Below are 72,089 nucleotides of genomic sequence, written 5' to 3' on the forward strand. Positions count from 1 at the left end.
GATGTTACTTCTCTAAAAACAAACCTTTTACTTTCTTGGCTGCAAACTCCTGTTTGATTGGACTTTGATGCACTCAGGCAAATGGACCCCTTTAGTCCAGTAAGATAGTTAGACTGTGCTCTGATCTGGTGCTTGCTTATTGGATAAAACAATACATGGAAATCATGTGAGAAACTCATTAGTATTATGGACCTGAGAAAAGAGAAGTAAAACTAAATACTAGGTTGGAAACAGTGCCTGGTTTTTGTGGAGACACAATCTGAGCTAAGGCCCAAGCTTGACAGAAGAGCTGACGCACCAAAACTGCTGAAGTTAGTTTATTTACCTGTGGAAGAAAACATACACAGAGATGACCAAAAACCAAGGATGCCAAAACCAATTAGAAAATGTGGTCACCTGCCCTGTTGCATTTTTATGGGTAGAGATCAATAATTCATGACTAGAAGTCAAATAACCTGCCAGTGCTGTTAACAGCAGTCTTTCATCTATTGATTCAAAGGGACTAAGTCTGCATTCATGCCCTCACAATGCTTCCCATTTCCACGCTCTTCGGTTTGCTCTTCCATGGCAAGCGTGGGGCCATGCCCAGCCTCTCTTATTGCTCCCCTCCCACCACAAGCGCTAACCAAAACCAACACCTCTTTGAGATTCAGGGACCCAGCAACTACACAGAACATCTGGTCCTCATTAGGAAACCTGGCATTGTCCCACCCGCAAAGCCCAGTGCTTCCTCTCTGATGTGCTGTTCTGATTTAGGGCAAGAGCAGGTAGGACCTAAGGAGTGAGGTTAGACAAAGGGATCAAAGTAAGACTGATCAGAGTTAGAAGCATTGTTTATACATGCCTGTGAATGGAAAGGGGTCTCTTAAAGTACTGTTTACGGACAGCCACGACTTAAAGTTTCCAAAAAAGGAACATTGAAACTCATCCTTATCTATTGTATGCCAATGGGGCACTGAAGTTCAGTTATTCCTTTTATGTAGGTTTACTTGCCTGAAAAAATAACTCAAGAAAAGAGAGCGAAGAAGTACACATTCATATACGATTTTGTATGTGTGTGTAGGTGCGCTAATATTCTAATTTTTTCTTGTGTTTTTGTCCCTTTGTTTTGGAACCTAATGTAAGAATAAGATTCTAGTATGTAAAATAAGATTAAAAAATGAAAAACTTCTAGCAGTACTAGTTCAATCTAAAGAATATGAATTTTACTCTGAAAACTATAAACAAAAAACAAAACACATTTGGCTGCTTTGAGGATGCCTTTGGTAATTTGTTTGCTAAAAGATTTTAATCTTCAATGTCCTTATCAAAATTGAAGCCATATTATTATTCTGACAGTCAGAGATATGTAAGGATTTTCAAAATAAAAGCTTGATTACTAACTCCACTTACAGCAGTGTATGTGACAAATGTGGATTTCAAAAGTACATTATCATGAATTATTATTTTGACACATTAAATTTCAAAATAGACACTAGAAAATTAACAAAAAAACTGTCACTTCTTCCTGTGACACAGTCACAGGATTTGAGCTTGCCTTCATATGAATGAAGAAAACTGACAAAATATGCAAACCCACAGTTTTTGGGAATTGGACAACTTGGCAGTTCACGACTGTGATACCTGAGAGAAGGGAAACAAGTGAGGTCAACTATGTGATAAGTGCAACTTTCTTCCTGGAAGCACTTTCTAAACTTCAAACCAGGGAAGAGAAGCCCAAGCAAAGCATGGCAGTCACACTGCGTTGATGGGACAGGGTGTTTGGAGAATGGGAGGCAGCTGGATCCACAAGGCAGAGTACTGATAACAAGGGAGCTTCCAAAGAAAGAGCTCCATAAACCTGTACGGGGCCCTTGAGACCTTAGCTGACCCCTAAGCAATACATGCATAGAGTAAGACTAAGCAATGCATAGAGTAAAATGCAAGAAGGTTGCACAAAAATAAAAATCTACTAGGGAGCTATAAGAGTAATCAATCCAGCCCTGGCTGGTGTGGATCAGGGGACTGAGTGCTGGCCTGCGAACCAAAAGGTCGTGGGTTCGATTCCCAGTCAGGACAGATGCCTGGGTTGCAGGCCAGGTCCCCAGCGGGGGGCGCACAGGAGGCAACCACACACATTGATGTTTCTCTCTTTCTCTTTCCCCCTCCCTTCCCCTCTAAAATAAACAAATACAATCTTTAAAAAAGAAAAGAGTAATCAATCCAAAACTCACACAAGGGTAGGAGACTATTTGGTGTGTACCACCCCAAATTGGAGAAAGCTTGTCGAATGTATAGCATGCAATACAGGCCCCAAAAGAGGTCTTCATTGTGCAGCTACCCTGTGTCACCCTAAAAAAAATGAAAGACAAGTTCAAAATAATCCACAAGCAATAAAATTGTGATAAAATTTCCTGTCAAAATAGACTTCAATACTCTTTGAACAGACAGCAAAATCCATACCCTTATCACTATAATATTCATAATATCTATAATTTTATAAAAATTACTGAATGTGGAAAGAAGCAGGAAAATCCAACTAGCTCATAATCACGAAAAATGTTTAATAGAAATAACCTGAGAAATAACAGATGATGAATTTGCAGGCAAGTAAATTGTAACAATATTATAAATATTTTCAAAGACAAATAAAAATAAGAACATAATGGCAAGAGAAATGAATGATTTAGGAAAACAAATATGATTCTTAGTGTTGACAAACATAATACCTGAGAAAGAAATTTAACTGGATGGACTTAATCGCAGATTAGACTGGACAACAAAAAATTAGTGAACATCAAGACATAGCAAAGGAAATGCAAACTATACTGAGTGGAAAAAAAGTCAAAAAAATAAATAAATAGAACCTCAGTTATTTGTGGGACAAAAGGACTGCCAGAAAAAAAGGAAGTGAAGGCAAATAAAAAAAGGAATGGTCAAAATTTCTTCAAATTATTTTTAAAACCACTTTACAGCGGTATGATTGGCCAACAAAAAGCAGTACATGTTTAATGTATTACCACCTGATGAGTTTGGAGATAATTACGCATCCATGAAACTGTCACCCAAATCTGTGTTATGAACATATCTATCTCCTTCAAAAGTTTTTCCTACCCTCTTTGTTTATTATTATTACTGAGTGATAAAAACGCTTAACAAAATCTCTTAGCAAATTTTCAGTATAATATACAGTATAAGTAACTGTAGGTACTAATGCAGTGCAGCAAATCTCTAGGGCTTACTCATCTTGCATAACTGAAACTTTGTACTCTTTGGCTAACCCCTCTATAAATCCCCAGATCCAAGAAACTGAACAAACAGGATAAAGACAAAGAAAACTACAAGAAGGCCTATCAATCACATTATAGAAAACCAGTGGAAAATAAAGCATCCAGGAGAATGCCTTTAGGGGTGAATTCTGTTAAACATTGAAGGGAGTAAAAGTAAACTTACATAAACCCAGAAATTACAGAAGGAAGGAATAATTCCCAATTCATTCTATGAGACTAGTTTTGCTCATATACCCGAATATACAAAGATATTATTGGAAAACTTATCAATGCTCCTTATAAACATAAACACAAAAAACCATACCAAAGTAACTTAACACAGTATGACCAATTAGGGTTTATCACTGGAATACAATTTTGATCAGTAATTTGACAGCAATAGAGATAACTAGTTATATTGATAGGAAAAAGGAGGAACCTATAATCTCAATAAATAGGGAGAAAAGCATTTGACAATATTTAACACCAGGTCAAACAGAATAAAAAGAAACTGTCTTACTTGAAGACAATGAGATAGCACACATTTAAAAAGACTTAAGGAGTCTACCAAAAAATCTACCTAGAACATCCCAGTAATTTTACAGTGATATATGGACACAGTATATAATATCAAAGACCAAAACCGAAAAATCAGTACTAAAAATCAATTATAATTCTATATACTAGCAAAAAACAAAGGAATAGGATTTTTAAATACCATTTTCAATAGTATAAAAACACAAAATACTTAGGTATGAATATAAATATAGGAATACAAGACTTCAGTAGTGAAAATTGTGAAGTATTATGAAGAGAAATTAAGAAAAATAAATAGATAGATATACCATGTCTATTTTTGGATTAGAAGACAATCCAAAATATCAATTCTCCTAAATCAATGTATTGATAATTTCAATAAAAATTTAACAGGAATCATTTTTTAGTAAAAATTAACAAACTGAAAAAGTTAACTTGAAATTTCAAATGATCAGAATGCCGATTAAAAAAGAGAGAGAGAGAGAGAGATTCTACTACCTGAGTTCAAGCCTTAACATAAAGCTGCAATAACCAAGGCAGAGTGGTATTTTCAAATGTGAACACGTTGCTCAATGGAATAAAACAAAACTTTTAGAAATAGATCCATACATAATGATCGTTTGATTTTTAGTAAGTGTGCAAAAGAATATAATTGGGAAAGGAGTTTCTTCAACAAATGGTGACAGAATAACTGGATATTTAAGTCAAAAAAATAAACTTCAACATTTACTTCATACAATACAACAAAATGTTATCAAATTGGATCATAAACTTAAACATAAAAGCTGAAGCTACAAAGCTTCCAAAAGAAAGCATAGGGAAACACCTTTGAGAACTCGAAGGCAAGGATGTTTTAGAACATAAACAGATTTTTGTATACACATAAAATGAGATACAACTCAACAGTAGAAAGGAATGAACTTGCATGATGAGCATAATATGGTTGACTGTCAAAAACAACCTCCTAAGATTCAGAAGGTACGCGCTGTACAGGCAGCTGGTGCATGACCCATGGCCCCATAGTCTGGGCTCACCCAATCAGAAGACCTCAGTAATCTTCAAATTTAGAGTTTGTGAGATATGGAAACAGAGATGGTAGGGAATCCATTCTAATGCTGGCTGCAACCACACCCTTTTTGCAGGGCATCAGGAATCACCGTGGAGGCCATAAAAGATGAGCCATCAAGTTGTAGAATGGTGGCAATAGCAGATGTCTCCTCTGGGCAGGATCTGTGACATCATTGTCCACACAGTTCTATCTGTCCGCAGCTCCTTGTTCCTGACAAATTCCTGAGCATTTTTCTCAGGTTTTCTGGCAATTCTGTGAGTGACCCAACATCCATTCAATACTCTTTTCTTCTTGAAATGGTCCCTGCTACTCTTCGTTGTTTGCTACTAAGAACTCTGACTAATACAAATGGTGTCAAATACCACTGGTGCAGTGATGATCTGAAAATTTGTACCTCTAGCTTTGATCCCATCTGTAGACATATCTCCCCACTATCTTGCTCAGGTACAAACTAAGCATCTATAAAATAGAATTCTTGATCTCCCCCTCTCCCATTAAGAGATAACTGGCCAACCAAAGTATAGTATTTTTTCTGCAGTACATCAATTAGCAGCAACTAAAAACTCCAACTTCCTTATAATTACCATAACTACTCAACTCTTTAGATGTTGTATAGTCCATTGAATCCCTTTTCATTTGTATCTCATCCCAATTTGCAACAGCTAAAGTATCAGCCATTGTAATGCTACCCGAGGCTAAAAGATGTCTTTATTTCACTTACCACCAAATACAGGATCTCTATTGCCATCTGGCCACTAAATGATCCGATTCCAGAATCGAAGTCAGCTTCCTAAAACCAATTCCAGTACCTAGGATTACTGACAGAGGGTTGGGTTCCCCAGAAGCTAACACTGAGATGAGAATTTTTGAGAAGTGATGTATTTGAAGTATTTCCAGGACATAGTTAAAGTGTGAGGAGATGGGACCAATAAAAGAAGGAGGCTAAGCCAGCATATAGTAGCAACAACACCCCAGACAGTTAACTTAACCTCAGAGGCGCTCTATATTCCAGGTGGGTCTCACCCCCAAGCTGTCCTGCCTAGAGGCCATAGTATTATATTCCCCATGGATTAGACATTGGCTGAGAGCTGTTTCCAGGAAGAACTCAATTCTCAGGCACGTCCCCTCTCTGTCCTTGTAAGCAAGGCAGGTTCCAGCAACCTGGCAAAAAAAAAAGACTGTTTTGTGTCTTTCTCATTAGACTATGGGTTACCTGGGGTCAGAAGCCAAGTCATCCCATAAAGTGCTGTATCCACGACCCAGAATGGTGTCAAATGGCAACAGTGATTTTGCTTCCATCCTGGCACTATCCTGGGTCCCAAGGGTCAGGGTGTGGAATTGAGAAGACAGTATTTAGCAAGGGGCATTCTGAGGAAAGCTGCGGGAAGCAGCTTCAATCAGGGTTAAAAAATGCATGCGGGACAAAGAGACACAGCCGTTGTTTGTGACCAGATTCAGAAATCTGGAGGAGTCAGTATAGCGGCTGGGCTGAAGCAGACAGGATTAAGAGGTCCTGGAGCCACCACTGAATTTTTAAAAATAAGCCAGATAGCATATTTAAATGTCCTGTTCATGGCTGTTGTCATGGGTTTGACTGAACAATTAAAAGGGGCCAAGAAAGAAAGACACTGTGGAACATTAGGTGACTTTGACTATTTGAAAACAGTAATCTGCTCTCACAAAAGAGAGGAGCTGGGAAAATACATGGAAGAATTAGAGTCACTTCTTTTTAAACCCGCTATTAAACCCGTTAATGAAAAAAGATATATAACCATCATTTTATGAAAGAAAAATGAGTAGAAATCACACTTCTAAGGGATTTACTGTCTTTGAACCATTAACAAGGATAATGCAGAACTGGGCTATCCAATGGAAATATAGTGCAAGTCTTATACGTAATTTTAAATTTTATGGTAGTCACATTCACAAAAAGGTATAAATAATAAAATGGTATAAAAATAACAAATAAAATTATTATTAACACATAACATTATTATTAACAATATGCTTTATCCCAATATATCAAAAATTGTAACCATTTTAACATACGGTCAATATAAAAATACTAATAAGATATTTTACATTCAGTTTTTTAATTTAAAGGGATTAACTTTAAATTAAAATTTCTGTTCCTCTGTTCAGTAGCTACTTTTCAGGGGCTCAGAGGTCACCCCTGGCTAACAGCTACTATACTGGACAGTGCAATACCAAAACCAGAGACTAATGACAATCTGAGACCTTCTGAGAAACACTCAGATTTAATCAATACCTATATCTAATGCTTACAGTCAATGAAATTCTTACTCCTCTTTCAGAATAGCAAATTTTTAAAAAATCTATCTATTGGAAGCTTCTAAATGGCAGATCATCAATGAGGCTACTGCAGGAGCCAGAACAACTACCACTTTACTAAAGAGCATTCTGAGTAAGGCTGCTTTTATTTGGAATTTTGGCCTTTCTGGAATGTTCCATGGCTTCTACCTGAACTTGCCATTCAGGTTCCTGATGGGCTGCAATATATTTATGATGTTCTTATTGTGGCATGAATAGACTACCCATGAGGATAATTTAGAGAGTTCTGAATTGTTTTTATACAAGAATCAGAATGGAAAATCTGCTATAAACTTCTCAAACTCCAAATAAGTCTCATTGGTATTAACCCACCCAAATCAAGACACAGAAACAAAGGAAATGTAAATTTTCAAAATAGGGCAGGATTTTAAAACTTTCTTATGGTAACATTACAGTTTCTTCTCCCATTCTCACTCTTAAAAAGAAAAAATGAGTACTGTACAAAGTAAACTTTCATACTGGAATAAAGCCACATTTAACAACTTTTTAGTAGTTGAGAATTTATTCTTCTATTATGATACCAAGGACACCTATTATTCATAAAAAATTATCAGGAAATAGAATCATGAATCCATGTAAATTTGTAGGTATTTCTCAGGGAAAGAAAGTTTTGCTTCTGGTAGATAGATCAAAATGGCTTCAGGTCCAGAAAGTTCCATTTCAAACCTCTCCCGATAATCCCCAAAATGCACAGAGAAATGTACAGAGTTTTGTTGCCAATAGTAGGGTCAATTAATTTAGTTCAAGGACGTTCTCCAAGTTGTCATGCCAGATTCATCATGCTCAATGAATAACAGCCTAAAAGAAAGGTAACAATGACTAAAGAAATGCTAAAATATATCCTCGCAAAAATTTTCCCAAGTCATATTACCAACTTTTCGTCACTAGCATGCTCTTCTATCTTCATATGAGAAACTATATAGAGTGCTGTTAATGGGGCAATATCTTGGCACTCTAAAGTTAATCCATAATACCCCCCACCCCAGACTGAAATAAGAGCTAACAAAGCAGGAGTCTATCCTGAATTCCATTTCACCTCCACCTACCAGATCATCTCATTGGATCTACAAAAAAGTAGTCTGTGCCAGAGGGAGGAGCTAGAGCAAAGTGGCTTAACTCTGACATAACAGTGTCCCATGTGAAATGGGCTGGGAAAGCAGCATTATGAATAATCAACAAAAATTTTCTTCCCAGAATAGTTTAGCAGGATTGAGACCCTTACATCAATCTTCATTAGCACTTTCAGATTTATCAATGATACAGACATCAATACATTAAATACATACATATTTCCATATACATCATAGATATATATATGTGTAGACGCAAACTCTTATAACGTTCTCTAGAACCATAAAATAATAAAGCAATTGATGAAGGAAAATTTCTGGATTTTTCTGCATCAACTAATATACATTGTTATAGCTCTGTAAAAGGCCACTTATTTGCAACTTATGGGTGGTGGGTGATTCCACAGTTGAGAGCTGGCATTTAAATCCAGGCAGTCTGGTTTACGTTGTTGACCACAATAGTCACATAAAAAGTTCATTTTTGGAAAACAGTTTAGAGGTTGTCTAGTCCAACTTATAAACCTATGTTTAATGTTTTCATCAGCTGTGGCAATGTATTAATTCTCCTAGCAGTGAGGATAGCAAAACATTTCTGAAGCAGAAAGAATATGTCAGGTCTTTTTTTCTGTGTAACAAATAAAATAGTTTAAAGTTAATCCTTAGTTAGCTCAGACATCTGATTTCCAAATTTTGAGGATTACCTCTTCCCATCTGCTGTTCCATAATCGACTTTTCTACATAGAAAAAGGGGAAAAAAATCACACTCATGAGAATTAAATTATGTGTAAATAAATGGACTACAAGTCATTATTTATTTTCCAGGACATCCCTGTAGTTTGGGAAAAGAAAAGAAAAATGGAGAATTTCCAGAGTATGTTATAACATCAACGATATAAATTTAATAAACCAGTACATAATATGTCTAATACAATAACCAAACCACACTTCTCACAGAAAATGCTAATTAGATTTTCAAAAAGTACTTTTTACCCATCATGTCTAATGCCTCATCTGTTTTTCACTCTACCAAGGAATGCAGGCTTCCTCAAGGCTGAGCTAGTCTATGTTTGCAGAAAAAAGAAAAATTGTTGTTATCTTTAAAAAAGTATTAAAAATGAAAGAAAATGGAAACACCATCAAAATTGTGGTTTCAAATAAAAACCAATATAAAATCCTTCCATTGTTTTCAAAATCAAACATGAAAGCAGTCCCTTTAACTTATTTCCCCAAAGGGGTGTGGCAAAGGATCTTCACAGCGGTCTCTGAGCAAAACCTCAAACAGGACTACAGTCCTGTTCCCCACATTTACATAAAAAAACCTTCGTGGTGATTTGACTGCAGAACTCAGACTGTCTGCATACCAAACAAAGCCAGAGTTGGCACCGGCTTCTCCCCAGCCCTGGAGTGAGATTAGAGATGGAAGAAATATCAACATATACTAAGACCACTGGAAGTAAATTTGAACTCTCTCTACCACCAAACAAACAACCCCAACCACATCTTAAAGGCCACCATCAGGATGACTGCTTCGGGCCCCACAGCCCTGAAGTGGCTTCTTGCATATCTGAGTCCTGTAATTAGGGCCGGGTGTTCCCTCTGGACATCCAAGAGTTAGAGATTTGGTTTAAATGTTGTTCTAAAGTTTATCCAAATAAGGCTGGATTTTTCTTCTGTGTTGGTTCCTCCTTTTTCTCACATGTTTTCTTTCCCACCCCACCCCCAGCTTATTCAATTTCCTCCTGGAAAATCAACATAATATTTCCTTCCAAGCCTGGAATTTCTTGTTGTGTCTCATTAGATTAGTGCTTGTGTCCTTCTACAATAGTTTTTTAAATGTTAGGTTCATTTTCTAGACGCTAAGTAATAGGTTAAATTTGTTGTCAAAGATGTATCTAAATTGAAGATCCAAGATCCTTTTACCCAGAAAATTAATTTCTCATGCCCATAGTTCATGAAGCTTCATTTTTGTTTCTAAGAATTTTTTCTAAACAGAGAACAACAGAAGTTGTAATTAGCTTGAATGGACATCAGTAATATTTGGCTGACTAGCATCCTTTTTTTCTTCCAAAGAACGCCATGATTTCCAAATGTTTGAGGAATTACCCGCTTCCCTTCTTGTGGGACTTTAATTAGGGGTCCAACCCTGCACTAGCTAGACAGAGGAGATGGTACTCAAGATGAGCAATAATTTAGAGCTCTCTGGAATTTGAATCTGGAACATAGGAAAAGAACTGAAGGTTGTTGTGGCTCATCCATTTCTATAGTGGCTTCCTGACTAGTCCCTTCCCACTACAGGACGCTTCCTGTGGTTCTTGCTTGTGCTCGGCATCTGCTTGTCTTCCTGCCTTTTTCCAAGCCTGTTTCATCAGACTTTATGTCATGCCTTAGGACTTCAAATAAGACACCATTATTCTCTTTGGTTCATGTGAGTCAAAGTTAGTTTCCGTTGCATGCAGCTAAAGGATTCCAAAGGATATCCAATTAAAACATGTCCGTCACCCTTGGGTGGAGAGCACTGTGTGCTGGACTTACTCAGTTGTTTACAATCGATTACAGTTCAATGAAGATAATGGATCATGATTTGTGTGATCGGTACTGTTCTTAACACTGGAACAAGTACTTTAAAAAAGGAAGACACTGACTTACTCTCAGAGGGTTTACTAGAGAGTTAAGATTAACGCATTTGCAATAATTACTGTCCCCAGGCATACAAAGAACGCAGAAGGGATGCATTCACCATCCGAGCAATGACTTTTCTTGTCACCCGTCTTGTTTCCCACACCTGAACCTGTAATTAATTCATCCTTGACTTTTCTATCTTCCTCACCCCGCACATCTAATTCGTCACAATTCATTCATTGAGAAAATATATATGAGCAAACCAGGTTGCTTGTGCTTATTTCAGATCTCTTATTTCTTTCCATCGTCAAATCCTCTCCTTTAATTCAGCACTTTCTGGTGCATTTATCAATGGACTAACTATAGCACCTTAGTCACTGGCCCCTCTGACATTGTCTTTGTCTCTTGTGATCCATTCTACTCTAGGAAGACAGAATTTTCTTTCTAAAGTGCAAATCGGATTCCGTTGTTCTCCCCCACAAGGCTCGCCAGCACCTTAGAAGGGCTCCAAGTATCTTAGGACGGTCGGTGTTCACAGCCCTTCAAGGCACTTGAAAACTCCTCTGGAACAAAGTGAGCTGTAACTAAACCGACAAATGAAAAGGCAAGGTCTATCATGCTCTGGCTGTTGTTTGTCTCTTGAGCTTCATCTCCCCCAACTCTGTGCTACCAGCATATTAAACTGCTTACAGGTCCTTCCAGCACCATTATCTCATCCTCTGCCCTGGGCGCCAGCTGCTCCATTGCCTTGAATGTCCTTCCTGTTCCCTGACTGCACTTCACCTGACAAACTCCTCCTCCTCCCTCTACGCCCAGGGGGGCAGCTCCTTCTCCAAACTGCTGCGGGAGTCCCTGTATGCATACCTGCTACACACAGCATCTCTCTCTGTTATAATACATGCCCTGTCAGTCTACATTATAATTTTCTATTCCTTTATACACCTTCCTTTTCAGAAGGCAGGTTCTGTTCTTTGAGTTTGGGAAGTCTGTCTGATTCATCTTTGTTTTCCCCAGGCTTAGTAGAATACCTAGCATATGAAAATATTCAATAAATGTTTATTGAACTGAATGAATACACACAAAATATTCTCTTAAATAATGCATATATCTTTTTTCCTGACCCAGTTAATACAGAGGACCTGGACAGAATACATTTTAAGCACTCTATTTGTGGACACAGGAAACATCATAATACTCAGTCATTGCACAGCTTCAGGACTCTCTAAAGATGCCAACCCCAAATTCAACAAATGTATTATAGCAAACAATTCAACTTTCTAGATTTACGTAATAGTTATACTGATTTAATCAATCTATAAATTCTCATAGAAACACTGACAAAACATAAAGCTCTGGATCGTGTGGGACAAAATTTCACATATTAACGCCTCAAGCACACTTGAAATAGAAGGCAGTCTAATGGAATTGGTTTTATAGAAAAATAGGTCAAGTTAAGCCAGTCCGTTACAGCCAAAGAAATATGCAAAATTTTTTACAATATTTTCTGAGTAAATTAATTCAAATAAAAATAATGGAAAGTTATATAGTAAACCAGAAGATGGCTGGGCTGTTACAGCAGCTACTCTCCTCAGATGGAGTCAAATGGAGTAGAAGTTTACATCATTTCACAGGCATTTGTAACAAAAAGAAGCAACATGTATATGGTAAGGAGTGTGATATGCTGGTCACAAAATACATGTGATACCGTCCTTTATGAATTTGTTTCTCCTTCTACAATGAACAGGTCTCCATCATCAGCCTTTTGCTCCTCTCTCTTTATACATCATCCTTCAGTCCACTGATTCTCTTCCTATAATTACAATCTTAGGCATTCATTACCATTACTTAGCATTAATCCCAAATGTGTAACTCACTTCTGATTGAGTTTTAGTTCTTTATACACAACTGTCCAGTTGGCTTGCCCTTATCTCAAACAAAATTTATTTAGAAGCGAATAAGTCATTTTCAACCTAATATCAGTTCCTCTTGTCATCGTCTGTTTCTGCAGAGACACTGCTGATCTTTCAGTATCAAGTCTTCCTCAATTCCTTTTTTATCCTTTGTATGCGGTCTCTCTCCCACTCCACTCTCATCATCACTGAATGCTCCAAAAATCAGTTATAAAATATCCATCACATGCCAAATTTTTCTGCTACTAGCTACGTAGGTGGGGTATCATTTAGATTCTGTGAGCATCATAGCCAACATTGTCTTTTGGACCTTGTGCCTACTACTTCCATCTTGTCACTTCCACGCCCACCTTCCTCAAAGATAGATGGATTCTCAGACAGTTTTCCCACTGTAGATTCATCGCACCTGTAAAAAGTCATCTGGTCTTGCTACAGTGAGCTAGTCTTACTGTACCATAAACATTTCCTTTCCCACACTTTTGCTCGGAACCCCTTGCTCAATCTTACTTCACAGCTTTCTCAGCTTATCCCAAATTTTACCTGTCTTCTAAAACTCTTGCTCTAATCTCACACCTATAAAGACCTGCACAATTCCACCATTAAATCCTTCCTGCTAATATAGTAGTCCCTCCAATATAGCATGCAAACAAACTTGAATTCCTTTTATATACAGAAGCTCTAAATAACTGTAATTAGGCAAGATAGGCTACATGTATTCATACTGTTCTAACAAACAGTCCCTGAATTTTAGTGATTTAACCAAAGTTTATTTCTCATTTAGACTGTATGTCTCATATAAGTCATCTGGAAACTCTGCTGAACAATGACTACAGTATCCCAGCAAACAGGGGCTTTATGCTTTGGGGGCTGCATTAACCTTAGTCGCTGAGGCTGGGAAAGAGAGAAGCTAGAAAACCATGCAGGGGTTATCATTCCCCCTGATCAGAAGTGACGTAATTCATGTCGGCTCACAGGGTCTCCCCTAACTGCGATTGGCCTAAAATGCAGAGCAGCAACAGCATAGCTAGTGAACTTCACTGTTTTCATCACAAGAAGTTTGCACGTTAATCTCAACGTAGATACATAAAAAGAGAGTCTCAACTCAAGCACTGCAACGTTCCCTGTTGGAGCATTACTACCAGTAGAAGTAAAACCATTGAGAACTAGGACTGCCTGCCCAACAGGTTAGTTTTCATCTCCTGCCCAACAGGTTCGTTTTCGTCTCCTGCCATCAGGGACCAGGTGGAAATCAGCATGGACAGAAGCATGATCTTAGACTCTCAAAAGCAAGAGCCTAGGCACATTAACAGCTCCCTACTCAGCAAGGATGAGAGGCTGCCGTTTGCTGACATTGAGCTCAGCAGACCAATAAAGATGGCCTAGAATATATCTGATGCGATATAGCCAAATTGCCGAGTGTCCAGAAAAACACTGAAAGCTGAGAGTGAGCAGTTGTCTCGTTTTGCCATATTACTTTTTCAAGTGTCTATGTGTTCCCCATGATTAGAGAGAATTCTATGATAATCAGTATTGCATAAGATAAACTCCCCCTGTACTCTACTCTAGCACTCACATATCAGGGAATATGCAAGGCACTTTCGCTGGGGATGAGACCCTCTTCATTAGAAAGGCCATTTGTGGATGGGCAGCATATACTTCTTTAGCCCTGACCTTCCCTTCTATGTGAAGAATACCCCGCTGTCATACTCCCGGCTTCCCTCACCCTCTCACTCATTCCCACACCGCTTACCTACCTGGGAATGGCTTGTCTAAATGGTGAGTTTGGAAAAAAGCCTTGAACAAGTGGAGCTGGCATCTTTCTTCTTTTTTGTCCGTGGGTCTTCGTTTGTTGGGAGAGCCTCTCCGGACAAGCACTCCTGAGACAAGGTGAGTAAGGCTGTCCAAATCTGGGATTCAGTACTCAGAAGACCGCCTGGTCCCAGACACAAAACACATTCTTCGATTTCAGTTTGAACTGTGATATAGGTTATTTTTTTGTTCTCTATATGTTGATTCATTTAATGTATTTCTTAATTGATAAAGCATCTGAGTGGGTGGGGGGGATACAAGTTATTGCATCTCCCAAATAACTTCTACAGATAGAAGTATATTATTTTGTATTATTTATTTAAGTATATTTGTCATCAATATTTACAATAGGCTTTTATTATACTATGCCTACTACTTTGGTATTCAGTGATGCTCATACATTCTTGAAGATTGTCAGTTATTAGAATGTACAGCTACCACTAATTTTTTCATAGAAAGTTTTATTAGAAATAAATGTGTTCATATACATGCATATTCTTACTTTATTTGTACAATGACTTGGTATTTACACAGAAGCCAAAAAAACAAAAAAGTAAATATCAGTTTTAACATAATGTTTTCTACTAGCATTTCCTATAGTCCACAGATATGCAATAATGTATAAATTTGGATTCAGATAAAACCATTTGTTCATTCAAAGTTTATGGTAGAAGCATGACTCACAAGAAAAGCAAACTAACCTGCAAATGACAATCTCTTCTGATGACAAAGAAAAGGGCCACTAGTGTTAAAAGCTAAAAAAGCTAAAAGATATTACATTAAACATACAATACGCATCAATTTCAAATGTATTAGTTTGGACTGAAATAGAAGTCTTTCTTCGACTCCTTTACAAGCTGCAAAGAGGACAACTTATGCATAAAAAAGAACTGAAGTTTGTCGACCATCTTTTTTTCTTATTGAATTACATTTACTTGAAGGTCACATAATGACTGTTTTTTAGTGCCACCTTTTGGGTGGTCTTGTTATTACATAACATCAACATTTAAAACCTGGAAATTCAATGCATGTGTGTGCACATGTGCATACATGTGTTAATTAAACCCTAGCATATTAAGTCTTTAGGCCCTTAGTTTTTCAGATTAACTGTACAGCTTATTAATTAAAAACTCCATTCACTTATGTTCTGTAATAACATAGGAGCTATACAATTTTATTAGAGTTTTCTGAGTCATGATATGCATCCCCTGTCTATCCCATCTGTTACATCCTTATACCAGAACACAAGACCCAGACTCCCATTCACATAAACTTCAATCTCAATTATGTCTACTCTTTCTCTTTTCTAAAACTTAAAAATCAATGATCAACTGTGGCTGCTTACAGGGGTCATGCCATTAGTACAGCCAGAAGCAGAAGCTTGTTTGATGCCTCAACATTTGCAAATATGGAGGTAAAAATCCAACCCAGGTCTCATGATACTAATTCCATGAACGACATTCATGCACTTCAAAGAAAGTATTGGCTCTAACAAACGTCCTCTGCTACTCATATCTTGATGAAGCAGTTTGACTTCCCAGTGAAGCAAATATGGTTAAATGATTAGAGAACATGATCTTTAAGATATGGAATTATTTGCTCTAGAGAAAGAAAGCTAAAATCAATCTTCAATTTTCGGCTTGGCTACTACCCAGAAGATGCAATCAGTAGATCTACTGAATGCAAAACACATGGAATTAATTGTAACAATGGAAAGATGCATGTGAAATAAAGAAAGGAAGTCTCCCTGACTGTGAAAGTTAGTTAGCTGTTGAAAGTTCAACGGTGTTTTTGTTTTTTAGCAAATAAGAAAAATAATGTGAATAACTGCAGGGTATCATGTCCTTGATTTTCTTTAGACTATTACCACATATGCTAGCATCCTTTAATAATATGTCCTCTTCTAGATGTTTCTAAACTTCATATAAATACAATAATACTGTATATATTTGGCAATACACTTTTTGCTCAAAATTATATTTATATAATTAATCTGTGTTAGGGCTTTTTTGGGGGGAGGGGGGAGAACTATCTTTTTTCTGGTACCACAAGATATTCCAAGCATATCTTATATTTTCACTGCCACTTCACCAAGGATCCCTGGTTCCTTTTATTGCAGAATGGTATTTAGAAATCAAGATCTGAGCCACCAGTGAGCTTATGGCTACTGGAGTATTGTTGTGTTTAGATCCTCTCAGCATACAGAATGCAAAGATGTGTGTATGTGTACTGATGCATGCACACATACACATTATATTTATTTCTCCATCTATTTATCTATGTGTATATATCCAAAATGTAAGTACATATATGGCAGAAAATGAGAGTCAAGTGTGTTATGTGTTTGTGTGTTTCTGTGTATACACATATCACAAGTTTATACAAATATTTCCAACTTCCATATAACACAACAGGGTTATCTTATCCCCCCTTCTTCTTTGTAAGGTTTTTTTTCAGATGAGAAAGAAATTTGGATTTCATTTTCTACAATACATGTACTTTTTAAAAAATATAACACATACACATGCAGTAGCTTCAGAATTATTAACGCACACCTCTATGAGAAACAGATTTACTAACTACAATATATCATCTGCATAATGCCGTTTTTATATTTGTCTTTAGGTTAGCTTTGTGGTATAGAGTTCATGGATTTTGAAAACTGCATAGAGTCATATAACCATCATCACAGTTTACAAACTGTCATCTACCCCCAAATTCTCTCACGGTACCTTTGTTGCCAACATCTCGTGCCCCCCTTACCCCTAGCAGCTACAGACCAGCTTTCCACCTCCACAATTTTGCTTTTCCCTAATAGCCTACAAATGAACCAAGCAGTCTTTTGAGTGTGTCTTCTACTTAGCAAAACGTATTTAACATTTATCCACATGTAAATGTTTATGTTATGCGTAATAATTTACTTAACAATTTACTGGTTAAAGGACACCTGAGTTGTTCCTAGTGTAACAGTGACTGAAATAAACGCAATATACTAATCAGGTAGTAATTTTAGAATTGGCTGAACTAACAACCTCATAGAAGATTCATGTACTGAAAGCTTATTTATAAGTATTTTATAGACATCAGCAGTGGCAGCGCCTGCTTAAGCAAAGAATGACCCTCCCTGACCCCAAGAAATTGGGAAGCATCAGCAACCCCTATCAGAACCAGAAGAAATACTGCCTGCACATCCTGTTCCCAGATATCAGCAGTAAAACTGCAGATGGAGCAATGGAACTACATGCAAAGCACACAGGAGACAGCATCGAAACACCCAAGAGCAGACCTGAGAACCTGCACATCGCCAGAAATTCCTTAGTTTCCTCTTCCTACAGCTCCACATTATAAACTAGCCAGGACGCCTGAGATGCTATGATGGGCTTTGAGATGAGAGTCCCCCATCTTCTAGGTTGCTGACACCTGAACAAAACCACTTTCCTTTATATCAGCACCTGCCTTTGAGTGTTGGCTTTGGAGGAGGCAGCAGCTGGACCTTCATTCAGTTACAATATGAGTGAAGAAGTCGTCATTGAAGTAGACCCTTCAGCCCCAGGTGGCTCCAGCTGATACCATAGATCAGAAATGAACCACCTTTCCAAGCCCTTCTGGAACTGCCGAGTGGAGGAGAGAGGAAGAGCAGAGCAGAACAGAATGGAGCAGAACAGAATGGAGCAGACGCTGTGTAAAGGTGAGCGGAACTGAATGGCCAGAGGGCCCCTCACAGCCGTGGGGCTTCGTAGCTGAGCTGCAGCGCCATCGGGTAGTTCCAGGGTCGTGCTCTTCCCACAGCTGGAGTATCTGTACTCTGTAAAGCTTCCTTCCTCACCAAGCCCCAAACTGGGTACTCCTATCGGTGCTGAATTGACACCAACAATTACGGGTTGACAGGAATGAATTTCTTTTAAATTTATTTTGTCTTCCATTTTTCTAACCTGTCTTTTCTATTTCCTACTCTATTGACTCCAAGAAAGTTACATTCTGGGAACTTTCTCCATTCTCTCTCTCTCTAGTTTGTACATTTGTGTTTCATCTTTGCCATTTTACTTAATGCTTGGCCTTTTTTTTTTTATAGACCCTCACTTTGGAACTTGATTTTTCAAACCATTATTTTATGTCTTGTGTTTGATCATTCAAATATCTAATTTTTTTGAGGATCAGAGTCTAGGTTTATTTTTATCTGCTGGGTCTCACATAAAATGACTTGCTTTTGCTTTTGTCACTTTCTTGGAGTCCATAAAGTAGGAAATAGAAAGTATAGGTTAGAAAAAAAATAAGAAATTTATTCCTGTCAACCCGTAATTGTTAGTGTCAATTCAGCACCAATAGGAACACCCAGTGTGGGGCTTTGCTTTATTTTTGCTTTTACTGTGAGCTCATATTATGACAGATACCATCTGAGTCCTGATCTCTGATGCTTTTATGACAAAGGGTTTTTGCATGGTCCTGCCAGCTCCAAAGAGCACAACTAGCCAAAGGCTACTTTACACCAAATAATTGTATGTTGAGTATTAAGATCACCCAGGAAGTATGACTTCACTCAGAAAAACTGAAATCAGGTGGTTCCTGGTTACAAAGTCTAAAAGAAAGTCTTTCATTCCCTTCCATATTGTGTTGAAGTCCAAGACAGATCATTTTTCTTGTCCTCTTGAGGTGTAGTGAAAGGGTTCCCTGTGAGCATCCCGTCTTATACAAACTTGACATTTGTCTGCTTTCCTTGCTTCCAAACAATCCCTGAAAACAAGGCTTATCTATACAGAAAATTCCCTCAAGGGGAAATGACTTATGGGTTTTGTTTCCTTCTATTGGTTCTTTGACCTCTAAGAAATTCTTAGTTCTTGTCTGTTCATAGATGCATTTATGAAGATCATCACTAGTCATCAGAGAAATGAACATTGAAACCACAATGACATATCACCTCACACTGGTCAGAATGGCGATCATCAATAAATCAAGAAACAAGTGCTGGCGAGGATGTGGAGAAACGGGAACCTTTATGCACTGATGGTGGGAATGCAGACTGGTGCAGCCACTGTGGAGAGCAATACAAAGTTACCTCAAAAAATTAAAAATGGAACTGCCCTATGACCCAGCGATTCCACTTCTGGGAATTTATCTGAAGAAACCCGAGACACTAATTCAAAATAATACATGCACCCTTATGGTCATTGCAGTGTTATTTACAATAGCTAAGTTTTGGAAGCAGCCCAAGAGTCCATCAGTAGATGAGTGGATAAAAAAACAGTGGTATATTTATACGATGGGATACTACTTAGCCATAAAAAGAAGAAAATTTTACCCTTTGCAACAGCATGGATATGGATAGACCATGAGGATATTAAGCTAAGTGAAATAAGCCAGTCAGAGAAAGTCAAGTAGCATATGATTTCACTCATGTGTGGAATCTAATAAACTAAACTCAAAAGCAAAATAGAGACAGGCTCAGAGAGCAGGCTGACAGCTCGAGTGGAGAGCCCAGGGTAGAGGGACTGAGCAAAGAAGAAAAGAGAAAGAACTCATGGACACGGACAACCGTGTGGCGATTGCAAGGGCAGGCGAGAGGGAGATCGGTAGAGGTGGAAGAGGGTATAGGAGGGAAGAATGGTGATGGAAAAAATAAATATAAATAAAATAATAAAAGAAAAGACTGATAACACTGCAGAGGAAAAAACGATTCAGCTGTTTAAAAAGTCATTTCAATGAGTAACAAAGATCCTTCTCCCATTTTGAACATGAATTATATGCCTACAGTGAACAACTTGAAGCTTTCAACAGCCACCTACAGTAAATGGTATTCTTGTAAAATAACAAGATTGCTGTACTTGTTTTAACTGATATACAGTCAAACATAAAATGTTAAGAGGGAAAGAAAACACAGCATAATAAATCGTAGGGGAAAATGGCTATCACCTTAACGGGCCTTTTTCTCATTGTTCACTCATTTTCTATGTGCGAATTAAGTGAACACAGATATCTGTGAGTTCACATGCCTATAGCTAATGGGAAAAACCTAATTTTTTTCCTATCTGGTTCTTAAAATATGACTTTCACATTGTTCCTAACATCATCAAATCTGTTCTTGAACCTCAAGTAAGAATTGCTTTTCATCATGGCACCTGAGCATACGACAGGGAACGGGGGACTAACAGTCTCAATTTTTTGTCGAAAGCCATATCCTCAGTGTCCAGTTACTCAGAAATGATGTCTGGGTGTGGAGGCTGATTTGCTAAAAAATATTTTTCTCTCAAAAATTACTCTACTTTGCTTTATACTTTTGGCTCATTCCATGTAATATTACTAATTTACTTTTGTTTATTCCTACTTTTTCAGAAACAGCCAGCCATGCTTTCCTTGAGCCTTCTCGCTCACTGCAGTGTTTCTCCCCGTTGCACCGCACGTGCCCTCTCGTTTCGGGTGCCGCACAGGTGGCCTCCGCAGCGCTCTGTGGGCGCAGCGCGCGTGTCTCTGCGGCTCTGTTGTGACATTCCTTCGGGCCTCACCTGCTTGCTTTATGTGAGCGCTAATCTCTAACGAGAAGTATACATCGCTTGGGCAGTTGCCTTAAGTTTAGGTGAATGTCAGCTGCTCAGCAAAGTTTGAGCAAATGTCACATTCTTCCAGATAGAAAAGTTTATTTATTCTTTAAGTTTATCCCTTCTTAGATGGAGCTTTGTCTTATAAATGTAGGAATGGCTTTTTCTGGCAAAGCCCTGTTATATGTGTGAAATAGATCATAGGTCAGTGTGTGTACATGGTAAGCACTCAATAAAGGTTAGTGATGAGAAAGACAATGTTGAAAAACATTATATTTATCTACCCAGATCCAATATATTTACTTAAATAAGAGTTAAGGTCAATAATATTGCAATAACTATGTATGGTGCCCAGTGGGTATTTGAATTGGTGGGTCCATCACTTTGTAAATTATATAAATTGCTAACCACGATGTCGTACACCTGAAACTAACATAAAATAATATTGAATGTCAACTGTAATTGAAAAATAAAAACTAAAAAAGGAGCTAAAAAGTCATAACACTGGCATCACCATTTTATATTTCTTGCCTCAGTGAAATTATAGAAATTTGGAATCCATTTCTTTGTTCCAACATATATACTTATATACCTATATAATACATACATACATACATATGATCTTTTAAGTCCTAGAATCTGCAGAATGTGGTACTGAATCCTTTTGGACACTAAACCCACTTTTGCCATCCTATTCTCCAGCTAGGTAATAAGCTGAATTATGTAAGGCAAAAGAGCCCCATTTCACACTTTACTTCATTGTCTCCTGACACTTTTGATAATCAGACCATTGGCTACAGTGTTCAAGAAACAAAAAATAGCATGTTTGATTTTAAGACATGAACAATGTTCTAATTTAGGTAAAGTTTCATTAAGGAATAACTACCTTAGCCAGAGTGCAGCATATAAAAAAAAAAAAAAAACCTCTTATGAAACAGAGCTGTACCATTACAACAAAGATACAGCAATGTGTACACAGGTAGTCATTCCAAGTGCTGAATTACATTAACAGTTGTAGAATATTCAGGCTGCCGCTGTCCAACCCACAGAAACGAAGTTCCGGAGAATCGGTGGCCGCGACCATTGAGTAGGCAGGTGCACATCTGAAATTAGTTACCCTGACTCTTAACCCAGCCCTGTTTTCTCTGTGCTCCCACGCCCTTAATACATGCTCAGTATAAGTGTGAACATACTGCGCTTTGATTGCATTAAGGGTTAAAAGACCAGATGACCTGACCAGCTGGGTGCGGCCTTGGCCAAATTTCTTAACTTCTCTGTGCTCCACTTACCTTATCTGTGAAACAGAGGTTAATAGCAATAAATGGACATGTGAGGAATAATGAGCACATGTACATAACATACATGTAGATTAGCTTAGATGTGACGCATGCATGGCATATAGTAAGCACTCGATAAATACCAGGTACTATTATTGTCGTGGTAAAACCCTAGAAATATATGAATTCAGACAGGTCATTCACTATTGGCTCCCTTCTCCTGCCTGGTTCTCTTGAGTGGACAGGGATTCCTAATTCATTAGTGGCCTATAAGGGGAGGCACAGCCTGGCAGGAGATGGCAGGGACCCACGGCCCGGAAAACAAGGAATTGGTAATTCAGAGTGATGGACCCTTAATATTCTCCCAGCCCAATCTCCCTTGATCAGGTGGACAAACAGAAAGATTCCTGGGATCACGTCTGCTAGCCTGGAGATCTCAGAGAGACACCCCCCTGGGAATAACGCTCAGTGGGCAGCCACCAGCAAGTGTCATAGGGCACTGGGGACTATTCTGACTTGGCCATCAAGTCCAGACCCCCAGAATTCCTTGCAAGCTAACTGCACATACTCCACTTCGTTATCATTAACCTTAAAATAATGCAATTCTGCATTTTTACAATGGAGTCTTTGTGAATTACGGAAAAATTTTCACAACACTACAATAAACTGTTTTATACTGTCATAAGTCTGTCTTAGGCGAATATAACTTAATAATATTACTATTATTAATACAATGCTCCTAGCAAATGCTGCTTCCATTCTTAAATTTTAGAGAGTATTTGGGGACCATAATTTGTTTGGTCATTGTTTCTCTATAAAATTTCTCCCAAAAATTTTGAACTTTGCCCAGAGGCTAAGAACGGGGATGATGGACAGATATTGAGGAGGACAAGCATACCTCTGAGGGGCACGAGCCTCTACTAAGAATGTGGCAGTCTCTTCACAGTGCGAGGCTGCCCTGCTATAACAAGGGGGTGTTAGCTGCCTCCTACAACCTGAGAGTCCAGGAGACCATGGGGGTTCAAGATTCTCAGGCTCATCCACCAAACATCTGCATCTTATATCTTGGGGTCCCACACTTCTATTAGGACCCCGACTTTGGCCAAAGGCAAATGCAAGGCTAGGCATTTTCAGATTTTTCAACACAGTCTGCTCTCTTGCTCAAAAGAATAAAGATGACTTTCATGGCATGTTTTAAAATTAAGAGTTAGAAAAAAATAACCTCTCTCACTAAATTTTTTTCAAGGCTTCTGCAGTGGAGGTCAACACACACTTTCTTAAATGGCTGGATAATACATATTTTAGACTTGCAAACCATGGGGTATCTTTTTCTTAATGGCTCAACTCTGCCGTGTAGCACAGAAGCAGCCATAAATAACACATCAACAAATAATTAAGGCTTTGTTTTGCTATCATCGGTATTTAACTAATTATTAATGAAAAGGGGGAGCAAAGGGACGTAGGCATTGAGCTTAATAAAACAGGGAGCATGCGCCTACTTGCTTAGCCAGGAAGCTACAGCTTCACACCCTGGGGGATCACAGCATTGCTCTGCCAAGGGGATTAACCCTCCTCCCTTCTCCCTTTGGGACCGAATTGTTGGGGAAAACATGGGGAAGTGCTTGACAAAAGTCCTGTCAGTCTAATTAGGGTGTGAGTCTATCAAAAGTCCATGAAAACTTGAAAAAGTGATAGGTCATTTTGCAAAAAAGCACCTGGTCCTTCCCAATCCTAAACTCCTGGTTATAATCCCAGGGCAACAAAGAAGCTCTCTCATTCTCTCTCTCTCTTTCTCACCCAGTGACCTGCACTCACACACTGCATGCACTGTTCTCTCCATGGCTGCATGGCCCTAGCAGCCACATGACCCACGGCCCCATGGACTTCATACGCAGACTCCAGGAGGGAGCTGACACCACCTCACATCAATGGACTGCAGCTGGAAACGCTTGCTAGGCTAGCCGGACGCTGGGCTGGACTGTACCTTAATATGGAGCAGAAACTCCGGGCAGCGGCTTTTGTCTTGGCCTCACTGAGGACATGGTAGGACTCTTTCCATGGTGGGACAAACAAAGATGGGACATTGGGAAGTCAGGAGGGGAACCCCCTTAATTTTATATCATCAGTAATATTCACCATAGAATCCCATCCTCCCACGCAAGTCCCAGGAAACTGTTTTCCTCGTGATACTCTAAGAACTCCACTTCCACCGTTAACAGTTCTAGTAATACTTTATGTACAAAAAAAAGAAAAGAAAGAAGGAAGGGAAGAAGGAAGGAAGGAAGGAAGGAAGAGGGGCAGCCCACAGGCCATATTTTTCTCTGAAGCAGCTATCAAAAGCTATCCAACTTCACACTCTTTATTTTTAAAAGATTTTACTTATTTATTTATTTAGAGAAAAGGGGGAAGAGAGTGAAGAAAAACATCAGTGTGTGAGAAAAAAATTGATCAGTTGCTACTCACACCCCCCAAAGAGGAAACATGGACAGGTTGCTTCTCATGTGACCCCAACTGGGAACTTAGGCCTGTGCCCTGCCCTGGATTCAAACTGGTGACCTTTTGGTTTGCAGGTTGACACCCAACCCACTGAGCCACACTAGTCAGGGCCTTCATACTTTTTCATTGTTTTTTTCCTTGTTCTATTTACCTGCCACTGCTGCCACATAAACCTGCACCGCATCGCACGCTGCCAACTCAACCCACAGGGAGTATCTTCACAATCACAATGCTGCTGCTCGCCTCGGGCTACGCCATTCAGTGACCGCCAGCAAAGGGATCCTCATCACTGTCTGATCAGCCAGGAGCCAATCAGCCAGGAGTCCCACCAAAAGGATTTTCTGATACTCATTGTTTTAAACTCAGTTGAGCCCAGAAAGCAGAACCAGAGAAAACGGCTGGTGTGGAAGCAGACCCTGGGGGGAGGAAGGGCAAGAAGCTTGTAAACAATTTACAGAAACAGGAAAAGGGGCCTGGTAAGAATAAGACAGAAAAGGAGGGAAGTCAAGGCAAGAGCGCAGGATCAGGCTGGTCACTGCTAGGGACCGTTGGGGCTTGATTCTGTCAGGGCTCTCTAAGGACACATTTAAAATGGGCCTCTATTCTGTCTCCCAAAGGACAGAAGGGAAACCATTTCCCATTAGCCCTCATTTTGGTCAAAGACTGCTGCTACATAGTGTGCGCTTATTCTACTGAGCTTTCCAGTTGCTTTGCAGAATTGTCAGTCTGCAGCTTCGGGGAGACCCAGGTCAAAAAGCATTCAAGACACAGGATCATGCTACGATGAAGCACCGTCAGGGTACACCTGCCCAAAGGTGTTCAGTGCAGCACTAGGTGGAGTAAATGAAAAGAGGATGTGAAGCAGCAACAAGATGTCCAGTGCCTGTTTGCAGAACAGTCCGCCCATTGAGGCAAGTTGCTTTATAGACTGATCAGGTCCTCAAAGCAATAGGCATAGTAAAAGGCAAAAGCTACATGAAACCCAGCAACTTCGACTTTGAGGCAAATCAAAAGCGGATCTTATTGACTGGTAACTTTGAAGGGGCTATACCATTCTTGCATACCATTTTCAATCCCTTGCCCTACAGTTTTGAAACTACTGGCCTCGGTTTTCCTTTTCCTGCTTTTTATCCTATATCCCCAATGAATTTTTTTACTTCCCTTTATTGTTCTACGTTTTTGCACTACAAATAGCCTTAACCCACATACACCAACATTTCTCTGCTTTTTTGGACCAGCCAGTAAGGTGATCTTTCTAAATGGGGAAAACCAATCTGCTTTATTCCTTTAAAAAAAAAAGTGTTCTCACTTCATGCTCATCTCTGTTGTGTTCTATGGCAACAAAACCAACCCCTTTCAGAATTCAGTACCTGCTGTCATCCTGATCTCTTTGACATTCCTTCACCTACACTTTCAAAGTGGCCCCTAAGTTTCACTCAGTCATTGACAATTCGATGCCAGTCCCATCTCTAAGCCCTGCAAACACGCTTCAAGTCAAAGACTGTTACTTCTTTTGTATACATGACATGAGAAGGCCGAGGTTCAGGGACAATCGATCCCCAAACCCCGCAAAGGAAGGCTGTGGGTATGTCAGCAGATTTCCACTATGGTATTGCCTTCCAGCTCTCAGTACACTGAGTGTGGGAGACAGAAGGGCTTCCCGCACTTGGATATGGTGCTGCTCTTGAAGGACTTCCAGCTCTAATGCTCACCATAGCCCATGGCTTGGAGAGATTGTCTAGGTCCCAGCTCCCCAATGTGCAGAAATAACTAACTGGCCTACCATCACCTGGTTACAGGTGTGCGAGATAGCTGTCTCCTCAGTTCTCAGGAGGGCCTGAGAGCCACTGGGACGAGAAAGCTCTCTAGGTCAGTGTTTCCAGCAGCATCTTTATCCGGTGACACCGTGAGCTGTTGAGAAGTGACACTTGGGACGCAGAGAGGAGTAAATCTCTTAGTCCAAAGAGAAAGAGTCACGCTAGACATTCGTGAGTGTGTCTGTCAGTATTTACTCTGAAGGAGAAATGGAATGGGGGGAGAAAGGGCTGCAAGAGAGAGACTGGGTGAAAGGAGATAGATAGAAATAGTGTCAAAATGTTAGTTAGCTGCGGGGACTTGGAAGAGCAAAGGAAAGAGAAAAATGGCATTTGAGATCTCCAAAGCTGCTGCTAGGAAGCACGGATGAGCACTTTGAAGTTACTCAAATGCCAGTGATTCTGAGCTACTCGTTCTAATACCCTAGGCTAGTGAATTGCCAATGAATCTCAAAATTTCATAATTCAATCACTGATTACCAATAAAGATACAAACTCATAAATTCTTGTAGGGAGGAAACTTAAAAATCATCAAATACTGCTCTTTATCACGGGCAATAATCACTTCCAAAATATCTAGACAATCCACTCCCAGCCTTTGCTCCAGAAGCTGTATGGGGGTGGGGGGGAAGAGGACAACTTCTATCTCAATCAGATAATTAATGAATTTCAACCTGGGTGGGGGAAAATCTTGAGTTTAAAATTTCTTATTCTGTAGTCTCATGCGCCCCCTGCTGACTAAAATTATCTCCTGCCACACTTCCAATCTCAGAATTTATTAAGCCACGGATACTGTATTAATATCGATTCATTTTAAATAATAAAACTTCCCCAGGATATGATTTTAAATTCACTTGACATTTGGAAGTCGCTTGTATTTAAGGCAAAGGTTTGCATGATTGCTTGCTCTTAGAAGCCATTTAAACTTTTATCTTTTGTCACCACCTGCTGGTAGAACATTTTTCTCACTTTTTTCCACTTATGTTTGTTGCTATGGAAAATCTCTAAGTCAAGAAAATGAGTTACCTTTAACACTGATACTCAAGTATTAAACTTAACATTGATAGTCAAGCGTTACTGTATATTAGACATACAGTAGACACTTATATATGTTTAATGAATGAGGTTTTAATTTGATTTAGTGAATTACAATATCTACGACCTTTTTACCTTTTTATTTGAATTGCATAAAGCTCTCAAATGTGAAAAATGAAAGTGACCCACAGTATTATCTTATCCGAGGTATTTTTATTTTGTAAAATTTAATTGATTTTTGGTTTAAGCTAACAGAGCTACACAATTAAAAAGTATCTAGCTAAGAAATTTTATTAAGACTGTAGACACACTTAAAGTTACCATACTTAAAAGATGTTTTTCACAATACCAAAAGATAAGGGAAAATTTGGTAAAATTTTATTAAATATGCTTGAAAAGGTATACTTTTGCAAATTCCCACCTTGAACTACTGAGTTGTACATCATTTGTTGTAGACCGTCGCCACCTTGTGGAATGAAAGAGGTACTAAAGACTATGGACCTTTAAGGTGGAATTGTTATTGCCAGAAAATTCCCATTTACAAGTTAAATGAAATTAAATCGTTGGAAGCAACAGCAAAAACAAGTCTGACAACATACTTGACCTACCAAACAATCAGATAATTAAAACTCCAAACAGATATTTGATTAAAAGCTATGAGTTACAGTCTTTTCTAAGCCCCCAATTTGGCTTACATTTAAAGCAAGCCCCCTTCGAGGCACAATTCATGATCTGTGAAACAAGGGGAGTGGATTGCACAGATTATACTCTTCTCAATTCTTACAAATGTGTGATTTTAGGGTCATAACAATTTGTAGTCCAAATGCAATTTACACTAATTTTTCTATTTTCAATGTTATATTCCTGAACATTTAACCTGCTTAAAAATAAATGTTTTTATTTATTTTCTTTTATGAGCAAATGAAATATCCAGTTTTTCAATCTTACTTTAACCTATATACCCCAAAAAGGACCACTAAACAGCTCTTCTATTTCTAATTGGCAAATCCTATGGTAGGAAAATATGAATAAATAGTATTATATGTGTATAAAATATGTACATTAATCATTTCTGTAAGAAGCAGTCTTACTAAAACAATGCTAATAGCACGTGTGTGCTACTAGACTCCCTCATTTGATGGCTACTTGTTGAATACTTAATTTGGTGTAGACTTCTAAGAATTATGAATATTGTGTCTGTAAAGATGAGTAAGTGAAACACATACAAACACATAAGGCACAGGTAAAAATACTTGCTTCTTTTACTTTAAAATGCTTGAAACATTCTCATTTCTTTGTTAATAGAGGACAAGAATGCTTTTAAAAGGCCAAACCATTCATTGTAAGAATATTACTGTCAAATACAGGGTAGGGCAAAAGAAGGTTTACAGTTGTGAGTACATGAAACACAGTTACTTATTGTATTATTTTCTATACAAACAGTTGTAAACCTACTTTTGCCCAACCTTGTATTTTAACTTTAGTTAGCTCCTCTTTACGAAGAATAAAAACTGGTGAAGGTCCATAAATTAGAACATATCAAAATGTATGTTTTCATAAGCACATATGTATTCTATAAAAAGAAAGCCAGAAATATGGTAGGGCTCAAGACAAGATGCAAACTTTTGGGTGCTCATTTAAATTGAGGAGCAAACATTTTATAAGAGAGAGAGCGTGAAACACTATTAACAAGGACTCAATATTATATGTCATTTTTTACTAGTGCCATGTACACATTGTATTTCTCTTGGTCTTGTTTCCACAGTAAAATATTTTTTCAATTCACAATTTTGCTAACAAATATACATATATGTATATATTTATGTAATACCATAAATGCCCAAAGAGTGCTGGTCTTTAAAAAAAAAAAAGTAGATTAAATGTTCTTCTGAGCATAGATGGAGTTTTTCAAGCTCAGTAATTGGCAGTTCCTACATTCATGCCTCTGTTGAAGCGATTAAAAAAGAATCATTTCCCAGAACTACAGGTGCAAGACAGATTGGAGTCATTATGCAAAAGAACAGAAATCTGGAGAGAAACCTAGTGAATAAAAAAGCCATGTTCCTGGCCATCCGTTTGCCTTTAGTTCTCTGTTTTTTTCAGCTCTATTTGGATATACAACATGAAATATGCAAAAATTACAATGGATTTGAAATAAAGCATTCAAGCTTAGAGATCTGTGCCTTGAATTAAACAGACATCCAATAGGAATGCACCGGGGGCAGAAATGAATTGAAGGCCAAGCTCGTATTCATATATTTAAAAAGCTAACGTTTATGCAGGGAGAGGTAGCAGTTTGGAACACATTACATGAGTTTTCAGAAAGTTACACATTTTCTTGCTGGTTTTCTGAATTCCCCATCATGCCCCAGTTCAAGGGACTCCCATGTACCCCTAGTTCCCTGCTAAAGCTCTCCGCCCCAGGGCCCCCTCCCATTTCTGAAATCCCCATCTCAAAGCCACTCCGAGGCCCCAGCCGCGGGTCGCCTTGGAAGGTTTTCAGAGCCCTCGTCTAAGCAAAAGGTTGGAAGCTTGATGGGTGACTCCGCCGTCTCGCTTTCAGAATCCCCCAGTCCAGACCGTGCGCGTGTGAAGACACCTCTCCTCAAACCTTCTCCCAAGTATCGACCTTAATGAAATAATAGTCTTTTTTTTTTTCTTTTTCTTTTTTAAAAGGAAGCTTAACATCAGCTTCTGGACCGGAGTGGGCGGGAGAATGTAAAACACCTCTGGACACTAAACTGACAAGTGGGGATGTTGGAGCAGTGACACGTGTGACGCATAGAGAAGCAAGTGCCTCCCTTCGAGGATGAGCATAGGCGGGCTGGACGGCGTGGACAGGAGTGGGACCCCTCACGAGTGTGTCTGTCAGTATGAAATGCGAAGGGGAAATGGGAGGGGGTGAGAGGGCTGTACGGGAGAGACCGAAGGGAGGTGGGCAAACACAGTGCTGCCACCGTGCCAGGGGGTGTGAGGAAGGGGGGGCCAGGAGAAACAGAAGTGGGAATCAAGAACCTTGCGCTGCTACTTAAAAACACATGGTAATTCCTGGGTTGACCATTCAGCGTTTAACTCTGACAAAAGTTAGAATCAAAGAAAGTTACAGTTTAGAAAGCACAGATTCCTAAACGTGTGAGGACCAGAGGCTGGTGCTAAACTCTCTCCAGCGTGAAGTGCTTGGGCTTCTCTGCGCCATGCTTCCTCATTTGAGCTTTCCGAGAAGAGCGCGAAGCAACATTTGGGGCGTTGTTCAAGGAGGCAATCTAGAACTCACCGAGGAAAGACAAAAAAAAGGTGAAGTTGGAAAGTATTCTGGGAGCACATCTGGAAGAGGGGCGCATTGGAGGGTGGAAGGGGACGCCTCGAGCCGGGGCAGAATGAAGTTGGAGAGACCCGCGAAGGAGTGGGGAAGGGGCCGGGAGGAGCTCGCTGGGCCCTGGGGGCGGGGGACCCGGGAAGGCCGGGAGGCGAGCGCGCGGGGGGCGAGGGACGCGGGATTCGGCGGCCATTCTCACCATTGTCCCCGCGTGGATGCGTTATGAAACATTTCCTTCCCCTGTGTCATTGAGCCCCTCCCTCCTTTGCGATGGAAGAGAGGCTCAGCTTTTTCTTAGGGACCTAATGGTGGAAAGGCTCAGCTGTTCTCGCTGCTGTAACACGGATGCAGCCTTTTCCCCTTCTGGTGGGAAGAGGAGGGAGGGGCCCAGGAAGGGCCTACGGTCCCCACTGCACGCTTTCCAGCCCCAGCGCCCCCGCGGGCCCCTGGGTGGAAACGCGGGGCTCCCCGACGCTCCTGCCAGCCCGGCCTCTGTCCTGCCGCCGCTGGGAGGTTGAGCAAGGCAGGCAGGGTGAGCGGGAGCTGATCTTTTCTCGAAAGAGGAGGAGAAAGCGCAATTCCCTTCCTAAGCTCTAGGGAACTGAACCGCGTTCCGGATCGCCTATTCCGGAAGTGCGAACCGGGGTCCCCGCAAAGAAGACTAAGGCAGCAGAAGGGGGAGGTGATGTCGGAAGGGGTTCGGGTGAAGGTCAATGCCCACGCATTTTAAAATCCAGAGGCTGGGAAATGTCTCCCGGCCCCCTCACCAAACATGCTTTCCAGGGGCGGCGCTGGGCCAAATAAGCTTTCACTGAGAAAAGTTGGGGCAAAGAGAAAGCACGCGGCAGCAAAGCAGCCCACGGTGGTCTAGCGAGATGGAGAGGCGAAGTGGGGTGTCTTTCTAGAAAAGAGTAGGGGGCTCCCGAGGTAGAGGAGGCGACAGAGGAAGGCGGCGCAGGGCCAGTTCCTGGGCAGAGATGTCTTGGAGGAAGACTCAGCTTCCCAACCCTACTGTCCCCTCTGGGAGCTGCAGCCTAACGCACGACCTGCGCTCCCGCGCCAGAGGGGCGGTTGAAAGGGATGGTGGTCAGGGAAATCGACCGGCGGGGGGAAAGGCGCGGTGGAAGTGAGTACCTCTCCCCTCGGCAGTCCCAGACGTACAAAGCGCTGGTCACTGCGCCCTTCCTGCGTCTTCCGCCCCCAGGTTGACGTGCCCAGGGCGAGGAGCTAGCACGGAGGTCGCCCCCTCCCCCGCCCGGGGCTCGCAGCGCCCAGCGCGGTTTAGCAGAGTTCAGAGGCGTGCCTTCTGGCTAGGAAGGCTGCCAAGAGGGAGGAGGAAGGGGGTGGGGAGGGGATGTCTCAAACTATAAAAGAGCAGTCCCGAGTGCCCGGTTCTTGCACTCGCTGGAAAGCCGCTCCGAGCCAGGGGCCGTTTTAAAGCCAGCTCGTGCAGTAGGGCCGAAAATACAGAGCCCTGCGCAGAGCGAGCATCACCCTGGTCAAGGCGGAGGTCGAAGAGGGGCTCCAGTTTCTTCGCGTGGCCCTTGTGCCCTCGCGTCGGGGGCGTCCCAAGGCGCTTCTTGTTCCCGCAGCAGCAACCCCGCCAGCTCCTGCTGAGCGGTGCCTCTAACTCTACGCTTAGAAGAAAAACTACCCCTTCGCAGGCAGAACTGCAGCGCCTCCACCCGAGTAACTCCGGGAGTCCTGTCTGCGGCCGGCTCTGCGTGCACTTCCAAAAAGTAACACTGTTAACTTTAAGCATCCAGAGCGAGGCCGGGGAGGCTCTTCACTCCCGACCCAAACAATAGCCTCTTCGCTCGGTGCGCTGCGCCGCGCGGTGCCAACCCGGACTCGGGTGCAGCTAGCGGTCCCCGCGGGGTTCCGAAGGCGTGCTGCAGGCAGCGACATGGGGAAGGCGGAGCTGGCGCGTTGGTTTCACCGCTCGCAGCCTGCGTTCGTGCTGCTGCTGCTCGGGTCGGTCGCACCGCTGCTGGTCCTGCCGGGGGCGCATGGGCGCCTCGCCGAGGAGGACGAGGAACTGGTGCTGCCGGTAGTGGAGCGCGACCCGGGAGACCGGAACGTGCACCTCCGCCTGGACGCCTTCAGCCGGCAACTGAGCCTGGAGCTGCAACCGGACCGCGACTTCCTGGCGCCCGGCTTCACGTTCCAGACCGTGGGGCGCAGACTGGGACCCGACGCTCCAAGTCCCGACCCCGACGGTGACCTGGCGCACTGCTTCTACTCCGGCACGGTGAACAGCGATCCCAGCTCGGCCGCGGCACTCAGCCTCTGCGAGGGCGTGCGCGGCGCCTTCTATCTGCAGGGCGAGGAGTACTTCATCCAGCCAGCGCCCGCAGCCTCGGTGCGCCTCGCCCCCGCCGCCGCCGCCGCCGCCGCCGGGGAGGAGCCGCCGACGCGGCCCCAGTTCCATCTCCTGCGGCGGAGACGGCGAGGCGACGGCGGCGCCAAGTGCGGAGTTATGGACGACGAGATTCAGCTCGCGAGGGGCGCGGGCCCGGAGGGCGAGGATGCCGGGGCAGAGTGGCGGCAGAGGGACCCTGCTCCTGAGCGCGCGGGGCAGCGAACAGGTATCTGTCCCAGAAGAATTACTCTCACTTGTCGCTCCCTCTCCATTCCTCCCTCCTCTCCCCCACTTTCCTCTGTGCGACGCAATTTAAAATTCGACTCCTGTTTGCAAACAGGGCCGGGTTTGAGGTCCTGCTGGCACACTTAACTCCGTTTCCTTGCATAACGAGTGATCAAGACAGAACAGACAAATCAATGATTTTCTGCTGACTAAGGCAAAGCGTTTAGACCGGGAAGGAAGAGTTGGTACTCCAGCTCATTCCAACTCAGTCGAGTGAGAGCGTGTGCAAATTCTTTCCATCTTGATATGTTCGTTTTACGATCGTGCATGCGCGTTCTTTGGTCGAGTTGCACCTTTGCACTCGTTTGTAACCGCTGCCTGCGCGCGTACCGTGCGCGCGGAGGGCGGCGGCGATGGACGGGGGAAAAGCTATGGTGACCTAGGAATGTGCTGCCTGCCAGATTGCACGGCTGTGCTGTGATCTCTGCTCGGCTGGCCTCTGTCCCCTGCCCCATTTAAGAGGCAGACTCCGACCGACGGGAGGCGGCAGGGCCCTTCTACGGAACCTGCTTGGGAGGTCTTTGCCCAGCTTGCCCCGCCTCCCCGCACCTCCCACCCGGCCTCCCAGTTTGCGCTCCCTCTCGCGGCCAAAATTCTGCACTCAAGCACTGTCGAGTGTTCGTCACCCCTCATCCCGCTCCGGCTTCCCCTGACTCACTCTGCTGTGTGCCTTGCCTACTGTCCAGGTCTTTTCATTATTTCCCCTTGGGACCTTGATTCTTCTGTAACTTGCTCACATACCTTGGTTTAGAATTCTCCCCTTTCCCTTGTGCCTCTGCTCCTTGAAGCAGTTCTGCGGATGCGTTACAGTCTAGTAGTCCCTGGGGGCAGAGTCTCACGAGGCAAGAGCTCTTTTCTAACGAATCGCCCGAAGCCCAAGGCAGGAATCGGTTTCCTTGGGTCAGCGGGAGCGGGGCAATAGGATGCCGGGCAGAGTGGGTGGTCCTTGTGCCTGGATTTGGCAGGAACAGCGCACCCCAGGGACCCCTGGAATGAGATTGCAGGGCAATGCAGGCTGAGATGCCTGGAGGCCAGGCCCCTTGGCAGAGGCCCCGGCCCTGCCCTGGGCTTTCCACGTGGAGCCCGATGATCTCATTCAGGATTTGAGTTCTGGCCTGTGAAAGGGTGACTCAGGGCCTCTGCCTGCAGCCTTGCTCCAAGTTTTTACTACAGCGGGGTAGGGCGATGCGCTTACTGCCTTGTTCTGATGGTTGGATTTCAAAGGGGACAAAAGGAAGCCTGCTCACCAAAAAAAAAGGAATAAATAATTTTTGAAAAAAGTGCCTGCTCCCTCAGAGGAGTACATGGTCTTTTTATTTAAAGAAAAGAAAACTTTAAAAATAACATTTTTCAGTGAAAGGAGATACAAATATTTTTGTTACTGTTGTCCTGGGTGTATTTTTGTTTTATTTGCTTTGACTGGTTAGGCTTTCCTTATATACTCTGTGAAGGTAACTATTCTTGGCTAGACCGCCTGTGAGCAAACTATCTTTTCTTGTTTCTTTACAGGAAATGGAAGCGTAAGAAAGAAGCGATTTGTGTCCAGCCCCCGCTACGTGGAAACCATGCTTGTGGCCGACCAGTCAATGGCAGAGTTCCACGGCAGTGGCCTGAAGAACTACCTTCTCACCCTGTTTTCGGTGGCAGCCAGGTTGTACAAACACCCCAGCATTCGGAATTCGGTTAGCCTGGTGGTAGTGAAGATCCTGGTCATCCACGAGGAGCAGAAGGGGCCGGAGGTGACTTCCAACGCTGCGCTGAGTCTGCGTAACTTCTGCAACTGGCAGAAGCAGCACAACCCGCCCAGTGACCGAGATGCCGAGCACTATGACACAGCGGTTCTTTTCACCAGACAGGTGAGGGGAAGACAGCACCAGTGAAGAAAGGGTCCTCTTGGGAGTGTGCTTTGTAACACATTTCTGTGAGGCATTTCATCAGCGTTTCGCAGTTGCATTTCTTTAATTGGCTAGCAAGGTCGTCAACTGCTGCATTTCTTCTATAATTTCAGTATCTCCAGCTTCATAGTCCTTTTTGAATAGCATTAGGAAAAATCTTGTTTAAAGTCACCCGGACTACTCCTCAAAGGCCAGCTCAACACCTGTGTGATGATACACTCTGCCCCAGAAGACCCTCAAGTTCATGTTATGTCCCTATTAATGACGATATACCTTTGCTTCTTACAGGACCTGTGTGGGACCCAGACGTGCGATACTCTTGGGATGGCCGACGTTGGGACTATATGTGATCCCAGCAGAAGCTGCTCTGTTATAGAAGATGATGGCTTACAAGCTGCCTTCACCACAGCCCATGAATTAGGTAAGTCTGTTTCAGAGTAAGAGCTAAGCCCAACTTGTGAATTCAAGATGATAAGCAATACATGAATTAGAGCAAGAGAATATGTAGGTTATACTGCTATTTTAGGTGCCAGGGCTCCTTAGAAAGTACAGAAAATATTTTTTCAACTATTCTAAACATGATCATCTTTATTAGAATGAAAAATCAGATAGTTGGAGTTCTTGACATTTGGACAGTTTACGTATTTGTTCACACTCGGTGAAAAGTAAACATTGTCTCCAAAATAGATGGTCTCCAAAATACACTTTTTTCCTCTAGGAATACCGCGTTGAGACAGATCTCTGTTAGGAATAAAATGCTGCAAATTGGCCTAGATTTTAATGGGGGCTTCGGGTTGCTTCTTAGGCCACGTGTTCAACATGCCGCACGATGACGCGAAGCAGTGCGCCAGCCTCAACGGCGCCAGCCGGGACTCCCACATGATGGCGTCCATGCTTTCCAACCTGGACCACAGCCAGCCCTGGTCTCCCTGCAGCGCCTACACCATCACCTCGTTTCTGGACAACGGCCATGGTAAGGCCCCCAGCTCCTCTCTCTCCACAGCATCCAACTTTCCATAGGTAGAGATCTAGTTCTACGAACTCATCTTCCTTTTTTGTTCTTTATCATTTCCCTCCTCCACAATTACTTCCACTGCCAAGAACATACATCTTTAGATCTTAATTCCAGTAAAAGATGATGCTTCTGGCCAAGTGGCTCCCAACGTACATTAATTTGAATTTTTAGCAGAACAATAATTTCCTGTCATTGTTAATGCAGAAATACCCCATTGAGGATAATATCTTAATTTCAATCTCTCTGGCATCTTCCCCAAAAGTTTGGCAGCTTTCAAATCACGTTGCTCTAAATGATCCCCTGTGAGAAATGTTTTCCTGCAACTGATCTACCCTTGCCTGCTTTCATCTACTATTTATTAATAGCCATTGGCGTTTTTCTTTGCAGGTGAATGTTTGATGGACAAGCCCCAGAGCCCCATACAGCTCCCCTCTGATCTTCCTGGGACCTTGTATGATGCCAACCGGCAGTGCCAATTTACATTTGGGGAGGAGTCCAAACACTGCCCAGATGCAGCCAGCACGTGCTCGACCCTCTGGTGCACCGGCACCTCTGGTGGGTTGCCGGTGTGCCAAACCAAACACTTCCCTTGGGCAGACGGCACCAGCTGTGGAGAAGGGAAATGGTGTGTCAACGCCAAGTGTGTGAACAAGACTGACAAGAAACACTTTGATGTGAGTTTTCTATTCATGCACACACTCCTTTAAAATTTGGAATTGAGCACAGTGATGCCAAAATATCTGGTAGCTCCTTAAATACCCCATCTCTGTTCTTGGGGGGCACACACAATAAGTTATTTTTATCATTGATTCTTTGTCTCATATTTTTCTCTTTTATTCCCTAAGAAGGTTTCTGTAGAGAATTCTAACACTGATGACTTGTGTTCCCATTTAGACTCCTGTTCATGGAAGCTGGGGGCCATGGGGACCCTGGGGAGAGTGTTCTAGAACCTGCGGTGGAGGCGTTCAGTATACGATGAGGGAATGTGACAATCCCGTCCCAAAGAATGGAGGGAAGTACTGCGAAGGCAAGCGTGTGCGGTACAGATCGTGTAACATTGAGGACTGCCCAGACAATAATGGTGAGCAGAAGTGGGTGCACAAGAGGAGTCCACCAAGAGGCAGCTCAGGGGTCGAAACGGATAATGTCGTCATATCATTCTCTTTCCAGGAAAAACCTTTAGAGAAGAACAATGTGAGGCGCACAATGAGTTCTCCAAAGCTTCCTTTGGGAGCGGGCCAGCAGTGGAGTGGACGCCCAAGTACGCTGGAGTCTCCCCCAAGGACAGGTGCAAGCTCATCTGCCAAGCCAAAGGCATTGGCTACTTCTTCGTGCTGCAGCCCAAGGTAGTCATTTTTCCTTTTGGCTACGGCCAAAGGCCTTGGCTTGCTACCTTTTCATGCAACCTATGAGGCACTTTCTTTAATTTGTATATTAACATATTCAGGTTAGAATTAGAATTTATTTTCTTCCGGACACCTCAGCAACTGCCAGATTTAAGTTTGGTGGTGTTTTCAGCTCTGAATGAAGCTTTAACCCAGCACTTATGGTTCTTGCAGTTGCTTATTATTACCCTTATAAACAAGAGCCCTTTACTACTGGTTGTTTAAATTACGTATTAACATAGCAACCAACCAGATTTGGAAAGATAGCCTAGGCATGGTCCAAAGTACTTGTTACTGGGTGACTAGCACCGGCACATGCAAAGAGACTTATTCAAATGGAAGTTTAAGTCTTGATACCTTTTGTGTTTAAGGACATATATTGAACTAGAAGAAGCATCGTTTTGTTGTTTGGCTGAGGGGTTAAACCTTATTAAGATAGAAAGTGGCATTGAATCTGGTTAAGATTGCCATGTGTCGTTATCATTGTAGCCTATAAAAATATTCCCTAGTTGCCGATTCAATAGTTAGCAAGTGATTTTTTCAGCACCTACAATCACCAGGTATTACTCTGGGCACTGAGGATACAGCAGTAAAAAAAATTTCAAAAATAAGTGGACAAAAAGTTCTGCTTTGTTAACCTTAGCTGGAAGTGAAACAGGTCAATAACCAAATAATCAAAAACTTTGTAAGTTTTTCAGATGTCTACATGTACTATGAGGAAAGAAGACAAAGGGGGGTAGTATATGACATATATAAGGCACTGTTTTATTACGATGGTCAGGAAGTCAGAGATGCAGTGTTAATGAAAGAAATCTTTATAGTTATAGCTTCATGTCTTCCCTTGTTAATGTGTGACATTAATGAGTGACACCAGATACATCTTCTTCCTCTCTCAGGTGGTAGACGGTACGCCATGCAGCCCAGATTCCACCTCTGTGTGCGTGCAAGGACAGTGTGTAAAAGCCGGGTGTGATCGCATCATAGACTCCAAAAAGAAATTTGATAAATGTGGTATTTGTGGAGGAAACGGATCTACGTGCAAGAAGATATCAGGATCAGTTACTAGTTCAAAGTAAGTTTTAAAGTGCCGTACTCCCAAAGGTTGTATCACTTAGATGTAACTTTTTACAGGTCTGGTGAAAATTACGTTGTAAATGGCTAAATGGCCATAAAATAATTAGCCACTGGCCAAGTGATCTTAATACTTGTTTTTCTTGCCCGCAGACCTGGATATCACGATATTGTCACGATTCCAACTGGAGCCACAAACATTGAAGTGAAGCAACGGAATCCGAGGGGATCCAGAAATACAGGAAGCTTTCTTGCCATCAAAGCTGCCGATGGCACGTACATCCTGAATGGTGACTTCACCCTGTCCACTTTAGAGCAAGACATTACGTACAAAGGGAGCGCCCTGAGGTACAGCGGCTCGTCTGCCACGCTGGAAAGAATCCGCAGCTTCAGCCCCCTCACAGAACCCTTAACCATCCAGGTCCTGACCGTGGGCCATGCCCTTCGGCCTAAAATTAAATACACCTATTTCGTGAAGAAGAAGAAGGAGCCTTTCAATGCCATCCCCACGTTCTCAGAATGGGTCATCGAAGAGTGGGGCGAATGCTCCAAGTCCTGCGGACTGGGCTGGCAGAGAAGGCTGGTGGAGTGCCGCGACCTCAACGGGCAGCCTGCTTCCGAGTGCGCCAAGGAGGTGAAGCCCGCCAGCACCAGGCCTTGCGCGGACCTGCCCTGCCCCCGCTGGCAGCTGGGGAGCTGGTCGCCATGTTCCAAGACTTGTGGGAAGGGGTACAAAAAGAGAACCTTGCAGTGTCTGTCTCACGATGGGGGGTTGTTGGCTCATGAAAGCTGCGATCCTTTAAAGAAACCTAAACATTACATAGACTTTTGCACGATGGCAGAATGCAGTTAAGCAGTGTGGGTGCTGAAGGAAAGATGAGGTGAGGAAGGGCTGAGGCACTGAAATCAAGAAGGCTGGAGGGATCCAGTGTACCTTGCTGGTGATGTTACAATGCCTGTTCCCTGGTACTGATTCAATACTTTGTGCCCTGGGGGTTGGGAAACGCAAAGCAGAAGAAAGGTGAGATTCTTAATTTAAGGCATGGCTTACTTTACCTCACGAACAATAGAGGGAGAAAGGAGTACAAACAGGAGCTTTGACCAGCACGGCCTGTGGTTGCAAGGATTCCACAGGAGGTTTGTTATCTTTTCTACCGAGAGTTAAGAATTCAGGAATGTCAACCCTGGAGAAAAAGGCATCGCAATGCCAAATGACTCCATCGTTACCTTTTTGTACCACTCTCGCATCTTCGTGAATTTGTTTTGACAAACAATTCCTTGTGTTTGTAAAAAATGCATTAAGTCTCCAAGGGAAAAAAGCAGTGATGTATCAGGTGCTGGTAAAAACCAGAGGAGGCACCCGGAGCTCGGTGCCTCCTACCTTTCTTTCCTCCTTGTGTAAGCCTATGTTAGGAATATGGAAAAAACAGTTTGAGTCTCAAGAAAGTCAGCAAGATCGCGCAAAAAGGTTCTAAGGCCAGAACAAGAATGGGGTGAGCAAAACCAGATCCCCAATGTTTGGGGACAGTGAGATCATTTGTCTCGTGGTGGAGAGGCTACTGAGGGGTAGCAGGTCCATCCCCAGCAGCTGGTCCAACAGTCATATCCTGGTGAATGTCTGTTCAGCTCTTCTACTATGAAAGAGAATGACTTTTGCCATATGTATATAGTAAAACATGTTCCTATAAATTCTATGTACTTTATAAGTATTGGTTTGTGAGTTCCTTCTAAGAAGGACTATAGTATGTAATAAATACCTATAATAACATATTTATTTTTATACATTTCTTTTTAATGATAAAGCTCTTAAGTTATCGTGATTGTAAAAAGGCATATAAAAATATATTATTTATACAATATATGTTACTAGAAATAATAAAATAACACTTTTTGAATATGTTGTGTATATTTTTTTAAGTGGGAACTTATTTCTAGGAAGGAAATTTGAGACACAAATACGGAATTTGAAGAACGGACATTTCCTTTGGAAAAAAGATTTCATTCTAATGAAATGTATTTTCTGTATCCTGGATTATGTGATTGTTACAAAGAAAGCAAGCTATGGTATCTTTGGTGATAGATAGGTTTGTTACTAATGTATAATATATACACATGGTTGGCAGACTTCTTCTGTAAAGAGCCAGGTAATCAATATTTCCAGCTTTGTGGCCCCTACCATCTCTGTCACAACTACTCAAATGTGCTGTTGTAGCATGAAGACAGCCATAGGCAAGACATTAATGAATGGGCATGGCAGTGTTCTAATAAAACTTTATTGACAAAAACAGGCGGTGGGCCACCTTTGTTCTTTGGATGTAGTTTGCTGACCTCTGATGTTTACCGTAAGTTAAATGAGAAAAGGTGGGATTCTGGAAGTACTTGGAATTCGTATGTCTTCCTCAGCTGTTATCACATAACTAAACTTATGGAAGTATGTAAGCTCCTAAACAGAAAACAATGCCTTAATTTACATTGAGAATAGCCACACACAGCAAGCTGGGCCTGCCAAATGTTCCGCTGTCCCTTCAGACAGAGGGAAGGTGTATCAAGGAGACCCTGGAGCACACACGCCCTCCAGGCACCCTTCTGTGAATCACCATATTTTACGTGCTAAATGGCACAGCAAAGATTTTTAAGGCACAGACTGCTTTTAAAGTACTTACCTTTCAGGGAATAGATGATTTACCAGAAGTCTCGGGTTCTGTGGTTAACCACAGACATTTCCAACTTCACACTTCCATCCTTTCCTTCACCCTCCTTCAAAGAGTTTCCTCAAATAGTTTATACAACATGCTAATTTCAGATTCAGATGATAATTTTTTATTTACCCATCAAAATTATTCATAATGTTCTTTTCTGAGAAAAGAAATGTAAGAGTCTCAGGAGCCAGGTGTGCAGGTCAGAGAAGAGGGTGGGAGCGGGGAGACTCATGTTAGCCTCTGGTTGAGATTGCTACTTACTGGGCCACCGGGCTGAAGAGTAAAGGCCAAGTCTGTCCACGCTGGGCACTAGTTTGGTCCCATAGAGCTCGGTTACGCATTGGATTTGGCCGTGTAATTCAGTGGCCGAAGGTGCTCTCTGCACCAATAATCTCTACCACAATTATTTATTTGTTTACATTACTATCAGTGACGTGAAGGATGCCCTCACCCTCAATTACTATACAAGCCGTTTGATGAAATGAGATAAATGTACCTAAAATGACAATTCATAAAGAAGTCATTTTGAGAACTTGCCTAATGCACTGTAAATCGATGTAAAAAGGCTTGCTTCGATTTGACATAGTAAGCAAGGAGACTGAAGTTCAGAACACAACAAGAGGAAAGGTCAAAAGATTTTGCGCTGTTCTCTGTCATCTCAAAGCCAAACAACTTTCTAAGTTGCCCCATTATTTTTTTATCCCTCTGCTGATGACATTTTCATTGTATCAATAAACCGAGCAGTTTAAAACACTCACTTTTGACAGCAAAAAGAGTAGTTCAAAACACATCCAGTTCTGTGAGCTTGATCAGGCACCTGATTAAAAGGAGGAAACATTTTGTGCTCGCTCATGATATAGGTATAAATAATAAGCGGGTGTAATACGGAGTTTTAATTAAAATACTTAATTTGCAAAGCATGCAGTGGGCACTTTCTCTAGCCTCTCAGTAACACCACATAAGTGCAATTTTTGAATTAGAATTTTCATGCAAAAATTGACAAAAATTCACAATTTTTGTTTCTTGTTTAATGTGTCTTAGAAGGGGACACCACAGGTCTTTATATGACTTAGGAATACCAAAAAATAGCCACAATTTGCTAATTAATCCAAATGAAAGAAAAACAAAAGCTATTAATACAAAACTTGGAGGTACTAGATCTATCAAGAAAATTAACCAAAGTTACTCCAGTATGAAGTGTAGTCTGTTCTGCCGTACATAGACTTCTGTGACATGAATGAGCTCATATGCCATTGGCGGAAATGGAAACAGCAAAACATGGAAGATGCTTTGGTTATCAATAAGTTTTCCCAGCGAGGAAGTGTTTTGTGTCTTTTTCTATCAGCAGCAAAACACAAACTATACTCACCCGTGAACATGGCAAGTCACTGAGGAACACGGCGATTCTGAATGCTCACTCACCCACTTTGTCTCTCTAGTTGGTCTCAGTCATGGGAGTTCCTAATGGAGTCTTTGTCCAGTTTGCCCTTGTCTTCATAATTCAGACACCTGAACTTTTCCTTACAGCTCTCTTCCATTAAGCACATTGCCTTCATTTAAGGGTAAATTCCTATAATTATTATACAATCACTCGTTTACCCGTTAGCATTTTTGGAAACTATGGTAGTTTCTTTTTCTTTAGAATTGCTATTGTTTTGTGTTCTACTGCTTTTAAGAGAAGGTACAAAGCATTTACTTGTGCGAAAGCGATAAAGCGGAATTTTATGTGGACCAATCCAGGAAGGCTTCCTCAGTGAGGAGGTTTTGGGAAGGGAATGAGAGGGGTGCAGGGGAACAGCCCTCCAAGGGATGGGATTCAGTAGAAAGGTGGCCACCACAGGTGTGTGCACGTGAACTCGTCTTCGTGGAGGGGACACGAGACCAGTGTGCCCAGGGCTGTGAGGAGAGGCGGGCGCTGGAGGGCAGGGTGCTTGTTCCACAGGAGGAGGGAGCATGTTTAGGTTTTTCTCTGAGTGAGATAAAGAGCCAAGGAGGAAACTGAGCAGAAGAGAGACATTTTTATCACTTAACAATTTAACCTGGAAGGGAACCAGACAGGAAATTATGGCAATAATTGCAATGAATGAGACTGATGGGCTAAACGAGGGTAATAGCCAGAGAAGTCATAAAAGAGGTCAATTTCTTCTGTTCAAGACTTTGAGGTTTGCAGATAAATATTCTAGTTAAAAAGCAACAGAACTTGGAAATACAAAGTTTTTACTAAGTATTGAAACTAGCCAAACGTATAGCTATTGTAATTTTATGATGCATTTGACATAAGTAATTGTTCAAAACATGGTATTAAAATTAACTCAAAATATAAAAATAGTAGTTCAAAGAGAATATATTTGGAAATATTTTAATAATAACAATTCAAGTGTAAAACCATATATCATATTGACAAAATCACAATAAAAGACTAAAAATTCCTTATATTTAAAGTTATCAAAGGATATCATTTTATTCTTCAATTTAGCAACTAGGTAATATAAATGAATGATAGCTCTTGAAAGCAAATATCCAAGTGTGCTTCTTCATTTGAAGAATGGAGAGAGAATCTATGTAATATATAACTCATAGAGAAGAAAATAGAAAGCAAAAAATAAAATGACAGATTCGCAGTCACATTATCAAGACAATCCATTGTTTTAACTTTCCTACTAAAAGACAAATATCTTCCAGATGTGTTTAAAAATAAAATCCAAAACATGATAAATGAAAAGGAACTATCTAAATCGAAATGTCATTTCTTCAAAGGAGTTCACAGATTTATCAGGCAAACAGTAGAAATAAGGAGGAATAAAATATCAGCCAAAATTATATTGAAGATGGAAAAGCACTAAGCAAAATAAAGAATAACATTTCTTGTAAATTAAAGGTAGAATTTACAATGAAATATGTTTCCAAGCTAATAGAACATCTATGTATCAATTTCAAATTGTTAGAAATACAAAGGATAATCAACAGGTAAGGACTATTCTGTTTTTGAAAACTTTCTCTAGGTAAAAACAAACTAAACATGTAAGAAGAAAACGAAACACTTTACAAAGACAAAAGAAGACTTGACTAAAGCAAATGACATACATATTTCTTTACTCTAAGTCATGAACCTTTTTATTTTGTCCTAAAATAATGAGTAGATGTAATGAAATTCCAATCATTAGCCATTCATAATTTTTGGAATTTGATAGCTTGATTCTAAAGTTCATCTGAGGAAATCAATTTGGTGAAGATAAAGAGAAACACAGCTAAACACAAAGTGCAATGTAAGTTTGACCTGATTTGAAAATGCACCATAAAATTACAATTAGAAAAAACGTGGTACTTGAGAAATATTGACAAACATATCTGTGGGTGAGACATATATCTCAGAAATAAATGTTAATCATAATCACAAAACCTTAGTATATGATGACATTAGCACTATAAAACTGTGAGCTAAAAAACATCATTCCAAACATAGCCTAAAATAAAAACAAAAGAAACTTGTTTGGAAAAAAATTAGAGCCTTTCTCAGATAATTCAACTTAACTTCCAGATATATAAAAAGTTAAAACACCTAAACAGAAGCTTAATAAATATTAGCAAATATAGAGAAATAGTTATTACTGCATGAAGAAAGATATCCGAACATAAAAAAACAATGAAATATTACACAGCAAACAAACACACAAAAATAGATTGACTTGATTGGCTAAAAACTTTAATTTTCTGTGTTTTAAAAGAATCCTTTTAAAAATATTTTTTAAAAAACTATTTTCAGTAAACACAAAAGACAAGAACCCAACTTGCCTCAGGACTTTCCCACAGGCTATTTGTTTCATCCGAGTCCCAAATAGCTACTCCATTAACTACTAGTCACCCATAAGATCTCATACCACATGTCACTTTTCCAAGGAAGTCCTTCCTAAACACTCAGTCTTGACCACACTCTCAAAGCATTCGGCACATTCCCTTCTTGTCACTTTTGACAGAAATCATAGATTGTTCTACCTCTGGGTCTGTTTTGTTCACTATTATTTTCCCAGGTCCCAGAACTGTGCTTGTGAGATATTATTTTTATTTAATAAAAAACCCTCAACAATAGTCACATTATTGGATCTAGATATTTCTACTTCTAAGGATCTATGCTAAATAATTAATCAACTAGGTTCACAAGGATTTATATACAAATGTTACATAAATCTGAATGCAGCCGACAGAGTATACTAAAGACTATTGATGACGATATGAAACTTGAATCTCAAATAGTAATAATGATGGTTAATATTCATTTAAGGTCACTGTGTATTCCATAAATTAGCTCAGTTAATACTACAAAGAGCTATGATATAGATATTATCATTATTCCTGTCTATAGATAAAGAAATGGGCAAAGAGAAATAGAACTGCTTGGTGAGGTAAGACATTTAGCAAGAGGCTGGGCAAGGATTCCAATTCAAACATCCAGCTTTGAGAGCCTGAACCCTCTCTACCCTCAAATGCTAAGCCATATTACACTGTCCGTTACACACACACACACACACACACACACACACACACACTCACATTCAATGCCTGTACACCAAAATAACTGGCAATTTTTATTTTCTTCGTTATACCTTTTCTAATTTTCTAATTAAAACTCAACTATATTATTTGTCTAATCAGGAAAATGAGAGCTATTTTAAAGGGTAGGAAAACCCTAATTAGAGTGGATTTCATTGTATGAATTCTTCCTGAGCAGTAATTTACGGACATTATAAATGTTCTCTGCTTTTTTGTTTTGTTTGCTCCCCGAAAGACTCTTCAAAAATCTGAAACATTTTCCTAGTATCACATCATGAAAGAACATCAGTTTTGTTAATATTTGGATGGTGATGGCCATCCTGAGAGTGGAGGTAGAAGTCAAGATGGATAAATTGGTCAGTTTCTTACTAATTGACTTCACACTGTAACATCAGTATGAAAGATGTTTTTCAAAGAAACGTATATCATATATAGCTAAAAGTACAAAAACAATTCAACTTCAAATCGGCTTGAGTTTTTCACTATTTTCATATTTTTCTACTTCTTTTACCCTATTCATCTGTGAAGAGGCTGAATGAAGAGTAAATTCCAAGAATTTAGAGTAACTGACACATCAATTTTTTAAAAAATGTGTACCTAGCAACCAGAGGAGAGCCAGGAGAGGCAATCTCATGGATCCTATGAGATACAAAATCCACATAGATGGTGTTGCTATGTGTGTGAGTTTCACTGTGTCATTACATCTTACAGTTCCGCAGTTGTCCAGGGCAAAAGTAGCCAAATGTCAGTTTTGAGGAAAAAAACTCCACATCAACATTGTCAGTCATCCAAGATTATCTAAGGATTGAAAGAGTTCACCAAAAGCCAAGAGCAAGGGAATGAAGTACAACTTCCCTTGTAGACATGTGTATAGAGAATAAAGTCAAGGTATGACAATGGTATTCCTCTTTATTACAGGAAAATGACTTCGAAAAGTGCTTAAATTGTTCTTTTCAGTTGTTCTCATGTTCCTTGAGGAAAAGAGAAATATTTTCCTTTAGCTGTAGAAGAAAAGAATATCAAATAAACACTACAATAATAACATGTTAAGATGGAATAATAGTTTATTAACACAGTTGTGATTATTGCCTAATAACATATCAGTGGAAAAGTCCTATCATCTAACCAGGATAGATACTTCTAAATTATCTCTTTCAAAAACTAAAACTAGGTGCTAGAGCAAAATGATATACCTGGAATTTTCTTTATAATTGTCAATCAAAAATAGAAAAGGTAGGATAGATGAAACGAGATTAGCAAAATGATGACAGTTGTTAAGGCTGAGTGATAGACAGAGACTCATACTTTGTTCTCCATTTCTGTGTAACTAATTTTTTCTATAATAAAAAAAGTAAAGATGATAAACTAAAAAACTTAAAGAGAATTTATATCTTTTTGTCCAATTTACAAATCAATGCCAGTGTTTGAAGTCATTTAATATATGACATATATCTATGTCTTTTTCTACTCTTTTACTTATTTTTTGAAAATAAATGTGTTTAAAGTACACATACTCAAAAACACCGAAACATTCTCTAAAGCAGCTTCGTACAGGGTGCAAGAGGACATCACATGATAACTAAAAAAAAGAGAAAGAGGAAGATAGAAAGGGAAAGAGAAAGGGAGAAAAACATGATTTTTATTTGTAGCACTAAAATATAAAGCAATTGAATAAGTTCTCTGTTGTAATAAGCTGTGAATATATCATTCTTCCTACAGAAGTCTGATTTAAACATTATCACAGGCTGTTAAAAAATTCACTGTTTTATGTTATAGGCTTCTAAAAATTTTATTTCACACCAAGAAGAAGAAAATCAGCTACAGAGAATGAAAATGGGAAGGAACATCATGATTTGCTGGCATGTATTCAGAATTCAATCTTAATGATAAAAAAGACCTTCTTATAGTTATATAAGTGTATAACAAGGGATGATAAATGATTAAGATAGATAGATAGACAGATGATTGATGGATGGATGATAGACATTTTATACATATGAAAGAAAATCTGAGTGAAGATGAAGAGACAGGATTTAATATGAAGACACTCAGAGGGATTCTCATTTCCCAAAGTTGAAGAAGCCAGTGCCGACCGTTGGCGAAGCAGGAACACAGTGGTAGGACCAGGTGAAGGTCACATTTGAAAACCTTGAAGTTGAAGATGAGGGAGCTCAGCTGAAAGGTGAAATAAATGGGCTAGGATCAAAGATCTCTGATTTCTTTCCGAAGCTCTTCTCCAGATGGATTAGATTAGTCATGTGTAGTTTTTCTCCCCTTCTTTCTTCTTTAAAGCAGGCTAAGAGTTTACCACTTCTCCACAGCACGTTCCGTAAAAGCAGGGATGTGTACCCAGTAAAGAACACAGCAGCTGAGCAACTGCCTGCAGTGAGGCGCATTATAATACTGTTGTGGCTTTTCACTTATTTCAAGTTGGTTTACCCAGTTCTGAATGTTCCAGGACCTTTCACCTTCAAAATTTTCACCCAAGTTGTTAACGAGAGTGGAAGCAACAGGTTTGGCTTTCATCTCCACTGTCTCCGAGCCAGCCAGAGGTAAAGTGAGACACGTCCCACAGGGTATTTGAAGGGAGAGGGAAGAAGAGCAGGGGCATGCACCATCTGTCATCTTGATAAACAAATTTGGAATAAATGGAAGTTGGCTGGAGGCCTTCATTTCAAACAATACAGACCCTCAATCTCAAACACTAGATCTCCAATTCTTTAGGCAGGATCCTCTACTCTTAAAGATCCATAGAGATGATATCTAGTTATCGTAGTACAAGATATTCTGGAATGTTCTTTATAACATGAAGAGAATTTCTTTTAGAAGCAAGATATTAGTTAAACCCTGTATTTTTCCATTAAAACACTTTTGCACTCATACCAATACTCTAATACACTGCACTGTTAATACCTTACAAGTAGGCAGTAGTGATGATAGGATTTCCTTGTGTGGAATGTCAACAGGACTTTCAGTTGGAGCTCTGAATTTAAGACACAATTATACAAGATTGCTAAAGAAATCACAGAATATCCTGTTTATCTTTGGCTAAGACTCTCCCATTTTCCTTTCTTAAAACAAAGACCATTGGTTTTTCTACCAAAAGCCATAAGAGCATTGTCCTTTTTTCTTTAAAAACCATGTACATGTGAAACATTTAAAAGATAAAAATGTAAACAAAGCTGAACACCTGGAAAAGCTTTTGATCCCATACAGTCATACACATGTCTAAAAATATTTCTTTGGATTATGCAAAATCACAGGCACAGTCAAAACACACTAATATTTAATTCTTAGCACAATTGGGAGAAGGCAAAAGGTATAATTCCACAAAAGAATTTAAAAAACATTATGAATAGTCCAGAATTAGAGAATTGAATATTTTTCTGAGAGATTTTGCCATCCACCAATTGTGGGATTTTAAGGGAGAAGTACTTCTTTACCATTAATTCTTTCTAACATGGCTGACTTAAATTATTGATAACCATAAAAATGATACAATATAAAATATGAAGTTTTGTTAATTACAGAGCATCAATAACAATGAAGTGGTCTGTCTTCAGATTACTCTTATTTGTGTTCAGAACCCAAAAGAGAGAGGGGACTAATCCAGTTGAAACAAATGCTTGCTTTTAAGTAATGCTTTGACAGAGACTGCTAAAGAAAAAAATTGTCAACCACAAAGGTTTTATGGAGCAAGAAGAGTCCGTTATAATTTAACAACATATCTTTAAAACATCACTTATTAAGAAAATAGAATCAATTCTTGGCAATATGTTTGGCCTTAATCACTTTGAATAAATAATAAAAGTGCTTAATTCAGTCTCCCTTTCTCTGAAATACAATTACACACCTTTAAGAAGTACATGCTTGAGAAACAAAAAGAAAAAGAAAAAACAACACTGTAATATTTTCTTAAGAAAATTATAGTAAAGAAGATAAATTTTCAGGGCAGACAATTAGATCATCATTCTGCTAACATTACAAATATGGGTAAGAATTAATAAACTGGGCCCTTATTTCATACCAAGGACTGTCCTAGAAATTCAAAAGGAGCCCACAAGAAAGACATAAAAGAAAAATAAATACATAAATAAATAAAAAGATGGAAAAAGACAGAGACAACAAGGGAGGAAGAAAGACAATCTTGCCTTCCTTCTTACAATATAGCTGAAGAATAAAAAGGTACGCACATGAGAAGTTCATTAACAATACAAGGAAATGAGTCCTTTGAGTTGCCTGCATGCATATCTTAAGCTCGGAATTACAAGAGAGATCACTGTAGGTCAAAGGGTCAAGGAAGCTTTCAGGGAATGGGTGGAGACAGTAAGCCTGACACCAGGTTAACTAGAATTAAAATAGCCATTAGTTTGGGCTGCTATAACAAAGTATCAGAGACTAGGTGACTTATAAACAAGGGAAATTTATCTCTCGCCGCTCTGGAGGCTGGCAATCTGGGATCAGGCTGCCAGTGTGATGAGGCACTGCCGAGAGCCCCCTTCCAGGCTGCAATGCTCGCTGGCTCCTTGTTGTATCCTAACGTGGCACAAAGAAGGCAAGAGAGGTCTCCAGTGTCCCGTTCATCAGGCCAGCAGTCCTTTTTATGAGGGCTCCACCCTCCTGACCAGGTCACCTCCCAAAGGCCCCACCTCTTAAAAACGTTCACACTGGGAGTTAGGATTTCAACATAGAAATGGAGAGAGGACACAAACACTCAGCTTATTACAGATGCACTACAGATAGGGAGCGGGGAAGGAGCGGCAGCAGCCCAAGGGGCGGATGCCTGTGATCTGCCCTTCGCCAGCTCCTCACAAAGGCAAGGGAATGTGGAGATGACCCCACCGGTCGGACTGGATAGAGGGAGGACCAGGAAACCCTTCTGGCACAGAGCAAGGGACGAAGACTGGGTATAAGAGACCCAGAAAGATGTGTCTGTCTTGCCTCGTCGCTGTATCCCATTTCACGCAACTGGATAGATCAACTTGATTTTCTAAAAAGTTATTTGAAGAAATTATAGAATATTTGGATATTATAAATAAAACCAAGTTACAGAGACAAGTGATGTGATCTTTGAATTGAATGTGCCAACACTCGCATACTTAAGGTGATGCCTCTCTTCCTCAAATCTGATGACTTTGGGCTGTGCGGCAGGAGCCCAGAGCAGCCACTGCTCCAAGGACTGAGCTCTTCCTTGGAACTGTCCTCAGAGCCAATTGAGAGGAGCAACTTGTCACATTGCCTCCCAGCTGTGTTTCAGTTTTGACCAAAAATGGTATCACCCAGCTGGAAACCCACCTTAGTCACCGTAGTTGGCAGTAAAGGACTTTGGTTGTATCCCAGATAAAATCCTTCCAAGATAGACTTGATACCGCAGGTGATATTCAAAGTATGAGCTGCAGGCCCCGAAGGTAATTCCAGTGGAACCGTTCCACAAATACCAAAGCCATGGCAGCCTTAGGAGAAAAGGTTATGTGGGTTTCCCAAAGAGCAACCTTAAAAGGGCCAGGGTGCTTTCCAACATGGATTTTGGTATGTTAAGAGAAATTTAGTTATATTGAGAGCGTGCTGGACAGGGTGGCTGAACATGCAGAATTTGGAATCAGAGTGCTTGGGTTTGAATCCCAGCTCTTCCATTCAGTTGTCTTCCTCTTAATTTGGCTTACCTCAATTTTCCACCTCTAACATGGGAGCGATGATTGGTCTAAGGATTTAATTCTGAAATACCTGCAAAGTGTTCACATGAATCCCTGGTACATAATAAACAGTCCAGGTTCCTCATGTGGCAGAGGATGTTAGGTTACAGTTATCGTGTGGGGCGACATTTTTAAGGAAAGAGTAGCGGGGAGGCCCTGGAACACATACTCTGTTCTGTTAGCCAAGGCTCTTGATATCAATCCTATTACTAGTTACACACAAAGTTTTTCTTTTTTTAATCTCACCCAAGAATATGTTTATTGATTGTAAAGAGAAAGGAAGCGGGGGAGAGGAGAGAGAGAGAGAGACACTGATGTGAGAGAGAAACATCAGCTGGCTGCCCCCCTCCCATAGGCTCCCTGACCAGAGATGGAACCCACAACCTTTTGTTGTCCAGGATGAGGCTCTAAGCGCCTGAGCTCCCCGGCCAGGGCGCAGCCCTTCATGCCAGGGTTGACTGTACACAACTTCTTAAGGAACCATCTGCATTTCTGAACTATCCTCTCTGTACTGACTGGTGTGTTTCAACTCTACACCAAACCTATGACATAAAATGTGTCTTTGGTCCTACCAAATAAGAGTATAAATATATAGGCAGAAAGAATATACTTAGCAAATGCATAATATATGTGCATATGGCTGTATATGCCCTAGAAGAAAACGGGGTTAGTCTATGATAATAATTTTATGTCTGACTAAAGCCGCAAAGAACCCAGGGTCTCTTAGATCTATGCATAAACTCATCATTTCCCCCCCTTAAAACCTAGTGCTTATTAAAGCTCTTCATAGTAAACCCAGGATCTCCTCAAATATTTTATTAACCAAGAAATAATCAGTCTTTGTGTATACCGGGTTGCTCTGTCTGCTGTTGACAGTTTTCCACCATGTATGTCTTGTCATGTTCTCATGCTGTAATGAAACATATTTTTAAAAATTTCTCAGTTCTTTCTGTTTGCAGTGAACAGGTTAGAAGTCCTAGATCTTTTACTAATCAAATACATGGTCTTAAGCAAGCTTAACCTCTCCAGGTTTCAGTTATTTCTTCAACAAGGTAAGAGCACTGGATTGTTTTATCTTTGTGGTCTAAGATCGTTTTTTCTTGTTTAACATCTCTGTCATCACTGGATGACAGCTTGGACAGCCGAATGCCATATGTAATTAATTATATCCTGATACTGGATTCAACTCACAAAGATGCACAGAGGCCGATGTCACCCTGATGGCCCGGGCAATTTCCTCTAAGCATTTTTTTAAAATTTCCCCCTATTATACTGTCAGTTTAAGTGTTTACTAAAAAAGAAGTATCAGACTTGGTTTAAATGACCTTTCTTTAGCACAGAATCACTTGAAGCTTTTCATTTCCCACTATGCATATCATTTTCCATGGGCCAAACCCTCCAGCAGGCACACATTTCCTATAAAAAACGTTCATCTGGATTTTATGCTCTTTTGCTGTCACTCTATAAGTGGATTTTATGTTCCTTAATAATAAAACCACATCTTTTTCTTTTATAACTCTCCCTCCTGTTGGGTTCCTAGAATTATAGTGCACGCATAGCCGGAACGCAATAGAAGTTTTGCACGTTGACAAACACGTGGGCTTCCTGCAAAGAGGGACCGTGGTTTCAAACCGTTGGCAGTTACGACCGCTAACGTGACTGTGCGGAAGGATCTGCACCCCCGCTGCTCAATAGCAGCACATCTGTGGTCTTGCTTTTTTTTTTGTTACTTTGGAAGTATGCAAATTACTTAATCTTTGAGTGTCAGCTTTCTCTTTTGTAAAATAAAGACCTACCTGAAAGATTGTTCTAAAATAAATGAGATATTATATGTAAAACTTTGGGCACGCCAGAGAGGTATTACTATTGTTTTGACATTAATATCTGAAGCACATGACCCCCAATCCCACCCTGGCTTATGGACACAGTTCAGTTTCTTTAGAAGTTTTCTCAGTAATAAGAACTGATCTGAATTAAATTGCCTTCAGAAGCTTCTAGAAGCCGACAAGATTATCAGCTCCAGAAAAAGCATATAAAAACGAGTCATCCATGTCCTAGAGGGTACTGCAATAGCAGCAAGCAATATGAGTGGTGAATTCTATTACATAAGACAAATCTACTTTTCGAAGTATTGAATGAAGAGTAAAAAATCTTTTTTACCATGAACCCTAACGAATTCCCAATTTCATTAGCATCTTTTGATACATTTTATTTTCATGATAATTGAGACAATTTTGATAGTGGTGATGGCCATCCTAGATGACTACGGTCCTAAACTACTACTTATACTGTTTAAGTGCTTGCAACCAAAATTCCATTTTCCCCTTTTCTTGGTCCACACTTCAAAATAAATTATAAAGTAACTGGCATGCACTTTTGACCAATCAAAAGTTTAATGATAGGAAGTCAGAACTTCTAGAAGTACCAAATGATAATCACATGAGAGAAATTGTGTGTTTTTAAAATACCCTATAAATGACACAATTATATATTTCTCACTTATGGTGACTGTTTCACATAAAGAAAAACATTGTTATCTCTATTTGTTCAAGTACACAGAGAGTATTGTGACTTTTTAAAAAGATATTCTACAATTATGGATGTTATTATAAGGAGGAACGTACAACAAAAGTTTAAACCTTGGGAAACAGTACTAGAACTTGTTTTTATTTATAATAGATTCTAAAAGTACTGTTATTCCTATGGTGATTGTCCTGCTCAGCAATATTTTGCTAACAGAGCAAGCACAGTCACAGTATCTTCGCTTTCCCTGAAAAAAACCAACCTAAACTGAGACCTCTAGTGGAACTAACGGGAACTGTTCCACTGACCGAACCTCATCACACAGCAAAAAATTCTCTCCTAGAAAATGCAGGGGTTTCAATAACTTCTAAAACCTGCATGTCTTACAATAATTTCTAACAAAAATTATACTAATTTCTTTTTAAAACCTATGTATTAACCTCTTGAACAGTTGGCAAGTTTTTTCCTATAGCTTTAGAATACGTATTTAATAACGAAAAGGACTGTGAGTAACATTGGGAACACCAGTCGCGGTGACGGCCGGTGCCCCACGCAGTTTATGCAGCCCGGACCTCAAACCACATTTGGTCCAACGCTCTTTCATTCCCTAGTGAAATGACGCTGCGATTTTGTTCCCCCGGGATGAAAGGCACACTGGGAGCCGAGAATCCTGTAACAGTGATGATGCAGAGACTAAAAATAAATGACATTTGTAATAGTTTGACATCCTGGGACATAAAAGCAGTGTTGAAATGCTGTGTCCCTCTAACTGCACACCCCCCCCCCCCGCAATGATAAACACTGCAATGAACCACCTGAAATATGAGGCCAGCTTGAAAAGGAGAAATGGCAAAAGGAAGGTTACACAACGTATTAATAATGGGACTGTGAACAGGACCTAAAGGTCTGCACAGATTTAAACAGCTGCGTATGAGTTCTCTGCAGAAATACTTAGGTCATATGTTTTTCCATGTACTTTAATTTATGGTTTTATTTATTTGCATTGTAGAACAAAAACCAGATTGAGTTTATAGAGGGGATCCCTGAGGTATCATTTATAGATAACTCTGGTTGGAGACTGTCCAAAGGACATGAGACTGTTCAGCTCAGTAAACATCAGTCAAATGAAACAGTTCTGAATTCAAGCAGGAAAAAAGTGCTTAAAAAATAAGGTTTTGACATGATTGTTAAACTGCCAGTACTTCAAAATGGAAAAACGTTGTTCCCAAGGTCATACATAAATGAAAAGTCAAACACTAACTAACCTAATTAACACACAAACATTTATAATAAATTCAAGGTGAAGTTTAGAAATATACAGAGTTGATCTTATAGTTAGTGGGATCATAGTATGTTTTACTTAATTCATTCTTTTGAAAAATATTTATTAATTCTAGCTCTGTGTAGAGCTTTTGATTGAGTTTTGAGGGAAAGGCGAGGCACACATGAGAGTGGATTTCTCCACACTAACTGAACAACAAAATGTAGTATATGCTTTGCTACTAGCAGTAACGGCCACAAATAAAACAGGCAGTAGAGCGAACAGAGCGTAATATAGATTAGGATGCTTGAGAAAGGATTTGCAGAGGAAAAGGAATTTGAACTATGCCCTAAACAATGGGTGGGATTGGGATAGGCTAAGAATGTCATTCCTGGAACTAGGGCAGGAAATGAAGCGCAATCTTAGAGGTAGAAATGAGTTTAGGACGAGAGATACTTTGAGGGAAATGATGGAGAAGAAAGGTAAAAAAATTAAAAAGCCCCATTAAACCATTTCGAACTTGGGATAGGATGGAGATAAATGTAGGCAGTGAGATTCCAGGGACCCTGATGGATACCCAGGCGGCATGCGGGTGAGGCCGGAGAGGAAGTCGGCACGAACTGGAGGCCTCAGGGGCTGCTGTCGGTATCCGCTGAACGCTGCCTTTTACGCGAGTGCTGTAATAGGTGGTACTGGTAGGATATTACAAAAATAAATCCTGACCCAGGCTTCAAGGAAAATGTAATTCAATTGTCAAGATAAAATGCGTGCTAAAAAACATTTAGAAACACATATAAATAACGTATGAGTAACATGAAACCTGATGAATGGCTAAGATAAAACAGAGGCGAGGAAATGAGGAACCGATGAAGTTTTAACACTAAAGCTTTCTAGCGATCCACCCTTTTTTTAAAGAAAGTGCATCATTTTGATGATTACTTAGCCAGGGCATGCACTCAGACATTTGGTCAAACATGCTTGGATATTGTTGTGAAGGTATTTTTTAGATGAGGTTTATGTTTGAATCAGTAGACTTTGAGCAAAGCAGATCACTCTCCAAAATGCTGGTGGGCCTCATCCGGTCCGTGGGAGGCCTTACAGAAAAGACTGACCCGCCCTAAGGAAGAAGAAGGCTGCCGACAGACCGCCCTCAGAGATCTCCAGCGGCCCTGTCAACTCTCCCTGGAGTCTCCGCCCTGCCAGCCTACCCTGCAGATTTTGGACTCGCCGGTCCCCACAAACACAGGAGACAATTCCTTGCAATGAATGTCTGTCTCTGTTGCCCTATCTTCATTTCTCTCTATGTACCACAAAAAAAGAATGAAATTCTGATACATGCTACAGCATGGATGAACCTTAAAGACATTAGGCTAAGTGAAAATAACCAGAGACAAAAGTTCGAATATTGTGTGATTCCATTTATATGAGGTACTTAGAATAGTCAAATTCATAAAGACCGAAAGTAGAATGATGGTTACTGAGGACTGCAGGAAGGAGGAAATGGGAAATTATTTTTTGATGGGTACAGAGTTTTGTTTGAGATGATGAAAAAGTTCTGGAGGTAGATGGCGGTAATAGCTGCACAACAACATGATGTCACTGTAGTATGTACTTAAAAATGGTTAAAATGGTAAATGGTGTGTTGTATACTTTACCACAATTTAAAAAAACAAAACAAAACACCTCTTTTCTGGGAAGCAAGTGAGGCTACACAGGGCACTAAGGAAAATTAGTAGCGATCACAATTTGGCAAAGATATCCTGAACTGAGGAAGAGAAAGATGATTAGACCAGGATGAATATTGGAAGGAGATAAAGAAATCTGCCGAATGTGAACTTGAGGGCCTCAAGACAATGATAGTGTCTGTGTCCCGAGCCAGTGAGAATGAAACGGGCCAAAGCACACATTGTAGTGAGTAGCCTAAGCCTCTCAGAGGATACACCCCCACATGAAAACACACACAAGAATTTTCAGTCTAAATATTTATTCATGTATAATAGTGGTGATTGCAAACGATCCTTCTGAATTTGCTCTCAAAATGGTTATATGATTACAGTAAAAAAAAACATGAGCTCCAACTTAACCCTAAAAGAACATGAGCTATATGAGTTTTCCATGTGTTTCCATTTCTCATTCTTATGGACACATTTAATACATTACTGTCATTTTTGTGCTACTAAGTTACTAGAGAAGTTTTAACTCACTAGAAATACTCAAAATGCAAATTTTCAGAAGCACCTGATATAGCAAGAAATGTTGCTTGTCTGTTGCTACAAAAGAACCATCTAAAAATGTAGCTGCCTATCAGCTGGGAGCCCATCTGTGGATGAATTCCTCACCACATGGGCCTCTTCATGTGGGTCTATCCCGAAAATGCTTTGGTTTCCTCACAACGTAGTGGCTGGATTTCAAGAGCAACAGCCCCAAGAGAATGTCTTTAAAAATACAGTGTTGGAAGTCCTATCGCACCACTTCTGCCCAAGTCATAGGTTTATCTAGATCGGATCCGTAGGAAAGCGGTGGGCATATCCCCCTTGCCTGCCTTGTAAGCAGAGCACGTGAACTAGGAGATACTGTTGCAGTCATTTTGGGAACACACAATCTATGACCCTAGAAATTACAAAGGATAAATATAGCTAAATACAAATTTAGAAGTTTAGTTACTTAAATTTAAAATGAATATTATGCTTAAATACATGGGGCCTGCTAAAAGTGATACTATGAAATTTAGTTTACTTTAGGCACTTTACCAATTTACTAGTTCTTTCTTCTCCCCCGCCCACTTCCCTCGGGGCCTAGAGGCTTCGCCATCTCCGCCCCGAAGGTGGTGTTTCTCATAATCATGGCAAAGAGTGTTACGTTAGCCTTCCCTCATCTCTATGTCCCTGATTCTTATCTTGCACCTCATCCTGGACATATCAAATAATTGCTGAAATGAATTATACCTGTTATAGAAAACTGATGGAACGCTTGTTATATTTATGTCTTCTAAAGGATGAATTTTAAAAGATAAAATCATGACTCCATTAAAAACAAAATAGATATGTGTTAAGATTTTATTTATCTCATCAATTAATGAGGGAACCGATGAGATGCCGTAACAGATTCAAACAACTTGAAGGACCACACATTTACAGTAGAAATGTGGAAATGAATTTACAAACGGGCACAAACTTCGAAACAGTCCCATCTCCACAAGGTGATCATCACTTGCGATCGAAAGGACACAATTTCCATTTTCCTGGACAGGAATTACTTCCATTTCTACTGATTTCTAAGTTAATGTCTGTAAGGGTTGTAAGAGATCCTGGTTAAAGATAAAGGCACAATGAACTTAGAGAGTGTTATGCTCAGTGAAATAAGTCAGACAGAGAAAGACAAATACCATGTGATTTCACTTATATGTGGAATCTGAAAAACAAAACTAACAAACAAAACAAAAACAGAGAACAAACTGACGGTTGCCAGACGGGCGATGAGGTGTGAGCTGGGTGAAACAAGCGAAGGGAGCAAGAAGTACCAATGGTAGTCACAAAATAGTCACGGGGGGGGTGGAGTACAGCATAGGGAACGCAGCCGATAATAGTGTAATCGGTACCTACCGTGCTCTGTGGGTCCCGGAAATATCGGGGGGAACCCTCTTAAATTATACAAAAGTCTAACCACTATGCTATGCACTTTAAAATAAAAGAATATTGACTATTAACGGTAACTGAAGAATATCAAGGAAACAGACCCCCGCCTCGGGCCTCCAGGAGGAACGCAGCCCAGCTGACGTTGTGATCGCGGCCCAGGGAGTCCCACGTCAAAACTCAAACCTGCGCGACTGCAAAGTAATAAACAAACAAAGATGAAGGCACATATTGCTGCAGGATTGCGTCATCTCCAAAGGGTCTTCCCCTTTTATTGAAAGGATATTCAATGGTTTCTTCTTCTATTTCAAAATTTTCCACAATCTTCTCGGATCTTAATGGATCTTATTATCAACTTAACCAATAGGGCCCATTTTGGTTCTGTGATATTATAGTAGTTTAAAAAGCAAGATTATACAATCAGATAGAGTAGAAAAATCAGGCAACATGGTGCAAATCTTCTGATGGTTTATTTCTGGAACCTTTCCATCTCAACTTCTTCATTAATGTGTAGATTGAATTTCTTGACATGGACACTATATCCCACCAAGACAGCACTCTAGAAAATGTGTGTCCACGATAGCACAGTCCAATGTGTGCAGTGAGACGATAATTTCTAGAATTAGTAAGTGATCACACTGTAAGGTATAAAACGTCAAATCACTAATTGTATACCTGAAACTAATATAACTGATATAATATTGTATGCCAACGGTATTTTTTAAAAAATAAAAAAGAAGAGAATTCCAACAGATGTACTTCCACATGAGTATTAGACCTTACAGATGATCACATAGTTCTACCCATGCTCAGAAACAAACAGAAGAACATTGTGGAAATCCCAACTCAGCTGTTCAGGGCATAAGATGGACTCCTCTGCTGAAGCCAATTCTTACGTAAACAGGACTTCTGGGTGGTCATGCTGGCAGCATGAAGTCCGATTCATTGAAGTGCGGAAAATTAGAGATGACAGAGGCACAGATGACCCCTACAAGGTTCAAATTAGAGAGAATCCAGGAGCAATGATGAGTCCAAAGAGAAACTGAATCTGAATATTATTTTGTCCAAATTCAAACTACTCTCTCAGCAGGGAACACAGCCCATCAACACACATCCCCTCATTTTATTGGGCTTGACACCAAACCAGATTTTCTCATTCAAATCTCTGTTGTGCTGAAGCTCCATGGCCGGAATTAACATGCAGTGCTTGTCTTATTTATTTTTGACTCTTTCACTGGGAACTAAAATATTTGGATTACATTACTAATGACAATGAGAGTTCTGGTGGTAAAAACACAGTCACATTCATCCGCCAAGCTCATCAGATACAATTCTGTATGCCACACATACATGAAAATTTGCTTAATGTGTTTGTGTATAAGTTTCTTCACATGCTCTCTTTTTTAAAAAGTTTTTTTATCCTCATAATAAGCCCAACGATAATTAAAACAGGTATTATTATCATATGCATTAGAAAATGTATTCTTCTTATTATACAGATTGTGGTGATAAACATGTGCAAAAATCAAATGGGCACATTATAGGGACTAGAAATAAACATTCAGACACCAAGTCCTGCTCACAATTTATATGAATAATAAGTAACACGTTTAGAGCACAGCCAGGGAGAAAAGACTGTTAGCCAGATGTTTTTAACACAAATTTCAAGCTCTTGCAATGGTTTGTTTAGTTTGGTTTGGTTTATTTGGTGTGTAGCATGGCAGTTTCAATGGGAGTGGCTTTGACCTTGGACATAGAGGTAAGTGGAGATGGAAGGCAATTTCTACAGCATAAAATAGCAATGATGAACTTGCTGCCTTCCCACCACACTTTACCCTTTAAAGAGCTATAAATGGGAGAGTGATCTGCGACTATCTGAGGAATGCATGCAAAGACTAAAAGAAATACTTTCATGCTGAACATTTGTCATAGAAAATTTCTTATGACCTTCTAAGCAAACCAACATTATTACAGGCTATCAACTTAGGTATAAAAACAACTACTAAACTTAATAAATATTTATCGTTGATCTATCTCAAATTTTGTCACTATAAGATGTATATACAGAAACAAAGTCCATTGTCTTTATTACTCACCCTCTATAGCACTGCGTAAACCAGTGTCTTTCAGTACCTTGTGTGATTGAACAGGTATTACTTCTGTTCAAAGAAATGCCACTACTTCCTTTTAGAAAATGAAAATGTTTAGAAGTAAGTTTCTTTTCCAAATTAAAAAAGTCAAATTTAACATAGAATATACCCTGGAAAAAGTATGAATACAAAGTTGGATTTTGCTTGGTTGGTTTTTGAACAAAGTGAGACTTTCCGACAAGGCCATAGGTGTTTTCTGCTCAGATTCTAAATGACTATGGTTACAAAACATTGTCCTCATAACAAAGCTAATGGTAAATGAATTTTTGGCCCTTTCTTCACCACTTAAAAAAAAAACACCAAACTATTGTAACTTTCCTCTCTGTTTTAAAATCTGGAGATTAATGAATCCTTCACAAATAGATTTGGACAGGAAAAGTCATCAAGAGAGTATCATTTAGGTAAGTTCAAGGGAGCTTTGTTTCTGACATAGATATATTTTTCCATCCTATTTTGACTGCCACAAAATTAAATACTGACAAAAAAATGAAAAAAGCTTCTAATCCAAGTGAAGAATTTTAACCAAACTGTATGAGAATTCTGCAGTAGTTGTACAAAGTAGGGATATTCTCTACTACCAAATCAGGAATTGTGGGTCCATCCAAAGGCATCAAAGTCCTTTGATGACGAAAGCAAACTCTGAGGACAATTTGATTCCTTTTTTCCAAAGTGAGCCTCCACCCTAAATTTCCAGCCATAATACTTAATTTGGCAAGGTGACAGGAGCATAAAAATGAATTTTGTTCATGAATTATATTTTTTCCTATGCTTTATGACATTTATGCATGCCAAATATAAATGGCCTCACGGGGATTAAGTAACAAAGGTATCTTTTCTTTCCAGTAGCACATATTTTATTAATAAGGACTTGACCCAATAAAGAAAAAAATATCTAGGCTGGTTTCTGGAAGTACACAGCATCGTCCATCTGAGGTGAATTATCTATTTCAAGTTCCTTTTAGCATCTCAGAAGTTACTTGCCAAAAAATTAAAGTCATTTCTTGGAAGAAATAATTTACCTCAGGTGGAAAAGGAACAAAGGTAGTCTCTTGAACTAGATAGGTCCCTAAACAAGCCTTGTGTACTCATTTATTGAATGAATCACAGTAGTTTTATACTAAAAATCAAATCAAAAAGTCTAGAGCCATTGTTTTGTACTTACAATTCTATTTGAAGTCTCTTCTGATTTTGAAAGGGCTATTTAAAACCCATACCCTCACAAAACTCAATACTGGCACATTTTACCACTTCACACGCATTTCTCATTTTTCTGGAGATAATCACACACAGAGATGAGACACTCGGCTTGTTCAGAAGTACTTATTGGTATGGTAAGTTAAAAACATTATGTCATTTGTTCTCATTCTAAGCATAACTTCTTCCCAAATAGCTTCCCTTGTGCCAAGAAAGCTGAAAATCTAATTTGTGCACAGAGGTGGGCATTTCTGAATATCATGTTAGTCACTGCCATTATTCTACCTGTATCCAGTTTGCTCCCTATATGTAATTTGAAGTCCAGCTTAGGTTCTCCTATGTGAATTTAATGAGCTCTAAGGCATCATTCTCAGCTTTGATTCTCACCAGACGTGTTACAGTTGTGCTATAGTTGGCATCAGGTACAGTGATGATCTGACTGCTTTTTCTTTCTCATCTTTGAACTCCATGAACTACAACACTACCAGATATTTTCCCATCCCAAGCAAAATTTTGTCTGTGGCTTCAAAGGCAGATTTGGGGATAAGAGGAGGAACAAGGGGGTAGTTTCTCTTTGTTACAAATATCGCCTGGTGAGAACTCCTTGGACTGCCTTGAAGGAGGTTTCGGAAATGAAGGTGGCCTCTCTAATAGTTCATCAAATTTCTTCCTCATAAAGAGAGGCATAAAAAGATCTAAATCAGTAAACTGATTTTTCTGTGTAAAGGAAACTTCTATGACCTATTGGGCTCATAACTTCAAGAGGATCAGTATAGTGATCGGATATAAGAAGTTGTGAGCAATGTCTGTGGAACCTAGAGTATGAATAATAAAATTTTTCTGAAAAATTAAAATATAGATAGGTGTGGATGTCTGTGGACATGAAGTTAAGCTGAAGGCAGATATACTGCATGCAGCATTTATTACAATGGTAAATAAATAAATCCCAGCTGCCTAAGCTGAATATACCCCTTGATTTGGATAAATCAGAGGGTGCCCAGTGTCTGTGCAAAGTTTATATGTGGCTTATGTGGGCACCCTAATAGGAAAATTCACCCACAGAGAAAAGTAATAACGTGTGAAGTTGGTCTGAGAAAATTGTTCCAAGGATTTGAATATGGCGGGATCTCTGCTCCTTCTACGGTTCTATAGCCAAGCCTTATGCAATTTTACTTGAGCTTTACAGAGTGGATGAAACTAGAAACAGAAAGAACTTTCCAACCAAAACTCTGCAAGGAACTGAAAGCACAAAGGAGGACGGGATGCGAAGGTGAGGAGAGGGATACTCATCACTTCCAAGGTACGTCTTCACACTTGGACTCCAGAGGAAAACAGCGAGCATTGACTGGATCCTGGATTTGGTTGCTGTGGGAGAGCTTCTGCAGAGGAGCTGCACAAAGCAATTTTGGCAATGAGAGCAATAATAAGAAACGATAGGACACAGTGCTGTTGACACTGGCTTGTGGCACTCGTGCAGAATCGGACAACTCATCCTTTATGGTGTGAAGGTAGTGCAGGAAATGAGAAAAAGAGACATGCGTGCTCTATTTCTGAGCTGACTTTGTGCCTACTCACAAGACATTCTCTGGAGACTTACAGAAATATTTAGGAGAGATGATCAAGTTTCCTTTAGGCCAGGAATAGCAGGTGGGGGAGAAGTCAGAGAAACGCTCAGGGAGACTTATCACGACCTATAACTCTGCCCTAAAACCTGTGTGGTCTGAGGAAACACGTTATATCCATAAAAAACATGTGTGGCAGATAGTGTGAGCTGGCTCATTCAACTCCTTTTTCAAATCCCTTCTTTTCTGCTTACCAAAATTGAAGGTAAAATTTTCATTCTTGATTACTGCTAGAAGGTGGCCAGTTAAACAGTTTTAGATTATGAGACCCACAGAGTTCTTCTCAAATGAGACTGGCAAAGCCATGTAAGTGTCAACTGATGGCTGTTGGCACCAGTTCAACAGATTCAACGCCAACAGAAATCCCTGATTTGAGGCGCGGTGAAGAGGGAAACTTCACTCAGTGCAAAACAGCTCGATTGTGATACCCTTGATAAGGGCTGGCTCAGGGGGCAGAAGCGCAGCGCAGGCCGGCGGTGCAGCGCAGGCCGGCGGTGCAGCGCAGGCTTCTCCCTGAAGTGCAGTTGGCAGGCGAGGCCCGTGTGTAGAGATGTCTGCTAAGCTCTGTTTTCAAAAATTTGAGCCCAGTAAGTCACCAGGAGACCTTCTTAGTAGGTATCTCTTTCTTTTTTTTTTTTTTAAATCTCAGGATCCACAGAGGGTTTTGGCCCTTTATATTTGGCTGTGTCTTTGTCTGGAATGAAGATGTGATGGCTAGACTGAAAGTCCTTTTGTGACCATGAGATCAAATGCGGTACAAAGACAGCTGAGGGAACCTGGTCTCTCAGTGGCATCATCAACATCTGCAAATGCACTGGGCTGTCAGTTTCCAGACTTTTTTATGTATGGAAAATCATTTACTTATTTCAGCCACTATATGCTTTTCCATTCATGTATAGCATGTTGGCTTCTACATTGATATGTTTGAAACATAATCGATTGGATGTAAGTGGTCTCTTGTTTATTAAGTGACACAAATCTAAATTTATGTTCTTCCCCTCATCACGGAATGACATAAAGAAGAGCCCCCAACATTTGTTTGACCATCCCATTGGTAAAGAGCAAAGATTAAATACTCACTAATTACTTGAGATCCCTTGAAGGGAAAGTGTTCATTTGAAGATTAAAACAACATATTTGTATTTACTATCTTCTAATTCTTTCATTTTCTACAGCAGAATAGAAATGGGGATAATGGGAATAAAAATACACTAACATATTAACTGATTGGCACTTGATAAGTGTTATGTTTTATCTCTTATCTAAGTTATGTAAAAGAGAATCAAAATTCCTTCGTTTTAATGACGTGAAATTAGAAACACTAAAAAAAGAAATATTTTAATACCCAGTTGCCAGATCATTTTTACTAGTAACTTTGTACGTTCACGTTCACTGTGCTGTATTGCTATTCAAAGTTATTTATTCATATGTATACATGAAGATATACAGACATCTGTGCAAAAATTCCTGAAAATCAAACAAAGAGAAAAATTGTAAGCTCCATTTGGGGACACCGATCTGCAATTTGGCAAACAGTCCATGTCCAAACTAGAGATGAAGCTTTTCCAGATTATATAATTATCTGCAAGTGGGAACATTTTTTTTGTTTGTTTTTAGCTTTAGCTCTCCAGGACTAATGCGTAGAGCAGTGGTTTTCAGACATGTGCATTATTCAGAGAAAATAAAATTGATTGCAGTTTTATTTTTTAATTTTAGTAAAACCATCAAATACTCATTTAGTGGAGATAAAAGAAAGAGAGAGGTGGAAGAAAAGGAAGAAGCACATCCAAGAATTGGCGAGCCCGGGGTCATCAGTGGAAATAATGTCTGCACCTTGTACGCGCCACACACTCTGATTAGGATAATATGATCCAGATGGCCACTCTAAGAAGCTTCCTTTCATGAGGAAAGTTCTGGGTGGGGCAGAGTATTGTGATCAATGGAATAAACTGCAGCTGGATGAACTCTGGGTTACCTTTGAGAATTGCTAAATTAATGATGATTACATAGATTTTGACAAATTTCCCAGGAATTTTTCTAAGATGGCTGATAAATGTGTTCAGGGGCTAGATCTCTTCATATCAAGAAAGAGTAGTCTCTTAGAGACCACTGGGACTCCAGGGTGATTTGAGACCACAGGGCCTGTGGGCACTGATGACTGTTAGCCCCAAAAGAGCTGTGCAGGTTGTTTATAGCCTATGCCGTTGCTGACCAGTTGAGGCACACCCTATACCAATTAATAAATATTTTGACTATCACCTCTGATCTCTGGCAGGAGTTGTTGGCATTGATTAGATTCCCTTAGCAAACCATAGGTGGGTCAAACCCATAAACCAAAGACACCTAAGACGGATTGGGAATGGGAAGTGGGTTCCATCCATCAAATGCTCGTCGAGCTCATTGTACACACAGTAAGTGCTAGGGATTCAGTCATTTTGTCTCCCCCGGGGCTCAGGCTCTCCAGTGCCCGAATCACTCAGTCGCAGGCCAAAACTGTTTCCCTGAGTGAGTCTCAATCAGTTCCCTCATTCAGTTTTTACGTATTGAGCCTTTCCTACTGGCCTGATATTCAATCAGGAACTAGAGTTGGATGAATAAGGTGGGCCATGACTGAATACAGTAATTCTTTAGAGCCACTGCATGTTAGAATACTCAGCAGTAATTTACTGAACTAAATAGGTATCTGTCAGGAGAAACAAAGCCAATAGGCACAATGTCCCACCTGAGGGTTTGGGAAGAGACTTGTAGGTAGCATCAAAGGTCCATGGGGTTGCTCTTGGTCTGGTCACACAGGAGAAAAAGTGCAATAGATGCCCAATGTGATGTAAAAGAAGAGAATGGATTCTAAAATTTAGGGGGGAAGTGCAAATACTATATTTACAGATGAAAAACAATATTTGGCCAGAACTTACCCCTTCAAAAATTATTATGTTCCTTTGTGTTTATATATATTTTTTCCTATAAGATATTCATGGCTAAGTTGGGGGAAGACATTCATAAAAAGTGTTAAATGGTGATTTAAGGCAAAGCAAGGGAAGAAATGAAAAGGAGGCTATGCAATATTACAAACGCAACTTCTAAAATGTGATCAGCGATAACCAAAGGCAGGTGCCCAATATTTTCTCCTGCTGCAAGGCCCAGCTGCACCCTGTCAAATTAAAAAGGGTTAATAGGCTCCAGGAGAAAGGAAAAGCTTCCCCAATTTAATGGGAGTGGGTTACGCTAAAGCTGGAAAGGAAAGGAGGAAGAGAAGAATTAGGAGGAAGACAGAATAAGGGAAGAATGAGCAAAGGAGGTGGGGCACAGGTTAAGGGTAAGTTTCTTGATTATATTATTGTTAGTATAATTGTTGGGTTTCGCAAACATTCTAAGATATTTCTTGATTTCCAGAATTAAAGTGGCACTATGCTAAATAGAGAACTGTATAAGATATTCTTCATTTGGACATATTTGTGAGATTCATACATGAATAACAATGTTAGTAATACTAAATATTAAAACCAAAATATAATATCAAAACTTAAATTACATTTTCAATTACATGTTACATGACATTTTCTACAAAGAAATGACATCCCCTCAAGAAGAATCTTCGTATTTAATGGCTATATACCCACAAATTTCTAGTTTCTCACAAACACATGCCTTCAATCCTTAGGGATTTGTGATTGAGTTTTCACAGTACTCAAGATCTGAATGATTAGTAATTGATTCAATTTTTCAGTTTTCATTCTAATGGCTAGTATGTTAATTATGGTCTAATTTGTGGGGAAATATACTTGAGAGATTAAAATCGATGGAATATTCACCAAATACAAATTAGTATGTATCCACCACATGGTCCTGACTCTGAATCTGTCATGTATCTGGTGTAAACAGAGAAATCCCTATCAAGAATATTGATACTTTAGGAAATACTGATGAGCAAATAAAATGAAATAGCAAATCTTGTGATGTGGATTATCGGAAAGAAGGGATTATGAAAAATATGTCTGAGATCCTGGTGAAGTTGTCAGAAAACCAAAGTTTCTATGATCCCATGATACTAACTGCCTGGAATGGAAAGAACCAGGAAACAAACAAATAGAACAGACCAACACACACTCTTTAAGGTGCTCATCCAACTACTTGGGACTGTAAATGCAGTGAAGATGTGTAAAATGTCACTTGAAATATAATCCTTTCCCACTCATTTAAATAAGCCCAAAGCCCTAATTAGAGTCTATAAATCTGCATATATTGATATTTCTGTTCTTTTAGTATCAGGAACAATGGACGCAAATAATAAAGACCATAGAACGCAGGACTCAGGGTACATCTCTTCTCATATAGGTTTTTTTTTTTTTTTAATATGTATGGCCTAAGAATACATTCATGAGCTTAATTTAAGCAAGTCTTTAACTTTTTAGATTGAGCTAACCAGCATGAAATCTGCAGCATACACCCAGCAAACGAAGACAGATGTGAGCAAAGGAAAAGCCCTTTCATGGTTCTCATAAAAGCTCTCAAGTTGCAGGCTGATGGTATTTTCTCCTTAAAAGGTATCAGAAGTTACAATTACAAAAGTTTGCATAGTGGGGAGTTGCATAATTCTCTCTACCAGTGCCTGTAAAAAAAAAAAGTCTCATCATTTCTCTCTTTCAATACTCTCTCATTTGCCAGTGCTTTCAATTTCAAAGGAGTTTTTCCTTTTTACTAATTGTAACCAACAATTAAGCATATAGGAAAAAGTACTTTAAAAATTGGAGGCATACCAGCTTCTTTTTTAAAGCTTTGTCACTGAGACGGAACACATGAACAGTAATGAATCATTGGAGCTTTCCACTGTGTCCCGGGGCTGTGGCGAGCAGGACACTAAGTTCATCATGGGACTGCTTGTAATTTGAAATAATTGCATCCTTGTTTCACAGTAGTTTTCTCCTGAAGCCTCTCTCTGGCTCTTAGCAGATGTCATATTTGCAACTTGCTCAAGCACAGTCCTTCTCCGGGGCTCGGTCATGAGAAGGCCACCGATGAGAAAACATAATTTAAACAGAGCGTGGGACCCTGACTGAGTGTGTACTTATCTGACTGTTTGCACAGATCCATTTTCTATGGATTACAAAAACTTGATGATGTTGGGCGAACTCCCAAATTAGCATTTTCTCTTTCTCAGTCCTCTGGAAACTTTCCAAATGGATTAAAATGACACTAGCATCATGCATGGTCATGTGAGTAAAGCTTGAGACTGGGAAGGAGAGACAAGAGAACTCTTTTATGTGAAGTAGCAGAAAAATACATTCCAAAGCCTGTATAAACGGGCTCAGCTCACAACCCGTGCACAAGGTGTATGAACCCATGTATCTAATTATTGTCATAAGGCATATCACCCACCTTACAGCCCACTTCTAGACCTTCACAGCCTGAGCTCTTCAAGAGCCTGCGGAGGTCTGAAAAGACAGCCAGGCCCCTTCTGCTCTGAGGTCTGGTGGGGGAAGGGCTGCCTGGAATGGATGGCAGCACCATCTGAAATATACAGACAACTGAAATATACAGAAAGGGGACTGCATGTTCTAGCCCATCCTTTTCTCAGAAACAGAGAGGAGGAGGGAAGAGTAAACAGTTAAGGCAGTGGGTCTGCAGAGTCTGGATCATAGCCATTTCTAAATGTGAGTACAGAACAAACCACCCACAGCTGGCCTTGACCTACAGGAATTAAGTGTATTCTCTGAAAAAAGTATTGCTTGTTCCTAATGTGCAGCTTTGAAAAGGGGGCAGCAGAAGGGAGTGGTCCTTTATGCAGTCTCTGTAGATGAATGTAATTTCATTTACTTCTCTATTCTGTTGATTCTTTTAGGGAGAGGCGAATGTGGGAAACATAGATCCTTGCTGTAAATATAGTCCTCAGCCCATCCCTTCTCCAGCACCTTCTTATAATATATAACGGAATGCAGATAACTGAGGGCAGAAGACTGACTATCGAAGGGGCAATTTTCCAGGGTCAGAAAAGCGAAGGAGCCTCTAGAGCTTGTCTTCAAGTTCTGCCTTGTCTCTATGAATCTTCCCTTGTCCCATGGTGCATGGATAAGCAGAGGTAGTTGAGCTTTTTGAAAGTGTAAGAACTAAAGTGGACAGAAGAGGATTCATCATAACATCAGGGGAGTGTGACGATATGGCCATAACTCGAAAGGTGAACCCAAGTAATTGATACCATTGTCCACTCAGTTCCAGGGAAAAGCTGCCAGTGCCCAAGTGGAGAAACTGAGCAGGAAGCTGCCACTCCAAACTGCAATACCCTGGAGTTTTCATGCTGACTCTTTAGTGGATCACTGACTCCTTTTTGAACTGGATGTATGCAATGGACCTTTTTCCCTGCATGCCCCAAATATACAGATGCAGACATGGATAACTTTGCATGCACTTGGCAGGAAGTCCCAACTCAGGAGTCACTGCATGTGCCCTGGGTGAAGAACCCTTCTCTCGAGAAGCCTTCATAAAGCCTTTTCCAGGATATTTATAATGGTTGGTCTGCTTGAGAGAGGCTAATGTCATAGCTCATAGCTTTGAAAGCTTGTCAAAAGTCACAATTTCCTTTTGTGGAGTGGCCTTTTTATGATAAGCACTTGATAAATATTTGTTGAGTGATCGAAAAAACAAGTAAGTGAACGTGCAATATCTAGCTCTTACAATCGTATGCATCCACTTTATATCTAAGGCTAGTTTAAAATAAATTGCTGAGCTTTTTGGCCCATGATGGTGGCACTTCCATGAGGATGCCAACTTCATGGGGACACAGACTTGCTCAGCACAGGCCAGCCTAAGTAGTGCAGAGCTAAATAAAGAGGTAAATGGATAGAAACATAGGGGGCAGTCAAAATGATAAGAGCGCTTTTTCATTCAGATTTATCATTGGCAATGCCTCCCACTGTGGTAAGCAGAATAATGCTCACCATCCCAAAGAAGTTCATGTCCAAACTTGGAAGCTGTGAATATGTTACCTTCCAAGGAAAAAAGGAAATTTGCAGATGTGGTTAAGATTACAGGCCTTGAGATTATCCTGGATTATTCATGTAAGTCCAATGCAACCACACGAACCTTTAAAAAGCAGAGACCCTCTACCGGCTGTGGTTAGATGAAGTTGTGATGGTGGAGGAAGGCTCAGAGATGCAATGTTGCTGGCTTTGGAGGTGGAGAAAGGGAGCCATGAACCCTGGTGGTCTATTCAGCTGAAAGGAGCTGATTTCCCCTCAGAGCCTCTAGAATGGAACTCAGGCTGGTGGCACCTTAGTCCAGTGAGGGCCACGTCAGACTTTTGATCTACAAAAATGCAAGATGACAACATTTGCATGGTCTCGACTAAGTTTGTGGCAATTTGTTACAGCAGCAATAGGGAACCGATACATTCCTCAGTAACACTAGGTGATTGTTCTTGAGTATCAGCACTATTCTAAACACTTCATGTGAATTAAATCAATCCCAACACATCCTTTCAGGCAGTTACCAACATTAGCAACACTTAGCAGAAGAGCAAATAGAACTAACGTGCCCAAGGTCGTTCAAACCCAGGCAATCTGACTCTGGGAGTCGCGCAGGTGGCCAGGGGCTCCTGCGGGGAAGATGGTGCTGACTCAGGCTGGAGGGCTCGTGGGCCAGGCAGCATGGCTGGGTTGGAGGGTTTTTTTTAAATTTTTTA

The 72,089-nt window shown here is 40.3% G+C and overlaps 1 protein-coding gene and 1 long non-coding RNA gene across 2 annotated transcripts; one reads left to right on the top strand and one right to left on the bottom strand.

The window, feature by feature from the left end:
- Positions 1–30,113: 30,113 nt before the first annotated feature.
- Positions 30,114–32,392, bottom strand: LOC129072977 (uncharacterized). Its single transcript, XR_008529399.1, has 3 exons — positions 32,217–32,392; positions 31,282–31,384; positions 30,114–31,029 (listed from the first exon to the last, which is right to left on the bottom strand). It is a non-coding gene; the product is annotated as an uncharacterized LOC129072977 (long non-coding RNA).
- A 395-nt stretch (positions 32,393–32,787) lies between these two features.
- Positions 32,788–41,355, top strand: ADAMTS1 (ADAM metallopeptidase with thrombospondin type 1 motif 1). Its single transcript, XM_054579493.1, has 9 exons — positions 32,788–33,670; positions 35,239–35,585; positions 35,913–36,045; positions 36,430–36,597; positions 37,027–37,313; positions 37,534–37,720; positions 37,810–37,985; positions 38,921–39,096; positions 39,249–41,355. Exons 1-9 carry the CDS (start codon positions 32,989–32,991, stop codon positions 39,946–39,948), a joined length of 2,856 nt encoding a protein of 951 aa, XP_054435468.1. The 5' UTR covers positions 32,788–32,988; the 3' UTR covers positions 39,949–41,355.
- The last annotated feature ends 30,734 nt before the right edge of the window (positions 41,356–72,089 follow it).

This window comes from Pteronotus mesoamericanus, unplaced genomic scaffold (assembly GCF_021234165.1).
Source record: "Pteronotus mesoamericanus isolate MK-2021 breed Mesoamerican mustached bat unplaced genomic scaffold, CSHL_Meso_final contig_116, whole genome shotgun sequence".
Taxonomy (NCBI): domain Eukaryota; kingdom Metazoa; phylum Chordata; class Mammalia; order Chiroptera; family Mormoopidae; genus Pteronotus; species Pteronotus mesoamericanus.

What these genes read in the sequence shown, in the direction of transcription:
- ADAMTS1 (XM_054579493.1), top strand. Translation starts at nt 32,989, where the DNA reads ATGGGGAAGGCGGAGCTGGCGCGTTGGTTTCACCGCTCGCAGCCTGCG. An exon ending in GCGCGCGGGGCAGCGAACAG is followed by an intron (nt 33,671 to 35,238) that starts GTATCTGTCCCA and finishes GTTTCTTTACAG; the next exon opens with GAAATGGAAGCGTAAGAAAG. An exon ending in CACCACAGCCCATGAATTAG is followed by an intron (nt 36,046 to 36,429) that starts GTAAGTCTGTTT and finishes GTTGCTTCTTAG; the next exon opens with GCCACGTGTTCAACATGCCG.